Below are 72,089 nucleotides of genomic sequence, written 5' to 3'. Positions count from 1 at the left end.
CAACCTTCTATTTCTTCTTGAAAATAAACTCAGATGCAGCCTCTATTAGTAACCTGCCCCAATTCTGTCAGCCTTCTTTATCCAGGCAGCTACCCTTCATACCCATATAGAATATTATATCTTTTATTATCCCACTTCATGTAATAATTTTTCAAAATGTATTTGACTTCTGGCTCATTATCTGGCACTTTAAAATATTTAGTAAATGTTATGAAATCTTATTAAGAATTATTTATGCTGTATAATACCATAATTATCCAGAAGTACAAACAAAAATATATATATTTTAAATAGCACACTGTTAAAGAGCTTGAAGTATATTGTTTTACTTGGAAATATTAACATCAGATACTTTGTGTAGAAAGATGGAGAATAAGGTAGTTCTTTTGAAGAAAAAAAATTTCCAGCCCTGCTAGAGGTTTAAAGAAATACCTCAAAATAGAAGTGGCTAGAGGAAGTGACATTTAACACTCTAAATCAAAAATGTTGCTTTTAGGAAACATACCACTGTGTTTCCTAAAAAGACTAAGTACTTGGTTTACAAATTATATTTGAAAGCATGTAGTGCTCAAATTCAGTTTAAATAAATCAATCCCAGGTGTTAAAGAAACTTTCTTAAAGGAAGTTAGGAGGGAATTAGATATTGGAACATATGTCTAGGGAGATACACAAGAAGAAGAGGGGAAAAATCATCTTTTTGGGGGAACACAACAAAAAAGCAATCAAGAAAGAAAAAAAATCAAGTCCAATATTATCAATAAAACCAGAAAAGAGAGTCTATCTTTTTCAGGTGGTTTGGTTAGCAGACTTACATGAATAGTCTGATTAGGGTGAGTTAATAACTTACAGTTCCTGATTCATTCACTTAAATAATTTTTGAGTACCTATAGTGAAAGTGATTGATAAAAACACCTAAAATAAAACATGAGAATGGTGAGTTAAAAAGTAATTTTGATAGGATGTATAGATGATAGTTAAGAAAATTATTACCAAAATGGACTAATTTCTTTTAAAAATAAAAAGACTTGGTCTTGTGAACTCAGAGGTAGTGGACAATTCTTTTTCAGGAGGTGATTACTATTAGGCACAAATAATATACAGTAAAATTCTGAAAAGGCTTATTTCCTGTACCTTAATTAGTATCATTGTAATACACATTGAACTTTTTTCTCACCCTTTGTCTTTTAGAATACATTATTTTAAGGATATAAATGCTTAAATCTGAACTGAAAATTTCAGCAATGAAACAATAAGAGCTAATCACTCAAATTTCATTCTTAGTTGGAGCTAAAAGTATATATTTTTCTCTTTGGTGAAGAAGCAGAGGTAAAATAAAGAGAAATGTTAACATGTTTTAAAAATAACTTATTAAAACATAGATTTATCAATAAAAAAGAAGTTAGGTCTGCAAATTCAGAACAATGTCACATATTATTTAAAAGCAACAAGAGGAGAAAATTTAAGAATTTTTCTTAGTGGTCATTATACAAAAATAAAATATAATTTGAAATTTAAATCCCAACTAATACGTCTTATGAAGTAAAATTTATTGTAGATTCTCCTCTTTGATTTTATTTCATCACAAACCACAGGAGAAAGTGTCCCATCATTCATGGTTCCTAAAAACACAACAAAGAGAAACTTTCCACTTTAAGTCCTCTTTGACAATATTGCACTCGCATTTTTATATAAACTTTACCAAAGTTTTAGAGTCTTTATCTCAGTTTTGCTTTTATTTGGCAAACACATTTTCTTTCTAGAACTTTGTAGTTGCATTTTTAGAATACACATTTATATTAACCAGTTTCCAAAGTTTATTAATGTAAAATTGAAATTTATTTTTATATATTTTGACTCCCTTTAGTCAGTTTTCTCAAACAATACTTTTTTGGTTCAAATTCAGTGTTTATCATTCTCATAGTTATTGTAAAGGGATATTGAGTGTGACTTTTCCTTCTATCCTGGGATTTTCTTTATGAACACATAATTGAAGACAACGTGTTTTTTGGTACCCACATTCTGTAAAGAGATACATCAACAATATGGACAGATACTTTCCTCAGAAAAGCAGCTATTTTCTCAATGTTTTTCAACAATACCAGAGGGAAGAGCAAACAATCAAACAACTGGAATACCCAAAGGAATCAGTTGTAAAAGCAGAGGATGGCTAAAAGTAAAGAAGCCTGGAATCTTAATCTCAGCTTGAGTATTTGATTGCCAATGTATTTGTTGATCTTAATGTAAAATTGAAATTTATTTTTATATATTTTGACTCCCTTTAGTCAGTTTTCTCAAACAATACCTTTTTGGTTCAAATTCAGTGTTTGTCATTCTCATAGTTATTGTAAGGGGATATTGAGTGTGACTTTTCCTTCTCTCCTGGGATTGAAGACATAATTGAAGACATAATACATAATTGAAGAGAGAAATGGCACCAAGGAGGGAGAAGTGAGAGTTGAGCAGCCAGTTCCTAAGGATTTCCTGGAGATCAAATGGGCAATGAAGACCCATCTTATTGGTCCCTGACCTAATAAAATTGAGTAATAGTTGAATCCTCAGAAAAAGAGGGATAATTGAATTCTCAGAAAAAGAAACTGAGAGGAGTGCAACTGGAACTGCTGGAGTTGAAAGGGATTGAAGAGCACCTAACCCAGGCTTTACCCTCTAAGTGCTATTTGTACCCAATGAAAAATCCAATAGTTTGTTGCCCTCCATACAGAGGCATTGGCAGGCAGTTAGTACAAAAAATAGAGAAATGATAGACAACCAAAAGGGAAAATTACAATCAGATGATGAACAGTTGATTTTAGTCTTTTATTATTGTAAGTAATGCTGGAATGCATATTGTATATATGCCATTTCATATTTGTGCCTTTTGTATGGATTCCTAGAAATGAAATTGCTGATTTAAAGGTGACTACATATGTACTTTTGTTAAAGATAGCCAAGTTCTCTCCATTTTTCAATCTCACCATCTGTGTATGAGAGTGTCTCTTTCATCATATTCTTGTCAACAGAATATGCTGTCAGGTCTTTTGTGTTTTGTCATTATAATAGGTGAGAAATGATATTTCAGTATATATAAATAGAGAATTTTTCTAAGAGGCTAAGCAAATTTTATGTTTACAGACTCCTTGTATTTATTTGAAATGTGATTTTTCATGTTTTTCTTATATCCCATTAAATGAAAATAACACAACTTATTTAGTATTTAGATTGTTTAACTATGAGTTAAAAAGCCACATATTTAAGATATGTTTGCTTTTTCTGTTTTCTTAAGTTTTCTTTTAAATTCTTTTTAATTCAAGTTAGTTAAAGGAAAATCCAATTACAAAATTAGAAAAATAATATATAACTAGCATAGCTAGATATGTTAACATATTTAACTGTTTAATAAAATATATTTAAGTGGCATTAGATACTAGAGTTACAAGTTGCAATTACCTTATATTACTTTATAAAAATTACAGGCATACCTCATTTTATTGTGCTTTGCTTAATCATTCCTTGCAAATATTAATTTTTTTTTTCAAATTGAAGATTTATAGCAAACTTGTGTCAAGCAATTCTATTGGTGTTATTTTTCCAATATCAAAAGTGTCTCTGTGTCACATTTTGGTAATCCTTGCAATATTTCAAACTCTTTCAGTGTTATTTATTTATTTTCTCTGGTGATCTGTGATCAGTGATCTTTGATGTTACTACAGTAATTATTTTATGGGCCCATGAACCGAACCCATATAAGACAGCAAATCTAATTAATAAATGTTGTGTGTATACTGACTGCTCCCCCAACCAGCCATTCCCCTGTCTCTATCCCTCTTCTTGGGTGTTTCTATTTTCTGAAAAACAACAATATCTAAATTAGGCCAGTTAATAACCCTACAATGGCCTCTAAGTGTTCAAGTGAAAGGAAGAGTCTCATGTCTCTTACTTTAAATCAAAGCTTAATGAAGAAGAAGATATTTGCAAATGACATATCAGATAAAGGGCTAGTATCCAAAATCTATAAAGAACTCATCAAACTCAACACCCAAAGAACAAAGAATCCAATCAAGAAATGGGCAGAAGACATGCACAGACATTTTTCCAAAGAAGACATCCAAATGCCCAACAGACACATGAAAAAGTGCTCAATATCGCTCGGCATCAGGGAAATCCAAATCAAAACCTCAATGAGATACCACCTCACACCAGTCAGAATGGCTAAAATTAACAAGTCAGGAAACGACAGATGTTGGCGGGGATGCGGAGAAAGGGGAACCCTCCTACACTGTTGGTGGGAATGCAAGCTGGTGCAGCCACTCTGGAAAACAGTATGGAGGTTCCTCAAAAAGTTGAAGATAGAGCTACCATATGATCCAGCAATTGCACTACTGGGTATTTACCCCAAAGATACAAAAGTAGAAATCCGAAAGGGTACGTGCACCCCGATGTTTATAGCAGCAATGTCCACAATAACCAAACTGTGGAAAGAGCCAAGATGTCCATCAACAGATGAATGGATAAAGAAGATGTGGTATATATATATACAATGTAATATTATGCAGTCATCAAAAGGAATGAGATCTTGTCCTTTGCAACGACGTGGATGGAACTGGAGGGTATTATGCTGAGCAAAATAATTCAAACAGAGAAAGGCATGTACCGTATGACCTCACTGATATGAGAATTCTTGATCTCAGGAAACAAACTGAGGGTTGCTGGAGTGGGAGGTGGGGTGGGAGGGATGGGCTGACTGGGTGATGGACACTGGGGAGGGTATGTGCTCTGGTAAGCGCTGTGAATTATGCAAGAGTGTTGAATCTTAGATCTGTACCTGTGAAACAAATAACGCAATATATGTTAAGAAAGAAAAAAAAAAGAAGAAGAAGAAGAATGTAGCAGGAGGGGAAGAATGAAGGGGGGGAAATCGGAGGGGTAGACAAACCATGAGAGACGATGGACTCTGAAAAACAAACTGAGGGTTCTAGAGGGGAGGGGGGAGGGAGTATGGGTTAGCCTGGTGATGGATATTGAGGAGGGCACGTTCTGCATGGAGCACTGGGTGTTATGCACAAACAATGAATCATGGAACACTACATCTAAAACTAATGATGTAATGTATGGGGATTAACATAACAATAAAAATTTTAAAAAAAAGTAAGAAGCTGATTCAAGCCGTCATGGTTGATTTTAAGGGGTTCAAGACTTCAGTGGAGGAAGTAACTGGAGATATGGTGGAAATAGCAAAATAAGTAGAATTATAAGAGGAACCAGAAGTTGTGACTGAATTGATATAATCTCATGAAAAAAAAATTGAACAGATGGGGGGGTTGCCTTTTATGGCTGAGCAAAAAAAGTGGTTTTCTGAGATGGAATCTACTCCTGGTGAGGATGCTGTGAACATCATTGAAATGACAACAAAGGATTTAGAATATTACAAAAACTTAGTTTATAAAGCAGCAGCGGGTCTTGGGAGGATTAACTCAAATTTCAAAAGAAGTTCTAAACTAATGATGTATGATGACTAACATAACATAATAAAATAAAATAAAATAAAAAAAGAAAGAAGTTCTACTTTGGGTAAAATGCTATCAAACACCATAGCCTGCCACAGAGAAATCATTAGTGAAAAGAGAAGTCGATCAATATGCCAAAATTTATGTTAAAAAATTACCATTAGCCACCCCAGCCTTCAGCAACTACCACCTTGATCAGTTAGCAGCCATCAACATCAAGGCAAGACCTTCTGCCAGTAAGAAGATTGTGACTCCTTAAAAGCTCAGATGATGGTTAGTATCTTTAAGCAATCAAATATTTTTTAATTCAAGTATCTACATTTTTTAAATAATGTTATTACACACTTAATAGACTACATTATAATGTAGAGGAGACAAAAAAAATTAACTTGCTTTGTTGCTACATTCACTTTATTACAGTGGTCTGGAATTGAATCCACAATATTTGATGTATGCCTATATAAAAAGAAATGAGATATCCATCATTCAGACTTGATGCATTGGTATATATATTACGAATATCTTATACTGAACAAGAGTCAAATAAAACCAATTCTATGAAGTTTAAAACATGTTTATTTAAATCTACCATATGGAAATATTATATTTAAAAAGAACATTCCCTAGTTGGTATAAATACGAAAGACAGAATGACAGATTTTTACTTACTGTTATATTTGTTTTTCTGGGACTTTAGTTAAAAGTAATAAGTTGCATCTGCTATAAACAGATGCACATGTAGCAGCACCAAAATGCTAACTCCAACATAAATGACAATATCCATATGTTCCTGGCATTTATTTCTTTTGGCACTTGTGTATTGTACATAATTATAAACTATGTGTAACACTTGAGAAAAATAAATTAACAATCTGGTCATGAAGACTCAAAGACCTCTTCAATTCTAAGTAGAACTTTTTAAATGTATTTTATTAGGATATAAGCATATGCATAGTTGTATTATGAAATGATTACCTCACTAAATATTTTATAACTTTTCTGTAGATGGAGATTTTCATCAGATTTCTCATCAATGTGGTAGTGACTAATATACTAAACCCTATCCCTACTATAAACATGAAAATTGGGATAGAAAGTGATTTTTTAAATATATAGTAAAGTTAAAATTTAAGAAAGAGAAGCCCCAGGAACCAAAAGTGATAAGTGAAAAAAAAGTAAGAACAGAAAGCAGAAATTGAAACTGAATGACTTAGATAAGCATGATAATTGTGCACTTCATATTCTCTAAGACTCGGGTTCTAAAATTGGGTAGGGACCCTAATCAAGGATATCAACCTTGTGTGCACAAAGGAGCTATAACTGGTCTTTTTGATGAATCAAAGAATTAGGAAGTATTGACCCATCTCTAAATATACAACTGGAAAAATTCTGCCTCCTTGCTTGAGAATGCAACGTGTAACATGCCCTTCATTTGAGCTGTGAATGATAAAAGAGCCATAATTGAAAAATGGAAACCCAGGCTTATACTGGACACAGATATTTTCACACTGCCTTCCTGGTACTGAAATTCTGAGATTTAAAAAAAAAAAAAAATGACATAAAATATGAGCCTATACACAGGCAAATATAAATGAAATTCAAGTTAAAGAAAAACATTGAATGAAAATAATATTAGAACCCATGGATTCAAATCATGTACTGAAAACAATTTCCACAGGGAATGATTTTACAATTAAAATATCATATTTTTAAGAGGTGAAGAAAATAGACCATTCTGGGGGGAAAAAACTTCACAAAGAATATATTTTAAAGATTTATTTATATTTTAAAATTAATAGAAAACATGGTTGGGATAGAACCTATAAAGTAAGAATAAATTAGTTTGGCAAAGGAAAAAAAACAAATGTATAAAAAATATTAGAAACAAAGTATTTCCTTTTATTAAACATTTATTAGATATAGTCCATTAAGAACTGGAGAGAATTCATGAATTAGAAATTTATTTGAGGAAATCACCCAAAGTATAGATAAAATTTTCAAGAAGATAAAATTAAAGTTAAAAAACAAAGACAATAAAATTAAGATCTCCAACCAATCTTTAATGAACATTCTAGAAGAGGTAAAGTCAATGAAATAAAGGTAGATTAAGCTTAGGAGCACAGAGAGCCATTAAACTACGAAGATGAAATGTTTTTGTTTTTGTTTTTGTTTTTACCATCAATACTATGAGAGATGCACATGTAACAGCACCAATACGGTAATGATAGAAATCGGAAAACAAAGCAACCATGTGCTCAAAGAGCTGACTTTCATACCTAGATTTGTTTTCTTAGTTAAATTTGTTTCAATATTGTGAAATAAAACATGTTTTATAATATAAAATTAATAAGTTCACTGCTCTGAGTCTAAGATGAAGGATTAGATTTACTAGAGGATGCAATTTGTGAGGAAAGAAAACAAAGACTTAAAAACAAGGGTGTTAAAAATGGTAAATAAAAAAATTTGTAAGATATATTGCAATGTATGTAAAAACTAAAAAAACAAAAACAAAAGCAAATCAAATCAAAACAAAACAAAAACACCTAATCTGAGAAATTTAAAAGTAGATAGAACTACTTAGCAAATCATGGAAGATTGCAATGAGATCATTGTAAGTAGTAGAGGTATTGCACAGTTCTTCCCACAATAAAAATAGGATCATATTCCTTGTATATATAAACTTTTATTACAAAAATTTTCAAGCAACTCTGTATATTAAATTGAATAATGCTAAAAATCACTTAAAAGCTCACTATTTTGAGATAAATACATTTACATTTTCTTCACCATTCCTCTTATTGTGTTTTGTATATATATCCATACAAAATATACAAATAATTAATGTGTATTTATTCATATATGTTTTTATTATGTGCAAATTTCATTTTATTAACCATATCTTATTTTCTGTTCACCTTTAATCATTTGGGCTCTTTCCATAATTTGGTTGTTGATGATAATGCTGTTATAAACATTGTGGTGCAAGTGCCCCTTCAAATCAGCGTTTTTGTGTCCTTTGGATAAATACTTAATTGTGCAATTCCTGGGCCACAGGGCAGTTCCATTTTTAACTTTTTGAGGAACCTCCATACTGCTTTCTGTAGTGGCTGCACCAGCTTGCATTCCCACCAACAGTGTAAGAGTATTCCCCTTTCTCTGCATCCTCACCAACATTTGTTGTTTCCTGAGTTGTTAATTTTAGCCATTCTGACTGGTATGAGGTGATATCTCATTGGGGTTTTGGTTTGGATTTCCCTGACATTGAGTGACATTGAGCATTTCTTCATGTGTCTATTGGCCATTTGTATGTATTGTTTGGAGTAATATCTGTATCTCACGATTTTATTTATTTGGGTCCTTTCTCTTATCTTTTTGATAAGTCTGGCTGTGGTTTTTCAATTTTGTTAATTCGTTCAAAGAACCAACTTCTACTTTTGTTGATCTGTTCTACTGTTTGTTTGCTTTTTTTATTTCTGTCTCATTTATTTCTGCTCTAATCTTTATTATGTCCCTTCTTCTGCTGGCTTTAGGTTTTATTTGACAGTCTTTTTCCAGCTCCTTTAGGTGTAAGGTGAGGTTATATATTTGAGACTTTTCTTGTTTCTTGAGGAAGGCCTATATTGCTATATGCTTTCTTCTTATGACTGCCTTTGCTGCATCTGAAAGGTTTTGGACTACCATGTTTTCATTTTCACTAGCTTCCAAGTATTTTTTAATTTCTTCTTTAATTTTCTGGTTAACCCATTCATTCTTAAGTAGGATGTTCTTTAGCCTCCATGTATTTGTGGTCCTTCTAATTTTTTTTCTTATAGTTGACTTCAAGTTTCATAGTGTTGTCTAAGATTATGCATGGTATGATCTCAGTCTTTTTGTGTTGGTGTGGCCTGATTTATGACCCAGTATGTGATCTAGAGAATGTTCCATGTGAACTCTAAAAGGATGTGTATTCTTCTGCTTTAGGATGAAATGCTCTAAATATATCTGTTAATTTCATCTGGTCCAGTGTATTACAATACGTTTTTAGACCATGATAGTATAAACTTAGAAATTGTGAAATTTCTAATAAAATATTAGAATATATAACTATAAGATACCAAAATAGGTGTTGGAAGCATATGTACCTATATAAGAAAATGCATAAATATTTTTATAAATTATTAATTACATGTCAAACTCTTAGGAGCTATTTTCTATTGAACAATTTATTCCTCTAAACTTGAAATTCTCCAATATAAGTTAATTGAAAATAATGTCCAGAATATAGAAATTCAACTCACAGATATTTTCATGTATCTACTCAATAATACATGAAATTCAGAAAATCAAAATTTGATTTATTTACTTTTTTTCTCAATGCAATATCATATTCCCAACATAAAGAACATCTCAAAAGAACAATATAGAACTTCTTCAATAACAATCACCTTTTTTCAACTTCATCTATATGAATATCACCCTGAATTTCAACACTTTTTTATCCACACTTGTGTTTTTCTTTTTTTTTTTAAAGATTTTATTTATTTATTTGACAAAGAGAAACAATGTGAGAGAGGGAACACAAGCAGGGGAAGTGGGAGAGGGAGAAGCAGGCTCCCCGCTGAGCAGAGAGCCCGATGCAGGGCTCGATCCCAGGACCCTGGGATCATGACCTGAGCCGAAGGCAGACGCTTAATGACTGAGCCACCCAGGCACCCCCACACTTGTGTTTTTCTTCTTTTTGCTCTTTAGCTTGTCATTCCTTGTACTTAGAATAGAAAGGGCCTTGAAATAAAGACAGAGAGATCTAAGTTCAATTCTCAATCCTATCACTTAATTTTTTTTTTAACATTTGGAACAAGGATTCACTTATCTGTTATATTACTTTGTAATTTTAAAGAAGAGATCATTATAAATCTGTGAATGTTGTAAGAGAAATGAAATAATATTTGTAGTAAACTAGATGTTTTAAGGCATGCCAATTGTGTACAGATACACTTTTACTATTCTCTGGTTGGCAAAATTGCTTATTCCTAAAAGCCAAAATCAATTTTACTCCTTCTGTTGAGCATTCCCTGATGCCTTTCTTTGTCTCTCAGCATAGAATTGAAGATTTCTTTCCACATCATCCCGCTGTCCTTGTGTATTCATTTGCTTCTATACTTACTTCATTTTATTGCAGGTATTTGCTTAAACCTCTATGCTCCCCCTCCATAATGGTGAGATCTGAAAGTATAAGCTTTGCACTTTGGCAAACACTGGAAATAGAATTGTAAGAGACAATTTTATCAGACAAGGAGCTTTTATAGAGAGTGTAAGTAACTTTGTTCGCTGAGAATTAGAGAATTCTGAGTAATGTGAGGAAGTTGGCCTTCTAAGCATGATCATAAAGTACAATAAACCAAGGACACTGCTGCAGGCAAGCTGGGTAGGGCAAAAGTCCATATAAGATCAAAAATATATATGCTGTGCCCCTAGTTATCATGGTTATGGATGTTCCAATCATGTTTATTGATATTTAAAGGTAAAACAAATCAAGACATTGGAAAAGATTTAACTATTTGACAAAATAAAATAAAAGATGCACATATAAGCATTTTTATCGTAAGGTTTATAACATCTTAACATTTATACTGAGTATTTTGTGTATTATAAAATATTGCTGTTGTCCCTACAAAGTGGAAAAGAGGAGAGTACTTGCTCTTTTTAAACTAATTTTACTCTACAGGATATTTAGACTTTCTTATTGAGGAGAGAGGCTGGTTTTTTTTTTTGCTTATTTTTTATTGTTAGTTTTATTTTGTTAGAACTGTCTCTGAGCAATTTGTTACCTTGAAGATAGCCTCAATTATATTCTAGCTTGTATTCCTAGTTCCATCTGTGATGTTATGTTTAATAGGTATTTAATAAATACCTATGAAAACTATGAATTAATGTATGAAAGAAAGAGGGAAAGAGGAATAGGAGAAGAAGAAATGCTATCAATGATGATGCTATTGATGTTGGTGATAATTAGAAGGAAGATAAGCTATAGAAAAAAGGACATAAAGGCCAAGTTCACCAATATGATAGTTTGGTGGTGAGAATCTAGATCTAGAGTGTTGGCTTTGGAGATTGAGCAAGAGAGGTTACATCAAAAAGTATTTTTAGGGGCACCTGGATGGCTCAGTATTTTTAAAGAAATCTCAACAAGTTATAGATAAATAAATGAAGGGAAAGAAGTTAAATTTCCACCTGACTCCTATGTTTCAAGTGTGGTGGATAGGATTATGTTTGTGCTGCTGATGACAATGGCTAAGATAAAACATGAAGTGAAGCTTGAAAGTGAAATGGTCATTTAATTTTATACTAGTTTCACTCAAAGTTAAAATGATGATAAAAAATTATGAGAAATGGCTTTTGTATCAGTTATTGCTGTAATAACACTGTATGGCAAGCCATTAGGGATATAAATGCTTTAAAATAAAACAGGTTTTCTCATGCTTAATTGTCTGTGGGGTCAGCTGCAACTGAGCTGATGTAGGCTGATCTCATCTGGATTTGGTCCATGCCATGGCAGGCCTGCTTCATATGTCTTTATTCCTCTGGGATCAGCAGGCCACCTGGAACAGATTTTTCTCATGAATATGATACAAATATAAACAGGCAAGTGGAGATACACAATGTTTCCCAGTTTCATAACTCATACAGTATCCCTTCCTCCCATTTTCCACTGGCAAAATCAAGTTGCTTAGCCAAACTCAACACAGTGGGTGGGGAAATGCACTCTCATTAGAGGAACTGCAAAGTCATTTCACAAAGGTGAAGAATTCTAATCTGCCATGTTTTAAATACATGACTGGATCTTAAAAAACAACAAAAAAATTAAATAAAAAGTTCCAATGTGTGTATTTGAAATAAATATAAAAGAGGTTAAAAAAGTCAAGCCAAACAAGCAGAGTTATTAATGCAAGTGATAATAAGAAAAGCCATGGTGCCTGGGTGGCTCAATTGGTTGAGCATCTGACTCATGATTTCAGCTCAGGTCATGATCTCATGGGTAGTGAAATTGAGTCCCACTAGGGCTCCATGCTCAGCAGGGAGTCTGCTTGAGATTCTCTCCCTCTGCACCTCCCACCACTTGCTCTCTCTCTCTCTCAAATAAATAAATAAATCCTAAAAAAAAAAAAAAGCCAATATATGACTGTTACCATTTTCACCATGAAAAACAGCATATGATTTCACTCATATGTGAAATTTAAAAAAACAAAACAAATAAGTGAAGGGAAAAAAGAGAGAGAGGTAAATCAAGAAACAGACTCTAAACTTTAGAGAACAAACTGATGGTTACCAGAGGGAAGGTATATGGGGGGAAGGGTGAAATAGGTGATGGTGATTAAAAAGCACACTTGTAATGAGCACAGAGGGTTGTATGGAAGTGTTGAATCACTGTAATGTACATCTGAAACTAATATTACACCATAGGTTAACTAATTGGAATTTAAATTAAAAAACTTAAAATATGAAAAAAATAATAAAAAGACAACCTAAATTAAAAAAAAAAAATGTGGTATGTACACACAGTGGAATATTACTCAGCCTTAAAAAGGAAGTAAATACGGGCGCCTGGGTGGCTCAGTCATTAAGCGTCTGCCTTCGGCTCAGGTCATGATCCCAGTATCCTGGGATCGAGCCCCACATCGGGCTCCCAGCTCTGCGGGAAGCCTGCTTCTACCTCTCCCACTCCCCCTGCTTGTGTTCTCTCTCTCTCGCTATGTCTCTCTCTGTCAAATAAATAAATAAAATCTTAAAAAAAAAAAAAAAAGGAAGTAAATCCTATCACATGCTACAACTTGTGGACATCATGGTAGATGAAATGAGCCAGTCAAAAAAGACAAATACTGTATGGTTCCACTTATAAGAGATCTAAAATAGTCAAATTCATAGAAATGGAAACTAGAATGGTGGTTACTAGAGGCTTCAGGGAGAAGAGAAAGGGGAATTGTTTAATAGAATAGATTTTCCTATTTGCAACATGAAAATGTTCTAAAGATCTGTTTCACAACAGTGTGAATATAGTTAACACTACTGAACTATACATTTAAAATGGTTAAGATGGTAAAAACAAAACAAAACAAAAAATACATCAGACAATGTAGGTTTTCTCCATCCCATTTACCATGCATGCTTCAGCATTGCTTCCCCATACCTTACAGGCATCTGGATTTGTTCAGTCTACTTTGGTTATACTTTCAGACTCTCTTTTAGGGCTGAATACTCTTCCCTATAACTCCAACTAGCCCTGGGTTCTGCCAAGGTTTTGCTCTGAATGAACCCATTGCCAGAACCATGATGGAATAGGGTGTTTGAAGGAAACAGTTTAGCCATTATGATGCAGGTACAAAACTTAAAGGGCAAAATATTTGGCACTCTGGGGAGAAGGAAGGAAGGAAGGAAGGAAGGAAGGAAGAAAAAAGATTAATATCTATTTTGTTCCGGGGAAAACTTAAGTGATAGTTTACTTCTTTTCAGTACTCGTAATAGGAATAACTCTCACCTTAAATATTATTCTTGTAATTTTACTGGTAAGGACAATGAGGCTTACAGAGACTTATTGGTGAGAACTTGCCTCCCAATGCAATCATCTTAAAACTTCTTTGGGGTCTTTCAATACTGTTTTATAGAACATCCTTTGGGCTTCAAGAAAGTTCAGATTTTTTTTTTTTGGTACCATCTAACAGGAAAATATTGACTGGTCTCTGGGGAAAAATGTAGGTGTAGTTCACTTTAAAAAGGAGATGTATTTCTGGGCGCCTGGGTGGCTCAGATGGTTAAGCGTCTGCCTTCGGCTCAGGTCATGATCCCAGGGTCCTGGGATCGAGTCCCACATCAGGCTCCCTGCTCCTTGGGAGCCTGCTTCTCCCTCTGCCTCTCTCTCTCTGTCTCTAATGAATAAATAAATACAATCTTTAAAAAAAATAAAAATAAAAAGGAGATGTATTTCTGAATATATAAATAATAGATTTTCCTTTGCATTTTAATTTTGTATCATAATAAAGTACAGGGGAGTTTACCATCTGAAAAACACTTATGATAGATATTTTTGTAAACTGAAAGATTTCCTTAAATTCAATATTTACTATAGTTGCTGATTCTCATATAACATTACTTATGTCAAGTGCTATCTCTATTATACCTCTACTCTTCCTTCTACAACCTTAGGATGAAATTTCATATTTAGAAACATGATTTGTAAAAAATAAAAAATAAAAAAATAAAATAAATCTTTTCTTAAGTTTTAATTTTAATTCTAGTTAATGTACTACTGCTATATTAGGTTCAGGTTTACAATATAGTAATTCAACAGTGCCATACATTGCCCCATGCTCATCACAACTGTGCTCCTTAATTTCCATCACCTATTTAACCCATCCTCTCCTCTGGTAACCATCAGATTGTTCTCTATAATTCAAAGTCTGTTTCTTGCTTTGACTCTCATTTTTTTCCTTAACTTGTTTGTTTCTTAAAATACACATATGAGTGAAATCATATGGTATTTGTTTTTCTCTGACTTATTTCACCTAACATTATACTCTCTAGCTCCATCCATGTCCTTGCAAATGGAAACATTTCATTTTTTTATGGCTGAGTAATATATATATATATTACATCTTTCCACTCATCAGTTGATGGACATTAAGTTGCTTCCATATCTTGGCTATTAAATAATGCTGTTATAAACAACAGGGTGCATGTATCCCTTTGAATTACTGTTTTTGTATTCTTTGGGTAAATACCCAGTAGTGTGATTGCTGGATCATAAGGCAGTTCTATTTTTAATTTTTTGAGGAACCTCCACAGTTTTTCAGAGTGGCAGCACCAGTTTGCATTCCCATAGACACTGCAAAAGGGTTCCCCTTTCTCTACATTGTCACCAACACCTGTTGTTTCTTGTGTCTCTGATTTTAGCCATTCTGACAGGTGTAAGGTGATATCTCATGGTAATTTTAATTTGCATTTCCCTGATAATAAGTGATGATGAACATCTTTTCATGTACCTATTGGCCATTTGATGTCTTCGTTGGAGAAGTATCTGTTCATGTTTTCTGTCCATTTTAAATTTGGTTATTTATTTCTTCCTTGTTGAGTTTTGTAAGTTCTTTATATATTTTGGATACTAGCCCTTTATTGGATATGTCACTTACAAATATCTTCACCACTTCCATATATTGCCTTTTACTTTTGATGATTGTTTCCTTTGCTACGCAGAAGCTTTTTATTTTGATGTAGCCCTAAGAGTTTATTCTTCCTATTGTTTCCCTTGCTTCCGGAAACATATCTAGAAAAATTTGCTATAACCAATACCTTAGAAATTACTTCTTGTCTTCTCCTCTAGAATTTTAATGGTTTCCTTTATCACATTTGGGCCTTTAACCTATTTTGAATGTATTTTTGTGTATGGTGTAAGAAAGCGGTCCAGTTTCATTCTTTTGCATGTTGTTCTTCACTTTTCCCAAAACCATTTGTTGAAGACACTCTTTTCCATTAGATATTCTTTCCTGCTTTGTCAAAAATTAATTAACCTTATAGTTATGGATTTATTTCTGGGTTCTCTATCCTGTTACATTGTTCTGTGTGTGTTTTTGTGCCAGGACCATACTGTTTTGTTTGCTACAACTTTGTAATATAACTTGAAGACTTCAATTGTGATGCCTCCAGCTTTGCTTTTCTTTTTCAAAATTGCTTTGGCTATTCAGGGTCTTTTGTGGTTCCATACAAATTTTAGAATGGTTTGTTGTAGTTCTGTGAACAGTGCTATTGGCATTTTGAAATGGATTGCATTAAATTTGCAGATTGCTTAGGGAGTATAACTACTTTAATAATATTTCTTCTTCCAATCCATGGGCATGAAATGTCTTTCCATTCTTTGTGTCATCTTCAATTTCTTGCATCTGTGTTTTATAGTTTTCAGAGTACAGGTCTTTCACCTTTTCGATTGGGTTTATTCCTAGGTATTTTATTGTTTTTGGTTCATTTGTAAATGGGATTATTTTCTTTATTTCTCTTTCTGCTGTTTCACTATTGGTGTATAGAAATGCAACATATTTCTGTACATTGATTTTGCATCCTATGACTCTACTGAATTCATTTATCAGTTCTAGTAGTTTTTTTGGTGAGTTTTCTATATAGAATATCATATCATTTGGAAACAGTGAGAGTTTTACTTCCTGCTTACCAATTTTGGGTATCTTTTGTTTCTTTTTATTATTCTTTTTATTATATATTTTTTTATTATTATTATTTATTATTATTATTTATTTATTATTATTATTTTTATTATATATTTTTTATTATTCCAGTACTATGTTGAATAAAAGTGAGAGTGGACATCCTTGTCTTATTCCTGACCTTGGGGGAAATCTCAGTTTTTTTCCCCATTAAGGATGATGTTAGCTGTGGATTTTTCATAGATGGCCTTTATTATATTGAGGTATGTTCCCTCTAAACCTATTTGTTGAGAGTTTTTATTATAAATTCATCTTGTACTATGTCAAATGTATTTACTGCATCTATTGAAAGGATCACATGGTTTTTATCCTTTCTCTTATTTATGTGACCCATCAGGATGATTGATTTATGAATCTTAAGCCTCCTTGCAGTCCAGGAATAAATCCCATTTGATCATGGTGAATGGTGCTTTTAGTGTACTGTTGGTTTCAGTTTACTATTATTTACTATTATTACTATTATTAACTATTATTGAGAATTTTTTGCACCTGTGTTCATCTTGAGTATTGGCCTGTAGTTCTCTCTCTCTCTCGTGTGTGTGTGTGTGTGTGTGTGTGTGTGTGTGTGGTGTTTTTATCTGGTTTTGGTATCAGGGTAGTGCTGGCCTCCTAGAATAAATTTGGAAATTTTCCTTCCTTTTCTATTTTTTTGGAATAGTTTGAGAAGAATAGGTATTAACTCTTCTGTAAGTGTTTGGCAGAATTCAACTGTAAAGCCATCTGGCCCTGCATTTTTGTTTGTTGGGGGGTGTTTAATTACTGATTCAATGTCTTTGCAGGTTATCCATCTGTTCAAGTTTTCTATTTCTTCCTGTTCCTGTTTTGGTAGTTTATATGTTTCTAAGAAATTATCTATTTCTCCAGGTTGTCCAATTTGTTGACACAGTTTTTCCTAATATTCTCTTATAATTATTTGTGTTTTATGGTGTTGGTTGTTATTTCTCCTCTCTCATTGATGATTTTATCTACCTTAGACCTTCCTTTTTTTTTTTTTTTTCTTGATAAGTTTGGCTAGAAGTTTATCATTTTTATTGATGTTTTCAAAGAACCAGCTCCTGGATTCATTGATCTGCTCTATTGTTTTTGTTTGTTTGTTTATTTTGATTTCTATATTATTTATTTCTTTTCTAATCTTTATTATTTATTGTCTTCTTCTGGTTTTAGGTTTTGTTTCTTGTTCTTTTTCTAGATCATTTAGGTGCAACGTTAAGCTGCTTGAGATTTTTCTTGTATCTTGAGGCAGACCTGTATTGCTATAAAATTAGAACCACTTTTGTTGCATCCCAGATGTTTTGGGCATTGTGTTTTCATTTTCATATTTTTCCATGTACTTTTTTAAATTTTATTTTTAGTTTATTGTTTTAATTTAAATTCAATTATTTAACATATAGTATATTATTATTTTCAGAGGTAGAGTTCAGTGATCCATCAGTTGTATATTACACCCAGTGCTCTTTACATCACATGCCTTCCTTAATCCCATCAACCACTTACCAGATTCCCCTCACATCCCTGCCTTCCAGCAACCCTCAGTTTCTTATGATTGAGAGTCTCTTATGGTTTGCCTCCCTCTCTAATTTTGTCTTGTTTTATTTTTCTCTCCCTTCCCCTTGCCCCTCTGTTTTGTTTCTTAAATTCCACATAAGAGTGAAATCATATGATAATTGTCTTTCTCTGATTGACTTATTTTGCTCAGCATAATACCTTCCAGTTCCATCCGTGTCAATGTAAATGGTAAGTATTCATCCTTTCTGATGGCTGAGTAATATTCCATTGTATATATATATACCATGTATTCTTTATCCATTCATCTGTCACTGGACATCTGGGCTCTTTCCATAGTTTAGCTATTGTAGACATTGCTGCTATAAACATTGGGGTGCAAGTCCCCCTTCGGATCATTACATTTGTATCTTTGGGACAAATACCCAGTTGTGCAATTGCTGAGTCATAGAGTAGCTCTATCTTCAACTTTTGGAGGAACCTCCATACTGTTTTCCAGAGTGGCTGTATCAACTTGCATTCCCACCAAGAGTGTAAGAGGGTTCCCTATTCTCTGCATCTTGGCCAACATTTGTTGTTTCCTGATTTGTTAATTTCAGCTATTCTGAAAAGGTGTTATCTCACTGTAGTTTTGATTTGTATTTCTCTGATGCTGAGTGATGTTGAATATTTTTTCATGTGTCTATTGGCCATTTGTATCTCTTCTTTGGAGAAATGTTTGTACATGTCTTCTGCCCATTTCTTGATTAGATTAATTGTTTTTGGGTGTTGAGTTTGAGAAATTCTTTATAAATTTTGGATACTAGTTTTTTATCTGATAAGATATTTGAAAATATCTTCTCCCATTCCATTGGGTGTTTTTTGGTTTTGTTGACTGTTTCCGTTGCTGTGCAAAAATTTTTTATCTTGATGACATTCCAATAGTTCATTTTCGCCTTTGTTCCCCTTGCCTTTGCTAAAGTGCGTTTAGCAAGATGTTGCTGTAGTTGAGGTCACAGAGGTTGCTGCCTGTGTTCTCCTCTAGGATTTTGATGGATTCCTATCTCACATTTAGGTCTTTCATCCATTTTGAGTCTACTTTTGTGTATGGTGTAAGAAGATGGTCCACTTTCATTCTTCTGCATGTGGTAGTCCAATTTTCCCAACACCATTTGTTGAAGAAACTGTCTTTTTTTCATTGGGTATTCTTTTCTTCTTTTTTGAAGATTAGTTGAACATAGAGTTGAGGGTCCATTTCTGGGTCCTTTATTCTGTTCCACTGATCTATGTGTCTGTTTTTGTGCCAGTACCATACTGTCCTGAAAAGTACAGCTTTGTAATACAGCTTGAAGTCCAGAATTGTGATGCCTCCAGCTTTGGTTTTCTTTGTCAACATTCCTTTGGCTACTCAGGGTCTTTTCTGGTTCCATACAAATTTTAGGATTATTTGTTCCAGCTTTGAGAAAAAAGTTGATGGTATTTTGATAAGGATTGAATTGAATGTATAGATTGCTATAGGTAGTATAGACATTTTAACAATATTTGTTCTTCTAATCCATGAGCATGGAGCATTTTTCCATTTGTTTGTGTCTTCCTCAATTTCTTTCATGAACATTCTATAGTTTTCAGCATACATATCTTTTACCTCTTTGGCTAGGTTTATTCCTAGGTATCTTATGGCTTTTCGTGCAATTGTGAATGGGATTGATTCCTTAATTTCTCTTTCTTGTGTCTCATTGTTAGTATATAGAAATGCAACTGATTTCTGTGTATTGATTTTATATACTGCCATGTTGCTGAATTCCTATATGATTTCTAGCAATTTTGGGGTAGAGTATTCTGGGTTTCCCACGTAGAGTATCATGTCATCTATGAAGAGTGAGAGTTTGTCTTCTTTGCCAATTCAGATGCCTTTTATTTCTTTTTCTTGTCTGATTGTTGAAACTAGGACTTTTAGTACTATGTTGAACAACAGTGGTGAGAGTGGCCATCCCTGTCCTGTTCCCGACCTTAGGGGAAAAGCTCTCAGTTTTCCCCCATTGACAATGATATTCACTGTGGGCTTTTTATATATGGCTTTTATGATATTGAGGTATGTTCCCTCTATCCTTACACTGTGAAGAGTTTTAATCAAGAAAGGATGCTGTAGTTTGTCAAATGCTTTTTCAGCATCTATTACGAGGATCATATGGTTCTTGGCTTTTCTTTTATTAATGTAATCTATCACACTGATTGCTTTGCAGATGTTGAACCATCCTTGAAGCCCAGGAACAAATCCCACTTGGCTGTGGTGAATAATCCTTTAATGTACTGTTGGATCCTATTGGTTAGTATCATGGTGAGAATTTCTGCATCCATGTTCATCAGGGATATTGGTTTGTAATTCTCCTTTTTGGTGGGTCTTTGTTTTAGGGATCAAGGTAATGCTGTCATCATAGGAAGAGTTCAAAAATTTTCCTTCTGATTCTATTTTTGAAATAGTTTCAGAAGAATAGGTATTAACTCTTCTTTAAATGTTTGGTAGAATTCCGCAGGGAAGCCATCTGGCCCTGGGCTTTTGTTTTTTGGGAGATTTTTTATTACTGCTTCAATTTCCTTGTTGGTTATGGGTCTGTTCAGGTTTTGTATTTCTTCTTGTTTCAGTTTTGGTAGTTTATATGTTTCTAGGAATGCATCCATTTCTTTCAGATTGCCTAATTTGTTGGCATATTGTTGCTCATAATATGTTCTTATAATTGTTTGTATATCTTTGGTGTTGGTTGCAACCTCTCCTCTTTCATTCATGATTTTATATATTTGGGTCTTTTTTATTTTTTATAAATCTGACCAGGGGTTTATTGACCTTATTAATTTTTTTTAAAGATTTTATTTATTTATTTGAGAGAGAGAGAGAATGAGAGATAGAGAGCACATGAGAAGGGGGAGGGTCAGAGGGAGAAGCAGACTCCCTGGGAGTCTGATGCAGGGAACCTGATGCAGGACTTGATCCAGGGACTCCATTTTCATGACCTGAGCCAAAGGCAGTTGCTTAACCAACTGAGCCAACCAGGCACCCAGATCTTATTAATTCTTTCAAAGAATAAGCCCCTAGGTTCGTTGATCTGTTCTACTGTTCTTTTGGTTTCTATTTCATTGATTTATACTCTAATCCTTATTAATTCTCTTTTCCTGATGGGTTTAGGCTTTATTTGTTGTTCTGTCTCCAACTCCTTGAAGTATAATGTCAGGTTGTGTATTTGAGACCTTTTTTTTTTTTCCTTAAGAAAGGCTTGTATTGCCTTATACTTCCCTCTTAAGACTGCCTTTGCTGCACCCCAATGGTTTTGAATAGTTCTGTTTTCATTTTCATTTGTTTCCATTATTTTTTTTTAAATTCTTCTTTAATTTCCTGGTTGACCCATTCATTCTTTAGTAGGATGCTCTTTAGCCTCTTAGCCTCTTTATCTTTGAGTTCTTTCCAAATTTTCTCTAGTGATTGAGTTCTAGTTTCAAAGCATTGTTGTTTGAAAACATGCAGGGAATGATCCCAATCTTTTGGTACTGGATGAGACCTGATTTGTGACCCAGTATGTGATCTATTCTGAAGAATGTTCCATGTGCACTCTGGAAGAATGTGTACACTGTTGCCTTAGGATGGAATGCTCTGAATATATCTGTGAAGGCCATCTGGTTCTGTATGTCATTCAAAGCCCTTGTTTCCTTGTTGATCTTCTGCTTAGATGATCTGTCCATTACTGTGATTGGGGTGTTAAAGTCCCCTACTATTTTCATATTATTATCAATGTGTTTCTTTAATTTTGTTATTAATTGGTTCATATAATTGGCTGCTCCCATGTTAGGCATAAATATTTACAGTTGTTAGATCTTCTTGTTGGATAGGCCCTTTAATTATTATATAGTGTCCTCCCCATCTCTTATTGTAGTCTTTGATTTAAAATCTAATTTATCTGATATTAGAATTGCTAGCCCAGCTCTCTTTTGATGTCCATCAGCATGATAAATGGTTCTCTACTCCTTCACTTTCAATCTGGAGGTGCCTTTGAGTCTAAAAATGGGTCTCTTGTAGATAGCATATCAATGGATCTTGCTTTTTTATCCAGTCTGATACCCTGTGCCTTCTGATTGGGGGCATTTAGCCCATTTACATTCAAAGTAACTATTGACAGATATGCATTTATTGCCATTGTATTACTTATAAAGTCACTGCTTCTGTATATTGTCTCTGTTCCTTTCTGGTCCATGTTGCTTTTGGGCTCTCTCTTTGCTTAAAGGATCCCCTTTAATATTTCTTGCATGCTAGTTTATTGATCACAAATTCTTTTAGTTTTTGTTTGTCCTGGAACTCTTTATCTCTTCTATTCTGAATGACAGCCTTGCTAGATAAAATATTCTTGGCTGCATATTTTTCTCATTTAGCACCCTGAATATATCATACCAGTCCTTTCTGGCCTGCCAGGTCTCTGTGGATAGTTCTGCTGCCAGTCTTATGTTTCTACCCTTTTAGATTAAGGAACTCTTTTCCTGAGCCACTTTAAGGATTTTCTCTTTGTCTCTGAAATTTGCAAGTTTCATATTATGTGTCAAGGTGTTGACCTATTTTTATTGGTTTTGAGGGAGGTTCTCTGCTCCTGCACTTGAATGCCTGATTCCTTTCCCAGATTAGGGAAGTTCTCAGCTATAATTTGCCCCAATATACCTTCTGCGCCCCCTCTTTCCTCTTCTTCTGGACCCCAAATATTCTAATATTGTTTTGCTTTATGGTATCACTTGTCTCTTGAATCCGCCACCCCCCCCCCGTGATCCAGTGGTTGTTTATCTCTCTTTTTCTCAGTTTCTTTATTCTCCATCCTTTTGTCTTCTATATCACTAATTCTCTCTTCTGCCTCATTTATCCTAGCAGTTAGAACTGCCATTTTTGATTGCATCTCATTAAATGCCTTTTTGATTTTGACCTGCTTAGATTTTAATTCTTTTATTTCTCCAGGATTCTCTAGTGTCTTCTATGCTTTTCTCAAGTCCAGCTAGTATCTTTATAATCATTATTCTGAACTCTAGTTCTGACATCTTACTCATATCCATACTGATTAGGTCCCTGGTAGTCAGTACTGCCTCTTGTTCTCTTTTTTGGGGTGAGTTTTTCTGTCTTGCTGTCCAGAGAAGACTAGATGAATGAGAGAACAAAATGCTAAAATAGCAACAACCACCCAGAGAAATTTACACTAAATAGATCAGAAGAGACCAGAAACTGAAAAAAAAAAAAAAAAGAGAGAGAGAGAGAGAGAGAGAATATAATCAGACAGGTGAACAAAACAGAGCAATACACTAGATCCTGGGTGTATTTTTGTCTGTTTTTTAGAAGAAACCAAATCCCAAAATTGTAAATAAAGGAAAAAATATATTTATATATTTTTGTATATATATATATATATATATATATATATATATATATACAAAAGTAAAATCACCTACAATGAAAGGATACAATGTAACTGTAAAATGAAAATTAAAGAAAAGACTTCAAAAAAGAGCTGATAAAATAAATTATTTAAGATGAAAAATAATTAAAATTGAAAGACTAAAGAATCATGAGAAAAACCATGAATTCTTTATACTATTTTCCTCTAGCGCTGGAGTTTTGTAGTTCTGTGTGATTGATAAACTTGGTATTAGCTGGATGTTCTTGCTGATGTTCTGGCAGGAGGGCCTGTTGCATTGATTCTCAGGTGTCTTTCCCTGGGTGGAATTGCACCCCCCTTGCTAGGAGCCCAGGTTCAATGTAAGCAGTTCAGTATTGCTTTACGTGGCTTTTATTCCCTGAAGGCTTTCTGCATCACTTTAGAGGATGAAAATGAAAACGGTGGCCTCACAATCTCCAGCCATGGAGCTGAAAAATTGCACCCCCCACACTTCAGTGTGTTCTCACAGAACATCAGTCAGTCACTTTTGTCTCCCTGGTTTCCTTCCATACTCTGTGTTTACCCAGCTTGCAACTGAGCTTTTTTATCTCAGGCACAGGACTCCATTTCAAGTCCAAGCCTTGCAGACTCCTACAGTGTGCACCCTCACCACTCCTCCCAGGGGTCTCACTGGGGTTCTGCCTTTTGCTGGGCCCCTGCTCAGATAGCAGTAGCCCATTCCAGCCACAGTTCATGATTTATGGCAACACTGAGCAGAAAGACCACTCCTGAGCTCACTGATTGCAGCCAGCTTCCCTGCTCCATTGCTTGGGAATTCTGCTGTATGCAGGCACCCCCATTCTTTCTGAGACCCAGGGGATCCTGAGAGCACACTGTGCCACCCAGGATTCCACACCACTTTGCCATCTGAGCACCTTTCAGGCAGGGACTTCCCTCAAAGAAGCCAACTTCTAAAAATTCTGATTTTGCACTCCACTGCTATATCATTTTCCAGTAGCTGACTTATGGAGTCTCCCTCCCTCTGCAGTTTATTTTGCAATATATGGCCTCAGATTCACTTCTCTGTACTTCCTACCTTGCAAAAAGTGGTCTCTTTTCTATTTGTAGAATTGTAGCAATTCTTTTCTTAGATCTCCATTTGAGTTCACAGGTGTTCAGAATGATTTGGTAGCTATCTATATGAATTCCATGGGCGAGATGAAACTAGTGTCCCCTACTCCTCTACCATCTTCCTCCCTCCTCTCCCTATGTACTTTTTTAATTTTTTCTTTGATTTCTTGGTTGACCCATTCATTGTTTAGTACCATGTTATTTAACTTCCATGTATTTGTGCTCTTTTCAGATTTTTTTTTTCTTTTTGTTGACTTCTATTTTCATAGAGTGGTGGTCAGAAAATATGCATGGATGAGTTCAATCTTCTTGAATTTGTTAAGGTTTGTTTTGTGGGCAAATACGTGATCTATTATGGAGAATGTTCTCTGTGCACTTGAAAAGAATGTGTATTCTGCAGGTTTAGGATGGAATGTTCTGAATATATCTGTTAAATCCCTTTGGTCCATTGTGTCACTCAAAGCCATTGTGTCCTTGTTGATTTTCTGTTTGGATGATCTGTGCTTTGATGTAAGTGGGGTGTTAAAGTACCCTACTATTATTGTATTGTTATTAATTAGTCCCTTTATGTTTGTTACTGACTTTTATGTATTTAGGTGCCCCTATATTTGGTGCATACGTATTTGCAATTATTGTATCTTCTTGTTCAATTGTCCCCTTTATGATTATATACTACCTTTCTTTGTATATTGTTATATTCTTTGTTTAAAAGTCTATTTTGTCTGACATAAGTATTGCTACTCCAGCCTTGTTTTGACATCCATTTATGGGACAGATGTTACTCCAGCCTCTAACTTTCATCTGTAGGTGTCTTTAGTTCTAAAATGGGTCTCTTGTAGGCAGCATATAGATAGGTCTTATTTTTTATCCATTCTGCCACCTATATCTTTTTATTAGAGACTTAGTCCATTTACATTCAAAGTAACTATTGATAGATATGTATTTATTGCCATTTCATTACTTGTTTTGTGTTTGTTTCTGAAGATTTTCTCTGATCCTGTATTTCTCTCTCATTTTTACTGTTTTTTTTTTGTTGTTGTTGTTGTTGTTGTTGTTTGTTTGTTTTCTACCTCTCTACTCTCACTTTGCACTCAAAGTACAAGGTCTCTCCCTTGCACTCAAAGAGTGCCCTTTAATATTTCTTGCAGGGCTGGTTTAGTTGCCACAAACTCCTTTAGTTTTTGTTTTGTTTTCTGGGAAACTATCTCTCCTTCTATTCTGAATGATAGCCTTGCTCAATAGTATATTCTTGGTTGTAGATTTTTCCCTTTCAGCACATTGAATATATCATGACACTCCCTTCTCCTGTTAGCTTTATGGGTTTTCCCTTGTAAGTTAAAGACTTCTTTTGTCTTGCTGCTTTTAAGATATTTTTCTTTATCACTATATTTTTCAAATTTAATTGCAATATATCTTGTTGTCAGTTTGCTTTTCTTGATTCTATTGGGGCTTCTCTGTGCCTTCTGCATCTGGATATCTGTTTCCTTCCCCAGATTAGGAAAGTTTTCAGCTATTATTACCTATTATTTCTTCAAATACATTTCTTACACCCCCCCTTCCCTCTCTTCTTCCAGGACTCCTATCATACAAATGTTATTACTTTTGATGAAGTTCCTGAATTCCCTTTCTATTCTCATTTTGCACAATTCTTTATTCTTTCTCATTTTCAGCTTGATTACCTTCCATTTCTCTATCCTCCTGATCACTAATTCTTTTCTCTGCTTCTTCCATCCTAGTATCCATTGCATCACGTGTGTTTCTTGTTTCACTTATTTTATCCTTTTTCTCTACTATGTTATTCCTTATCTCTGTGATAAGGGCTTCACTCCTGTCTTCCACTCTTTTCTCAAGGGTGGCTACAGCTGTGGACCTGACAGCTGGGTGTGGCATGTGACTGTGGCCAGGGTGCACAACTTGGCATGATGTGTGATGGTACCTGTGGGCACCTGGCTGGGTGTGGCATGCATTGGAACCTGAGGGCATATGGGTTGGCAGTTTGCATTGGCAGCTGGGGGCATGCAGCTGGCCAAGATGCAAGGGTGGCTGGGGATGCACAGCTAAGTGGGTATAACAGATGTGCCTGGTGTTTGGTGGCATCTGTACACCCAGGAACTGGATGACATGGTCCCTGGGCTTTAAGAAAATTTGCTCTGAATCCAGGGCCAAGGGCAGCGGGCTTGGAGTTGGTGAGTCCTCACAAGAACCCATGGGCATGGTACACTGCTGAGGGATTAGTTAAAAGTGTCTGTGCAGCTCCATCTCCTGCAGGTGTCTCTGTGCTCATGCTGGTAGGTGGGAGAGGAAAATGGCACCTTCCAGCTACCTTGTTTTTGGAGAAGTCTCCCAACATGCTTAGAAATCAGTATGAAGAATAGCAGTCTCCTGTTTGTCACCAACACTGTATAAACTGCTATTTTTTATGTTACCTCTCCATGCAGGCTGCTGTCTCTTTAAGGGTGGAAACTTAGCTATCACTGGCCCTCCCAGCTCACCCAATGCTGAATCACCTACCTCTAAAGCTCCAGGTTCCAGGCCCCCCTGGTTTTACAAACTCACAGAATTCAGCCGCTCTGGTTTTTGAAGCCAAATAGTATGGGGATTAGTCTTCTCCATGTGAATTCCCTAGTGTGAGGGCCCATTTTTCTGTTCTCTCTGTGCACAGCTCCCTCCTTCCTGTGGGCAGTCTCCCTCTGCCTTTCTGACCTTCCTAACCTTTCAGATGCAGCTTCTTCTCTATATTTAGTTGTGGAGTTTGTTCTAACAGTCTTTAGATCCCTCTCTTGTTTATTGGCTTCAGTGGGATAATATCTAGTTGTAAATATGGGAAAGGTGAGCTCAGCATCCTCCTATTCTGTCATCTTTCCAAATTCCTCCCAAATTAAATCTATGTCTTCTAAGTGGTATGTTTAGAGTATTGTTATAATGCTTTCTTAATATAAATATACTTTATAAGAGTTTATTAAGTCAGTAATAAATATTAGTAGTAATAAACTTTTATATACTTTGGAGAAAAATGCTCATGAAATTGCTCATGCAAAGGTAATAGTTAATTCTCAGTTTCGTGAAATATAGAATATCAAACTCAAATATCTCATAAAATAATATTTATATGTAATTTCTAAAGCAATATTTAAATTTCTGGTAGTATGGAGAGAGAAAAATCATGTCTAGATCAGAGAAATACTCCAAATTGATATAGCATATCATTCTCTGCCCGAAACTTTTTGCATGGATGTGATAAAGAAAATGTTAAACTTTGAGATCACTTATTCCTCTTTTACCTGTAATAGTTAAGAGATATTGAACCTAATATTTACATACCTCCTCTCTATAGCAGAACAATTAAACTAAATCTCAAAGGAAATTTAATGTTGTAAGGAAGATAATAATTTTCCTTTTCTTTTGTTATTTTGTCAGAAAATCATGACTAGCTTCTGGGCATGACAAAAGTTATTTGATCATCATTATGTAACACCTGTGATCGGTGCAGAATGGAAAAGGTTCAAGAGCCATAACTGAGTATATAACTGAAAAGTTTCTCTACAAAGTTAAATGCACTGCTCAATCCCCTAAAGTAAAGTAAATGGCCTGCAGTGAGGTCTGAAGAAAGCTCTGAAAAATAACTGCATGAAAGCTGGCACAAAGGTATTCAGTTCTGAACCTGCTTTGCTTCAAAATATTAAGCCTATAGTTGCTTGCAGCTTTTACTTCTGAGGTATTTTTTAGCTTATTGTGCTGAACAGTTGTACTTTCTCAGCTTGATTGACATTCTGGAAAATATTGATCCGACAGTTCAGTGAACTTACATTCTATTAAATAAGTGTTCATCACATAACATTAGGCTCACTTAGTCCAAATTTTAAAGACCTGCACTTTTTTTTTTTAAAGCTTTATATTTATCTTAAAATGAAACTCCTCTCATAATTCAAATTCAGAATTCCAAATGTAGTCTGATTATTTTTGCTTCTTTATAATTAACTTGGAATAAATATCTAATGAACTCAAACAAATAAGTAAACAAAGGAACAAAATCCACAAAGAAAAGTCTCTGGGAAACATGATTTTGTAATTACTGAGCAGTACCAAAATTCCCTGAAAAATAACTTCTTCCAATGGGTATTTTCTTCCATGGGAGAGAGATATTACATAAGGCAGTATTCCCCATGTCCCTCCCTCCTAGATCCAACTCTCCTGCTCCAGAAGAATCTATTTGCTATCAAGGCCCAGAACTTTACTGCTTCCTACCTTGAACTTTCCTTAATTCCCCAGAATGGGATCTGTTATTCCAGGAATCCATATCTTACATCTTTGTTTTCTGTTCTCCTGCATTCTCAAATAATTTCCAATGAAAAGGTTTACTGGAGATTTAAAGGGTTTCTGAATCATTGCCTTTCTAAAAATATCTTTATTCTACCATTTTATTGATTGATTATCTGGTTATAGGATTATGGCTTAAAATCATCTTTGAGTTTTAGTTCTGAGTTACTTAGTGCTTCAGGAGGACAAAGTGGCTTCTTTCTTGTCTATGTCTCCCTCCATGAGTTCTTAAAACTACCATATCCTTCATGTACCAATTAGGATATTTCAAAGCCACTTTTGGCTTTCTAGAGCTTCTCTAGAAATGTCTATGCCTCTCTCCATTGTGAGTTTCGCATCATTTTTCCCCCTTCTTTTCATTTTATGGAGTCTTTTTATAGAGAAAAAGGATATTGTTACATGTTTTCAATTTGTCATCTTTAGTCTGAGTTATATAGTGTGACTTTCTATAAACTCTGGAATAGAATAGTATCATGTGATGGACTCTCTCACCAGCAAATGCCACAGCCCATACATACATATTGCTTTGTGGAAGATGATGCTTCCTTTGTCAGATTCATGGTGCTGTGTTCCTTTATACACCATCAGCCCAGTACAGACCCAGGAACTTTGTGTTTGTTAACCAGATATATGATTCACATACAGGAACTTTAAGAATGAAGCTGAGAGGGCGCCTGGGTGGCTCAGTTGGTTAAGCAACTGCCTTCGGTTCAGGTCATGATCCTGGAGTCCTGGGATTGAGTCCCGCATTGGGCTCCCTGCTCAGCGGGGAGTCTGCTTCTCCCTCTGATCCTCCCCCTCTCATGCTCTCTGTCTCCCATTCTCTCTCTCAGATAAAAAAAATAAATAAATAAAGCTGAGAGCTCAGCTATCTTAAGAACTGACTGATGCCTGAGGATATGCCATACTCATGAAAATCCAAGCATTTATAAAGAGTAGTTGCCTACATCTTATTAATATATAATTCTGTTATAATAAGTGAACTTTAAAGAAAGAATAGCATATTGGAGGGAAAAGATTTGGTGACAGATACACCAAGATTCAAATGCTAAGTCTCCCCCATACAGTGTTTCTGTTATTTATTCCTATAAAACAAATTAACTTAAAACTTTGTTACTCAAAATAAAACTATATTATTATTTGTTATATTTCCATGGGTTGATTGAGCTTAGTCAGGCAGATCTCACTTGGGGTCTCATGCAGGTATAGTGAGATAGCAGCTGAGGCATCTGAGCTGGACACCAAGATGGCTTATTCACATGGTGAGCATTTGATACTGGCTATTTAGTCAGAGGTCAGCTAAGGCAGTTGACCAGAACACCTATACATGACCTATCCATGTGGCTTCCTGCAGCATGGTAACTAGGTTCCAAAGGGCAACATCTAAATAGTGAGCAATTCAGGAAACCCAAGAAATGCAAAGCTTCTTATGACCTAGCCTCAGAAATCACTCAGTATGGTCTCTTCTATATCCTATCAGGAATATTCCCAATAATGATATTCAAAATTCAGATGCCATATTCAAAAAGGAGTCACAGGACAATCCCATATTCAAAGGAAGGGGACTACACTGAGAAAAGAGGGAGATTTGGGGGATTGGCTCTTAAACAGTTATGGACTGTTGAAGGACTATGGACTGAAAGTTTGTGTGGCAGTTCCAGCTTGCATTTTCACCAGCAGTGTAAGAGGGTTCCTCTTTCTCTGCATCTTGGACAATATTTTGATTCCTGACTTGTTAATTTTAGCCATTTTGACTGGTGTGAGGTGGTATCTCATTGTGGGTTTGATTTGTATTTCCCTGAAGCTGAGTGATGTGGAGCATTTTTTCATGTGTTTGTTGGCCATTTGGATGTCTTCTTTGGAGAAATGTCTGTTCATGTCTTCTGCCCATTTCTTCACTGGATTATTTGGGTTTTTTGGGGTGTTGAGTTTGGTAAGTTTTTTATAGATCTTGGATACTAGCCCTTTATCTGATATATCATTTGCAAATATCTTCTCCCATTCTGTGGATTGCCTCTTTGTTTTGTTGACTGTTTCCTTTGCTGTGCAGAAGCTTTTTATCTTGATGAAGTCCCAATAGTTCATTTTTGCTTTTTTGTTTCCCTTGCCTTTGGAGACATGTATAGCAAGAAGTTGCTGTGGCTGAAGTCAAACAACCCTTTTGAAATATCTTTCAGTAAGTGCTGGAAAGTGTCTACTTGATTTATTTTAAACCTTTAAAATTACTTAGGCAAATCCATATGTACAAATAGTCACAATTTAAATATTACAGAATAGCAGTAGTTACCCATAAATGCCCTGTCCAATTTCAGTCCCACTATTCAGAGACAGCATTGTTGGGTTATTTCTGTTTTTAGCCTAAATTTCTTTAAATTTTGGGACACCTGAGTGGCTCAGTTGGTTGAGAATCTGGCTCTTGATTTTGGGTCAGTTCATGATCTCAGGATTGTGAGATCAAGATCTGCCCTGGGCTCCATGCTCAGCTAGGAGTCTACTGGAGATTCTCTCTCGCCTTCTCCCTCCATCCAACCCTGCTCACACTCTTTCCCACTCTAAATAAATAAATAAAATCTTTAAAAAATTAATTATTACATTAATTTCTGCATTGATGACATGAAAATCTTTAAAATTAAATATCTTTTCCATTTTTTTTTGTCTATGATAAGAAAGCAATTGATTTTTTTTGTCTTATTTCTTACCAGAAGCTTTTAGTATTTATCCTTTTCTAACAAATTTTAGAATGATAAAATTCCATGGGGATAAGCCTAATGTTTTATTGCTGTTATTTTTATTAATTTTACTTGCCATTAAAAAAATTATTTATTTACCAGTAAAGTTCTGGTAAAATTCTTTCTACTTCTCTTCTAATTATTTACCTGATCATTTCTTCCTCTTTTCTTAATTGGATTGATCCCTCATGAAATATATATATATATATATATATATATTTCATTTCTTTTTCTCCATGATATGTTCTATATTTTATTATCTCATGATAATCTATCAAATTAATGTGTTCATATTATAGGAATGATTTTTATAATTTCTAAAAGTTCTTTTTCTATTGCAGCTTTATTAATTTTTTCACCTTTTTTAAAAGGCTGCAATACCTTTTTGAATATCCATACAAAATTTTGGAATGATTTTTATTTTTAGTTTCCTTTTGTTCCCTAAATTATTTGTTTCCTCTAGTGTCAGTTCATCTGCAAAATTATCTTATTATTTCACTTTAATGTTTTTGGTTTTCTCATGTCTGCTGACCTTTCATTATCTGTTTTTTAACACTAATATATGTAGTATGAGTTTCCTCTGTATCATGTAGGTAGATCTGTTTCCCAAACATCTCTAAGTGGAAAGTCTTCATAGATAGGAATTTTATATAATTAGGTGGGGTATGTCTGGCTTCACTCTATGATGTGTAATAATGGGCCCTAAAGGAGACAAGTTGTGAGGCTTTCCCCAACTTCCGAATTAAAACAATTCTTCCTATAAAGAACTTTTTACTTTCCCCAAATATTTTTGTTTTGTTTTCCTTTATTCTGTTTTGATAAAAGCCACTTGCTTTGATTTGTGTTTTTGATTTGTTTTTCAGTCTGGGGTTAAGTACTGGGCAACATGAGCTCTCTAAGCCAGGGTGAAGGATTTAATTCATCAATAAATTTCCCTTATTTCTGCCCTGGTTTTCTCCTACTCCCGGGTGTGTGTGTGTGTGTGTGTGTACTTTTTAAAGGGCTTTGAAAGAATTTGTACCTCCTGGGGCGCCTGGGTGGCTCAGTCGGTTAAGCGCCTGCCTTCGGCTCAGGTCATGATCTCAGAGTCCTGGGATCGAGCCCCGCATCAGGCTCCCTGCTCTGCAGGAAGCCTGCTTCTCCCTCTCCCACTCCCCCTGCTTGTGTTCCCTCTCTAGCTGTGTCTCTCTCTGTCAAATAAATAAATAAAATCTTTAAAAAAAAATTTAAAAAAAAAAGAATTTTTACCTCCTTATTACCTTAGCTTGTACAGTTTCAACCAATAGTGTACTGCAACTCTCAGAGTTTTGGCCTTGCATTCTATCTGGTTTGCGTGTTTTTCATAATTTATTAAATCTCTTTCAGTAAAATCTCTTTAACAAAGTCAAGCACAAACTTTGGATAACAATTTAAAGTACAAAAAAAACTTTTTTTGCTGAAAATGTCTTGCATATATGATAAATAAAGTATCAAAAAAAGAAACAAATAAGCAAACCCTAACAAACTTCTAGCCTGGTTTATTATTTCCTAGATGATATGAAGTTATTATAGTCCATAAAAGAGGACATATTATAATTCTCAATATGTAAGAAACACATTATACAAATTGATAAAATTATTTTTATTGCTGTTAGTCTTATTTGGAAGCAGTATTATATGAGACCTTACTATAATATAAAATAATAATAATAATTATTATTATTTTTGCTCTCTCTCTAAAAATTTATAGTGTTGAAACATTATGACTCATCAAAATCTGAAATGGGGATAAATGAAATCTTCTTGATTAGTAAAATTGTTATGTATTGATTAAATTTGGTACAAATAAAACTGCAATATTGTACAGGAAGAATGTGCAGGATGTACTATGTGCACTAATTATGGTAGCATATCTCAAAGGATGGAAGCAATACAAATTGTATGTACCAATCTGCAATCAGGTAAATTAATCCTCAGAGGAGTCATGTACCACAGTTTCAAGTAATCAGTAATAATTGTATCATATTGCTGAAGCACATTCAATGATGTATATTTTTTACCTACTTGCTGAATTGGCCTAAAATAACTGAAATTTATTAAACTGTGACGGAAGTTCAGGCCTATGATCAATGGAAATCCAAGAGATCCAAGTACATAGGTAACATTACTTTTACGAACTTCCCATTTTTTCTTATTGTTTTAGCTTTATTTATTTTTATTAAGTTAATTTTGCTAGTAATGCATTTTTATTTACCTTGATACAAAGTATTTTTAAGTGTTCAAAGAATTAAAAGCATAGAAAATATTCTTTATAACAAAATATAAACATTTTTTTTAAGATTTTATTTATTTATTTGACAGAGAGAGATAGCGAGAGAAGGAACACAAGCAGGGGGAGAGGGAGAGGGAGAAGCAGGCTTCCCGCTGAGCAGGGAGCCCGATGCGGGGCTCTATCCCAGGACCCCAGGATCATGACCTGAGCTGAAGGCAGACGCTTAACGACTGAGTCACCCAGGTGCCCCACAAAATATAAACATTTTGATAAAGGGATTTACTTACCATGTTTACACTATTCTTCTAACTATTAAAAGCATCTACATTTTTAAGCAGTCTAGCACATGGCTGTGTAACTCCTAGCATTTTGCAGAAAGCATATATAAACTACATATAAAAATAAAAATCGTACTGTTGTAAGTAGTACTAAAAACATGGATTAATGAATTTAACTCTGGTTTGAGTTATTTAAAATATGTCTTTGTTAATAATAATGTCCTTTCCAAAGCCATTGAACATTATTTAAATCTATATTTGGTTTCACAGTTGTGTTTAATTAGCTCAATCGCTTTTTGAAATGTAACAAGCTATAAAAAGAATGATCTATTGACAGAATGTTGAATGGCAAATTGTTAGCTGCCAGATTTGATCCCCAAATGATCACTGGATGTGTGGAAAAGTGAAATGTATCAAAATCATAACATTTATAAACAGACTTTATAGCTTAGGAGGTTGGTGCATGCATTTCAAATAGTTTCCTTTTTGTTTTGGAAGGGTTTATAATACCAGATGAGTTTAATAGCATATGTATTATGTACTAAAGCGTTTCAGGAAAGACAGAAATTACATTTACAATACTCTTACTATGGATATTTGAAATATGCTTTTGCCTAGACAGATCTTAATCTTTGGCAATATAAAAAGTGCATAAAGTGAATACGGACTTTAATCCTGCTTATGGGAAAGTTAAATTAATAACCTATGGACATATCTTCTGTAGAGTTATAATTATTACTAAGTTATAATAATAATATGCACTTTCTTAAATAAACCTACAATAGTTTTACAAACAAGATTTCAGTTAAAGTTCACTTCCTAGAATATTAATAAGCTAGTTTTATCGAACCTTTTTATAAGAACACAATTGATTTTAAATTTATCTTTTTTAATGGATGGAGTGTAGTGTGCCAACATTATTTTGTTTAATTTAAGAAACCCTCAGTTATCACAGTATCTGTTAGGAGGTGGCAGGGAGAAAAGAGATTCAAACATAAAAACATTATAATTATATCAGTAAAAATAATTTGAGTATCTACATAGTTGACTTTTTAGATTTCTTGACTTTTAAAATTATGAGAAAAGTGCAGTATCTTGAAATCAAAGAAGTGATTTAAAAGAAATATAAGATAAAATGTTTTATTTACCATGGAATAGGGGAACAACTAAGTTTATATTACATAATTCAAATGATTACCATTAAGCACTTCATATTTGCATCTCAATTTGCAAGTCACAGTGTAGAATAGAGGCCAATGATTTATTTAATAATATTGAAAGTATTATTATAATATCCCACTAAGACCCAGAGTTTAAACATAACATGTAGAAAGATAGATTTCTTATATCTTAAAATGATTATATATAAAAAACTAAATATACATACTGCTCCATTAATGTAAAGTCTATCACACTGGGATATAGCTCAATAGTCTGAACTCCAAAGATGACTGGGAATATCTTTAAGGCATGAGGAAAAAAAAAAAAAAAAAACACATCCTTTTGAAAGATTTTAAATTTGCTCTCTGCAACTATCTGGATTATTGACCTGAGAAAACTTATTTTAATGGTTACAAACAAGTAAATATTGTTAAAATAATTTCTGTTTAAAAATAAAAAATTCATATCAAATTATAGCATAAGGATATTTATTTCCATTCCTCTCTTTCGTTATTCTCATTAGCATCACCCTGACTCTCCTTCTCAATTTTTGTAATATATTGTCCCCCCCAGGATATTCTAATATGTAAAACATTTCTATTATGAATTATCTAAAAACTCATGTTAGAGATAATTTAGTTGGGGGACTACAAATATATAGCATTTAGTGTGCTAACTCTAGTCACAGCTGCTTATTGGCCTGAGTGGAGAGGAATTCAAAGGGAGAGTTGGCCCAACTTCCACAGAAAATAGTGCTGATATGATGGAATATCTATGTTAGAGAATGGGGTTGGGCCTGCATGCTTATATAGTTTTATTTCATCTTTTTTCCAATTATATGTATTTATTGATTTCCCATCCCCAGGTCTTAACCTCATTCTCTTAAACAAAATAAGTTTTAGCTTAATATTAGTTTAAATCAATTTCAATGTATAAATTATTGTGACTATGTGAAGATTGTTCTTTGCTGTTCCACATAGTGTAACATGATTACATTTTCTTTCTTGGATAGCTGTTTGCCTTGTTTGTCTTTTGTTTTGTTTTTTGTTTGTTTGTTTTTCTGGAATTAATAATTGCTTGACATTTTTTACTTGATCGCATACTCTAATAGGGCAGATATCAATGTCTATTTTGTTCACTGATGTATCCTAAAGTAACTAGTACAACATCTGAAACATTAAAAGGTCAATGAACATTTCTCAAATTAAACATACTTATTTTCTACTCTGATTGAACTAAAAATTTCTCTCTATATGATCAGTCACATCAGTTAACTTCTTGGTTCCATTTTTTTTTTCCTTTGGTTCCATTTTTAATATTGGAGACACATCTCCTAAGCCTCTTTATTTTACTGCTTCTATCTAGACAAATTTCCTTTTGCCCTACTACATAGCTGGCTCATAGAATATTTATTTATTATCATCCTCAGAATTTTTGTCTTTTTCCTGTAAAAGATCTCTTAAATTTTGGATTACATAATATTCTTTGTCTTCGTTTCCTAATATGTTTTTGTGACAAAAACAAATTATCTAGTAACTTCCTGTGAAAAAATGTGTAGATGGAGGAATTTTTGCAACACTATATATTTGAAAATGGTAATGTGATAAAGTGGTCAGTTATTAAATTCTAGATTAGAAAATATTCTAATTTTTATGGCCTTTCAGATTTCCAGTAATGTTTTTATAAAGTCTGACATACTTGTGATATATACATGACATATTTTATATGACTTTCTGATCTAGAGACATTGTTTTATGGAAATATCTATTCTACATTTCTGACAAATTTGATATTTTTAATTCTTGAGTAAGTTCCTACTTTTTTTCTGAAATAGTTTTCCTCATTCAGACATAACATCTCCTCATTTAATTTTATAATTTTCTTATCCTTATCTTATTTTGGATTATTTTTTTTTTAATTCTGCTTTGTGGAAAATTTCCTCAGTTTTTTTCCCAAAATTATAGTTGCACCTTTTTTTTCCTTTTTAATTTTTTTTTTAAATACCAATTAGTTAACATACATTGTAATATTAGCTTCAGGTGTACATTATAATGATTCAACACTTCCATACAATAACCAGGCTCTTTACAACAAGTGCACTTTTTAATCCCTATCACCTATTTAACCCCCACCTCTGCCCATCCCTCTTCTGGTAACCATCAGTTTGCGCTCCATACTTTCTACACTTGAGTCTGTTTCTTATTTTGCCTCTCTTCATTTTCCTTTGCTCATTTGTTTTCTTCTTAAATTTCACATATAAGTGAAATCATATGATATCTGTCTTCCTCTGACTGATGTATTTCACTTAGCATTATATCCTCTACATCCATCTATGTTGTTGCAAATGGCAAGATCTCATTCCTTTTTATGGATGAGTAATATTCCATTGTGGAGATATATATATATATATATAATCTCATGTCTTCTTTATCCACTCATCAGGCAATGGACACTTGGACTATTTCCATAAATTAACTCTTGTAGATAATGTTGCTATAAACATCAGGGTGCATGTATTCATTTGAATTAGTATTTTTGTATTCTTTGGGTAAATAGCTAGTAGTGCAATTACTGGATCATAGGATAGTTCTATTTTTTAACTTTTCGAGGAACCTCCATACGGTTTTCCAGAGTGGCTGCACCAGTTTATATTTCCATCAACAGTGCAAAAGTATTCCTTTTTCTCCACATCCTCGTCAACACCTGTAGTTTTTTGTATTTTTGATTTTAGCCATTCTGACAGATGTGAGGTGATATCTCATTGTGGTTTTTATTAGCATTTCCCTGATGATCAGTGATGTTGAACATCTTTTTTATGTGTCTGTTGGCCATCTATAGATTTTCTTTGGAAAAATGTCTATTCATGTGTTCTGCCCATTTTTTAATTGAATTATTTGGGTTTTGAGTGGTGAGTTGTATAAGTTCTTTATATATTTCAGATACTAATCCTTTATCAGATATGCCATTTACAGATATCTTCTCCCATTCCATGGATTGGCTTTTAATTTTAATGATTGTTTCCTTTGCTGTGCAAAAGCTTTTTATTTTGATGAAGTTCCAAGTTTATTTTTGCTTTTGTTTCCCTTACCTCAGGAGACATATCTAGTCAGAAGTTTCTATGACCCATGTCAAAGAGGTTGCTGCCTGTGTTCTCCTCTAGGGTTTTTATGGTTTCCTATCTCACATTTAGGACTTTAATCCATTTTGAATGTATTTTTGTGTAGAGTGTAAGAAAGTGATTCAGTTTCATTCTTTTGCATGTTGCTATCCAGTTTTCCCAACACCATTTGTTAGAGACTGCTTTTATTCCATAGGGTATTCTTTTCTGCTTTGTTGAAGATTGACCATATAGTTGTGGGTTTCTTCTCTTTTCTATTGATTTACATGTCTATTTTTGTGGTCATGTCATACTGTCTTGATCCCTACAGCTTTGTAATAAACTTGAAATCTGGAATTGTGATGCCTCCCAGCTTTGCTTTTCTTTTTCAAGGTTGCTTTGAATATTCAGGATCTTTTGTGGTTGATACAAATTTTAAGGTCGTTTGTTCTAGCTCTGTGAAAAATGCTGTTATTTTGATAGGGTTTGCATTAAATGTATAGATTGCTTTGGGTAGTACAGACATTTTAATAATATTTGTTCTTCCAGTTCATGAGCATGGAATGTCTTTCCATTTCTTTGTGTCATCTTCAATTTTTTTCATCAGTGTTTTATAGTTTACAGAGTACAGATTTTTCACCTCTTTGGCTAGGTTTATTCCTAGGTATCTTATGGATTTTGGTGCAATTGTAAATTGGATTGAGTCCATATTTTCTCTTTGTGCTACTTCATTAATGCAACAGATTTCTGTATATTGATTTTGTATCCCATGACTTTATTGAATTCATGTATCACTTCTAGCAATTTTTTGGTGGAGGTTTTCAGGGATTTCTATATAGAGTATCATATATTCTGCAAACAGTGAAAGATTAACTTCTTTCTTGCTGATTTTGATGCCTTTTATTTCTTTTTGTTGGCTGATTGCTATGGCTAGGACTTCTAGTATTATGTTAAATAACTGGTGAGAGTAGACATCCCTGTTTTGCTCCTGACTTTAAAGGAAAAGCTCTGTTTTTCCCCATTGAGGATATTAGCTGTGGGTTTTTCATATATGGCCTTTATTATGTTCCTTTTAAACTTACTTTGTTGGAGAGTTTTTATCATGAATGGATGTTGTATTTTATCCAATGCTTTTTCTGCATCTACTGAAAGGATCATATGGTTCTCATCCTTTTTTTTTTTTAAATTAATGTGGTCTATCACATTGATTGATATGTAAATATTGAACCACACTTGCAGTCCAGAAATAAATCCCACTTGATCATGGTGAATCATTCTTTTAATGTTCTGTTGGATTCAGTTTGCTAGTTTTTTATTGAGAAATTTTGCATCTGTGCTCATCAGGGCTATTGGCCTGTAGTTGTCTTTTTTAGTGCAGTCTTTATCTGGTTTTGGTGTCAGGGTAATGCTGGCCTCCTAGAATGAATTTGGAAATTATCCTCCCTTTTCATTTTTTTTTTGGAATAGTTTGAGAAGAATAGGTATTAACTCTTTCTTAAATGTTTGATAGAATTCACCTGTGAAGCCATCTGGCCCTGGAGTTTTGTTTGTTGGGATCTTTTTGATTACTGATTTAAATTCTTTACTGGTTATCAGACGAGATCGGGCACGCTCAGGGTGGGATCGATCTGTTCAATTTTTCTATTATTTCTATTTGTATTTCTTCCTCTTCCAGTTTGGTAGTTTTCTAGGAATTTATCCATTTCTTGTAGGTTGTTCAATTTATTGGCATATAGTTTTTCATAACATTCTCTTATAATCCTTTGTATTTCTGCAGTGTTGTTTGTTATTTCTCCTCTCTCATTTGCAATTTTATTTATTTGGGCCCTTTATTTTTCTTTTTGATAAGCCTGGTTAGGGGTTTATCAATTTAATTTTTTTTTCAAAGAACCGTCTCCTGGTTTCATTAATCCGCTGTATTATTTTTGAGATTCTATATCATATGTTTCTGCTCTGATCTTTATTTCTGTCTTTCGGCTGGCTTTAGGCTTCATTTGTTATTCTTTTTCTGAAAAAAGAATAAATCAGAGATGATTTATTCTAGCTCATTTAGGTGTAAGGTTAGGTTGCTTATTCGAGGTTTTTCTTTCTGCTTAAGGTATGCATGTGCTGATGGGGCACCTGGGTGGCTCAGTCAGTTAGGCATCTGCCTTCAGCTCAGGTCATGATCCCAGGGTCCTGGGTTTGAGCCCCGCATTAGGCTCTTTACTTTGTGGGGAGTCTGCTTCTCCCTCTGCCTGCCACTCCCCCTGCTTGTGCTCTCTCTTTCTCAAATAAATAAATGAATAAATAAATCTAAAAAAATTAAAAAAAAAAGGTATGCATGTGCTGCTATGAACTTTCCTCTTAGGACCACTTTTGCTGCAACCCAAAGGTTTTGGACCTTTGTGTCTTCATTTTTCATTTGCTTCCATGTATTTTTGATATTTCTTTGATTTCCTGGTTGACCCATTCATTGTTTAGTAGAATGTTGTTTAACCTTCATGTATTTGTTGTCTTTCCAGATATTTTCTTGTGGTTGACTTTAAGCTTCATAGCGCTGTGATCAGAAAATATGCATGACATAATCTCAAATTTTTTTGTACTTTTTGAGACCTGATTTGTGAACTGGTATGCAATCTATTCTAGAGAATGTCTCATGTGCACTTGAAAAAAATGTGTGTTGTGCTGTTTTAGGATAAAATATTCTGAATATATCTGTTAAGTCCATCTGGTTCAGTGTGTAATTCAAAGGTATTGTTTCCTTGTTGATTTTCTGTTTAAATGATCTGTCCATTGATGTAAATGGACAGTCCCCTACTATTGCTGTAGTATCTATTACTTCCTTTATGTTTGTTATTGTTTTATATATTTGGGTGCTTGCATATTGGTGCATAAATATTTACACTTGAGAGATCCTTTTGTTGGATTGTCCCCTTTATTATGATATAGTGTCCTTTTTCTCTTGTTACAGTCTTTATTTTAAAGTCTAGTTTGTTCAATGTAAGTATTGCTACTCTGGCTTTCTTTTGACACCCATTTGCATGATAAATATTTCTCCATCCCCTCTCTTTCAATCTGCAGATGTCTTTAGGTCTAAAATGAGTTTCTTGTAAGCAGTATATTGATGAGTCTTGTTTTCTTATGTATTCTGACACCCTATGTTTTTTGATTGGAGAATTTAGTTAATTTACACTCAGAGTAATTATAGATAGATACGTATTTAGTGCCATTTTATTACCTGCTTTGTCATTGTTTCTGGTGATTTTCTCTGTTCCTTCCTTGTTTTAGTCACTTTCGGTCTTTTTTTTTTCACTCAAAGAATCCCCTTTAATATTTCCTGCAGGATTGGTTCAGTGATCACAAATTTCTTTAGTTTTGTTTGTCTGGGAAACTCTTTATCTCTCCTTCTATTCTGAGTGATAACCTTGCTGGATAGAGTATTCTTGGCTCCAGATTATTCCCATTCAGCACATTGAATGTATCATGCCACTTCTGGCTTGCTAAGTTTCTGTGGAGAGATCTGCTGCTAGCCTTATGGGTCTTTTCTTATAAATTAAGGACTTCTTTTGTCTTGCTGCTTTTAAGATTTTTCCTTTATCACTATATTTTGCAAATTTAATTACAGTATGTCTTGGGGTTGCCTTTTTTTCCTTCTCTTTATTTTTTAATAATTGGAGTTCTCTGTATCTTCAGGATTTTGATGTTTGTTTCCTTCCCCAGTTAGGGAAGTTTTCAGCTATGATTCCCACAAATAAATTTTCTTTCCCCTTTTCTCTCTCTTCTTCTTTTGGGACTCTTATAATAATACAAATGATATTATGCTTGATGGAGTCATTGAATTCCCTAAGTCTACTCTCATGTTCCGTAATTTTTCTTTCTCTTTTTTGTTCACCTTCATTACTTTCAATTATTTTGTTTTCTTTTTTTTTAAGATTTTTAAATTTATTTATTTGACAGAGAGAGAGATAGCGAGAGCAGGAGCACAATCAGGGGGAGTGGGAGAGGGAGAAGCAGGCTTCCCGCTGAGCAGGAAGCCCGATGTGGGGCTCAATCCCAGGACCCTGGGATCATGACCTGAGCCGAAGGCAGATGCTCAATGACTGAGGCACCCAGGTGCCCCCAATTATTTTGTTTTCTATATAACTTATTTGTTCCCCTGTTTCTTCCATCCTGTGTTCATTGCATCAAGCCTATTTCCAATTTCAGTTATTGCTTTTTTCATCTCTGATTTATTCTTTTTTCACTCTTTTATCTCTGTGGTAAGGGTCTCCCTGAACTCTTTCATTCTTTTAGCAGGCCTAGGTAGTGTCCTTATGATTGTTTCTTTAAATTCTCCATTAGGCATGTAACTTACATCTGTTTTGCTTAGATCTCTGTTGGTGACCTTATCTTGTTCTTTCATTTGGGATGAATTCCTCCATCTTGGCATTTTATCTAATTCTCTGCCTTGTCGTGTGTGTTAGAAAAGCACATTATGTTTCCTGCTCCTGAAAGTAATGGCTTTATGAAGAAGAGATCATGTAGTAGCCAGAGTCTGGTATTTCAGGTGTGTCTCTGGTGTGTGTTGTCTGTTCTATGCTGTTGTGTTTTATCTGCTCTATCCTTCAGGCCAGTCATCTGCAGAGGCTCTCCTTGCCTGCAGAGGGCAGTCCTTGCACCTTGGCCAGAATGTGGCAAGTTTTAATTAGGTCTGCTCTGGTCTGCTTGTGAAATAAGACCTGATGCTACTTCCAGTGGAATTCAGCCCTCTCTCTGCTTGGGAGATAGGGTGTGGACAGGGATTTCTTCTGGTCTTCTGGTGAAGGGGCCCTCTATGCTGGAACTGAGGCAAGCTTGATTGAGACAGGTAGTTCCTCCAGAAAACAATGGTGTGGGACTTGGTATATGCATGTTAGGCAGCCAGTGTCAGTACTGCTTTGCTTCCAGCAGATGGTTCTGCATTTATGCTGAGAGACAGTAGAGAGAAAGACATCTTCCATGAATGTTGCCTCTCAAGGATGTGCTCCAAGAGGAGCAAATAATCTCTCCATTGTCTGTCACAAGCATTCTTCAGATCATTGTTTCCATGCCTTCTGCCTTCAGCTTGTTGCCTGCCTTCTCTTCAAGAGTAGCTCAGCACCCTCTGGGCTCTATTCCAGCCAAGCCCTCCTACCATTAAAACTCAAGACTTTTGGGGTGCCTGGTGGCTCAGTCGGTTAGGCAGCTGCCTTCAACTCAGGTCATGATCCCAGGGTCCTGGGATTGAGCCCTGCATCAGGCTCCTTGTTCAGCAGGGAGTCTGCTTCTCCCTCCGCCCCTCTCCACAACTTGTGTTCTCTCTCTCTATCAAATAAATAAAATCTTAAAAACAAAAAACAAAAAAACAAAAAACCTCCAGGCTTTAAGCCCCGCAGCTTACAAGAACACAGAAATCAGCTCTTCTCATTTTCCTAGCTAATGGCTTTGGGAGAATGTTCTCTTTGTTCTTTCCCCTGTGTGTTCCTCTCTTCTTCTCTCTCTCTCTCCTTTCTCTGCCAGCATGGCTCCTTCCTCTCTTCAGGACCGGTGATCCATTTCTTCCCCAAACCACATCTCTGCACTTCCTACCTTCTTTGATGTGGTCTCTTTCTACCTGTAGTTGTGGAGATTGTTCTGTCAGTCTTCAGGTTGATTTCTGTGTTATTTAGGATGATTTAATAGTTAATCTAGTTGTGTTTATGAGAGGAGATGATTTAGGGTCACCTTCTTCTGCTACCATCTTCCTTACCTCTCTATAATTTTTATGCTATTTTATTTTTCTTTTCAAATTTCAGATTCTTTGAATATCACTTTTTAAGAATATATTCATAGTATCTAGTTAACTTTATCATCGATACTTTATCTGTTCATATCCAAGTGAATAGATTTATAGTTTTTATTTTCTTAAAGTTATATTCTGGTCTGTTGAATGTTCTCTTTGATTTTTTTAAAATTAAGTTTTTTTTTTTTTATTTTTAAATTTTTGAGTTAGAAGCTTTCCAAGATTATTGATTTTATATTTTTTGATGAGGTACTAAAAATACTCATTAGAAGCAGCTGTTATGTTGGCACAACTTCCCAACAAAATGTAACCTAAGCAAAGGAAAAAACATACTTACAGACACAGAGTCTTGAAAGACTATGGTATTTTAGGAAACATAATTATGTAAGTGTGGCTAATCTGGGTATCAGAAGGAAAAAAGAAAACTAGTCTGTGCAAAGAACTCTCAGGAAATTAAAGCATTGAAGTATTAATAAATAAATAAATAAATAAATAAATAAATAAATATATATATATATATATATATATAGAGAGAGAGAGAGAGAGAGAGAGAGAGAGAAACCCAGTGTAGAACAGTATAGTATAATGAATTTGTTACCCAGAGTAGTTATCAGGAGATGTAGTTTGTTTTGGCAGTGTGAACTTTAACATATCCCTTAATCTGTGTAACTAATTTATTGGTTTGGGACAACTTTCATTTTCCTTCCAACTCTGATTTCATTGATGAAATGTTAACAACCACAGGAACAAGGCCCAGTTGGTAGATTCCTTTGAAATTTAGAAACTTATGCATCGTACTGGTAATTTGAAGACCCTTACCAATGGCATTTTTTTTCCTACCCACATCATAGGATGCTTCACACATTGCTCCAAATGTAAACTCACTCAATTCTATTCTGTCAAAGAGTCCTAGGTTCTGATGAATCAAGAACCATGGAATTCCAATGATACTATAAACTTTATCATCATTTAGCCCAACTACCTAACTCATGCTGAATCCTTTCAACAACATATCTCCCAGTGGCTATCTTTTGCTTGAATATTTCAAGTGATATTCAGCAAGGCACTCTCAAATACATGGCCATGCCTTAGACTGCTGTGACAATTATTTCTTATACCATTACTGTGGTCATAGTTCTAGTTTTAATGGCTTGGGAGGTTGTGATTGAGTGAAAACTATCATGAAGTGTTATTTTAAGAAATGCAGATAATGGATTTCCAGTGTGTCACCCAGTGTGTGGCTCTTTGGTGCTCAGAATATGTTAGTGATTCTTTGCCCTTCAAATAATTGAAGGTAGAAATTAAATGATCTTTCTTTCAAATTTAGGCTTATCTTCTCAGTGTGAACCAACCCGCATACCAGTAATTATGCTTCAGCTAAGAGGTCTTTTAAGTTCACTAAAATTTGAGGCTGTTCCAACTAGTTTATTTGTTTTGTTTGTTCATTTGTTTAGCATTCTTAGAATATGAAAAAGTCATTATGACACTTTGAAAGTGGAAACACAGACAGCAATGAGGAGGTTGTTGAAATCATCCAGGAAGAGATGATAGAGGTTAGGTTAGCATAGCAGCTGAGAAGATTGAAAGAGAGATTTCAGGTAGGTTCTGGTGGTAAAGTCCATAGAACATTCTAATGGATTAGAGTATAGCTGGGAGAGGAAAAGTGAATCAAGTTTGATGTACTGGTATTTGGTTTGAATGGCAGAGGTGATTATGGTGCCATTTACTGTGATGGAGAAGACTAGTTGGAAAACACATATTGTTTTAGACTTAAGTTTGAAATGACTAAAAGATATCCGAGAGATCTTAATTAGAATGTTGGCTGAAGATGGCTAACACAAAACTTATCTCACTTTCAAATCATAACTTAACCTCAAAAGGGCAGCTAGTCATTTAGACAATACCTCTTTTTGCTTATCAGTTTGCTCTCCTACTGTCTTTGATTGGTGATTCCTAAAATTAATGTGCACACAAATCACTTGAAGATCTTATTAAAATGCAGCTTCTAAAAATCTTGTGAGACCTGAGAATCTGCATTCCTAACAAGATCTAAGTGACACTAATGTTATTGTCTGATTCACTCTGAGTATCAAGGTGTAATCTAGACAAAACTTTCCCAGTTTTATTTAATCTTATATTTCCCAATGCTCTTTCCTCACTCAGCTGATAATACTGTGCCTTATTTAAGGAGAAAAAATATTAAATCAGAAGAGAATTTTTGCATTCTTCAACCATTAAATCTAACAACCCACTCACCCAGGAGGTCTTTCCTCTTTCAAAAGCGGGCTTCTGTATAAGTCCAATCCCTCTACTTATTTATTACATTGTAGCTCCTCTCACTTTCTCAAAAACATCAATTCCATAATTGCTACCTCCTTTCCTAACAACATTACATTTTCACTCTTTACTGAATCATTCTCTTTATACTTACCTGCTGAGATATACCTTTGCGTTAAGATAAAAAAAAAAAAAAAAAAAAGTGTATTGGTATTTCCTTTGCTGCTTTATTTCTCCAAAGTAAAACTTTCCAAAAAAGCATATACTTTTTTCTCCAATTACATTCTTTCCATTTTGTGATGATGGTTTTAGTAAGTAGTTATTGTTAAGACCAATAATTTTCTTTACATTGTTAAATCTAATGGTAAATTCTCAGTTCTCTTTTTATCTCATCTATCAAGATCATTTACATAGTTCTTCTTGAAACACTATCTTCCCTTGGCCTTTGTGAAACCAACTTCCCTTTGATTTTCCTCTGACTTAACTGGTTTGCCTTCTTTTCCTTTTTGACCTCTAATTTTAGAGTACCTTAGACCTCAGTTGTAGGACCTTTTATCCATATACAGCTCCCTAGGTCATCTCATAATGTTTCATGGCTTTAATTAGTACATGTGCTCCTGATACCCAGAAATACATTTTTAGCCCAGATATTTCCACTGACCTATAGTCATATATGTAAGGTGACTGTGTAATTTATTGTTCAAATTAGAGCACTTTTGAATGTGAATGTAATTATTTTGTGACAACATGTATAAATGAAGACTGATGCTGGCCAAACAAATTTTTATGATCACCACATTTATAACCAATTGCTTACCCACCATACATATTTGGATTTTATGACACAGAGAGTTGTGAACAAATATCCATTTTTGTCTTCTTGTGTGGAAATAGAACACTGGATCTTTAGCTGAGAATATAACTTACTAAAATAAGAACTCTATTTCCAAACTTCTCTTGCCATTGGATGTAACAAGGTGACTAAAGTGCTGAGCAATGAAATATAAAGTAAACTGTTATGTACAGCTTCTAGGAAGTAGCTTAAATATATTGGGTATGCCCTTCTTACATCATTTTCCTTATTCTGCCTAGATTATGAGTGCAGGAGTCATTTAGAATCCTTAGGTAGAAGCCACATATTGAGAATAGCAATACAAAAAGACAGAAGTAGTTTGGATATTAATACTTCATGAGCCATCAAACTAGCCCCCATGGACTCCTTTTGTTTATGTGAAAGATAAACACCTATATTGTTCTAACTGCTGTTAATTTAATTTTTATTACAGTTGAATCTAATCCTTATTAATAAAAGTGTCTAACATTTATTAGTTTATTCATTTATTTATTTGACAAATATTTATTAAATGGCTGGCACTGTTCTGGGCATTTGGGATACAATACTGAACACAAAAGGGGTCTCCTCAGAGCTTTAATGCTGATAGATTCTTACAAATATAATAAAAGATCAGCATACTAAAAATAATAAATAAATTATATAGTATGTTAAGTGATAAAGGCTAAGGAAAAAAATGAAAAATAGATAATGGGGAATGGGTTTAAAATTCTGGTCATAGAGGTGTCGGGTTTGGCCAGCAAACCCCAAGACGACAAATGAAAAGATTACTCCAGACACCTTAGTAGGAGAAAGGAGAGGCCTGGGGACCAGATGCTCTAGTGGCGAAAGGCCCTGTGCCAAGCTTTGTCTCCACTTTTATTGGGGTCTTAGCAATACATCAGGCACAAGCGCAAAACAAGGAGGAAAGTGTAACTTTAATGGTCAAGATAATAATACATGGGGCAGCGTGTGAGAAGGGCGAGGAGGCAAAAAGTCCGTGAAGTACGTGACTACCACAGGTGCCTGTTTTTCTTCAAAACTTAAACATTTACTCCCTAGTTGTGAAACTTGAGCCGCAGTAAGAATCTGGTCGCTTTCAGCCAAGAAACTTCAAAGGAGGCCCAGCATTCTGGGCACTCCTCCTTTGCTTTTCAATTAGTCTCATCCAGGGAGGCATATACAAATCAGATTTTGTCTATCCAGGCACTGTGAATTCCCACAATAGGGGAGGGTTAATAGTCTAAATGAGGTAAGAATCCTTCTTAGGCAGGTAAGAGTAAGTAAAGAATTGAACAGGTGAGCAGTTGACCCATAAATGTATCTGGAGGAAGGTCCTTCCAGGCAGAGGGGATAGTCATACAGAGACCCTTGGTTAGGAGTATGCTTGTTATAAATAAAGAAGCTAGTGAAGCAGGAATTGACTGTTTCAGGGAGAGTACTGGAGATTAGGTCTGAGAGGTAGTGCAAAGCCAGATCATGGTAAAAGCTGGCTTTTGCTCTGCGTAAAATAGAGCTACTGCAAGATTTTGAGCAGAAAAGTGATATGATCTGACTTTAGTTTTAATACAATTCCACTAGCAGTGATGTCAGATTTTACTGTGGTGGTAAGGGATGTGGAGGAAAGGGTAGAAACAAGGAGACCAGTTTGTAGGCTACTGTATTAATCAAGGTGAGGAATAATGTTTGTAAACTCAACATGTCCTAAATGCAATGCCTGATTCCCCACCACTGTCCCCTCATCAAAAAGGTCTTTATGCAGACTTCTGTAACTCAGTAGGTACTTTGTTCTTCCAAGCACTTAGACCAAAAACTTTGGGTTCATTTGGATTCATTCAGAGATGAAAGCTCAGAGAAACATACTAACATACAGATTTTATGCAAGTTGTTCCTGGGTCCCAGTTCCATCTCTGTCCTTCTCTCTCTTTTTGTTTTTTCTTTTTAAGATTTTACTTTTAAGTAATCTCTACACCCAGCATGGAGCTTGAACTTACAACCCTGAGTTCAAGAATTGCATGCTCTACTGACAGAGCCAGCTGGGAACCCTGTCCTTCTCAGTTTTGTTAGCCATTTTTACAATTGTTGGATAATATAATATTCTCCCCATAAACTCTTTCTCTATGACTAAGAGTTCACATTGGGTTTCTGTCACTAGGAGACATCTTATTACCAAAGTCTTTAAAAATACATACAATAAGAGTTCACTAATATTTGTTAACTTGAAATAAAATAGAATTTCTATTAATTATCCATTTGCTGAGTAATTATTAGGTGCTTACTTGTACCATTTTAATTCAAATATTAAAAACAAGATAACTGGCTTATCTTGTCTCTCTTTAGAAACCAAGAAGAGGGCCACCTGGGTGGCTCAGTCGGTTAAGCATCTGCCTTTGGCTCAGGTCATGATCCCAGGGTCCTGGGATCGTGTCCCACATAGGGCTTCCCTCTCAGCCTGGAGTCTGCTTCTCCCTCTCTCTCCTTCTGCTTGTGCTCTCTCTGTCAAATAAATAAAATCTTTAAAAAAATAGAAATAAGAAGAAATATCCATCAGTACTTTTGATTTTATGATTATATAAATAGTACTTCACCAAAGAAGTATTAAGTGAAGAATATGAGCATAATTTTGCATTATGACCTGTCACTGCCTCTTAAATGTGTTATACTCCTTGCCTGGAGTGTGCTATGAATTTAAATGAATTTTAATTAATTTAAAACCACAATTAGATAATTGTAAGTGTAAAAAAAAAAACTATGATTTCCCATCAAATAGATAGCAGCCATTGTTAAAGTTATAATTTAAAGATTTCATTTCTTTTACTTCCATTATTTTCCAGTTTATACAATAATAGAAGAGGTGTGTTTAAAGGGAATTTATGGGGCGCCTGGGTGGCTCAGTTTGTTAAGTGACTGCCTTCGGCTCAGGTCATGATCCTGGAGTCCCGGGATTGAGTCCCGCATCAGGCTCCCTGCTCAGCAGGGAGTCTGCTTCTCCCTCTCCCGCTCCCCCCTCTTGTGCTCTTTCTCTCTCTCACTCTCTCTCTCAAATAAATAAAATCTTTAAAAAAAATAAAATAAAGGGAATTTATGTAATTTCACTCTTTTTTTTTTTTTTTTTTAAGTGATACAGACTAAAATAGTCTTACTAGCAGAGTCAGATTAATACCCGGTGACACTATATACAGAAAACATTATAGTATGTTCCCTTAACTCAATATAATTAAACATAGAACCAAAAGAAAAGTATAAATAAATGTAAGGGATTCAAATAATTCTAACTTTTCATCTGATGAGTAAAATGATTTTCTTTAAACATAAACTTCATAGTCTATCACATGGGTAATCCAGCACAGAGACAAAAGAGATAGCCACTTCTGGGATTATTTCACCTCTCTTGAAATCTGTATAATTTACAAAGAACTTAAAAATTTTGTACCAAGTGGGGATGCCTGGGTGGCTCAATCGGTTAAGCGTCAGCCTTTGGCTCAGGTCATGATCTCAGGGTCCTGGGATCGAGTCCCACATCGGTCTCCTTGCTCAGCGGGGAACCTGCTTCTCCCTCTGTCTGCAGCTCCCCCTGCTTGTGCTCTCTCTCTCTCTCTCTAATAAATAAAGTCTTTAAAAAAATTTTATATGAAGTGAAATAAGTCAGAGAAAGACAAACACCTTAAGATTTCACTTATATGTAGAATCAAAAACAGGAAAAAAATTAACAAACAACAATAAGAAATAGACTCTTAAATACAGAAGACAAACTGGTGGTTGCTAGAGGGGAAGTGGGTTGGGGGATGGGTAAAACAGATGGAAATTGAAAGGTACAAACTTCCAATTATGTAACAAGTCATGAAAGATGAAAAGTACAGCATAGAGAATATAGTTAATAATATTGTGATAACAGTGGATGGTGACAGATGGTGGCTACACTTATAATGGTGAGCACTAAGTAATGTATAGAATTGTCTAATCACTATATTGGATACCTGAAACTCATATATCATTATATGTCGACTATACTTCAATAACAAATGTAAAAAATATATAGATGTATTAAGACACCAAAAGAAAATAATTTCACCATTCAGAAGAATGATTCAATTAGTTTGAAATTAAGGTAATAAGATTCAGGGGTTTAAAAAGAGAGAGAAACAAATTATTAGGAGGAATCCATTACTAAACTTCATGTCAGTATAATTCTAGAATTCATGCTAATAAAGCTTTGTTGATAATGTTTACTCTTTTGTAGATCACTTTACACTTTCAAATAATTTTAATCCAGTTTTAAAAGGAATAATGTATTTCTAATTTATTTAATTCACAATGGAAGAATAATCTGAAAAATGATTAAATATTCTTATATTATCTCAGAGACACAGATAACACACAGAAAAAAAATAATTTCTCTCTACAGTTCTTTCCTTAGCTTATGAAGGAATACATGTGATCATTAGGACTTGTTTCCTATTTAAAAAATAGAAAGGTAAAATAGGTTGATGCATAATATTACAGTTACCTAATTCTGTTTTGTGTCTCAAGAGTGACATAAATGTCACATGCATTCATACAAAGCACATCTTTACAGCTTATTCTTCCCTGGTGGAAAACGCATTAATAGTTATGCCTTTCTTTTTTTACTGTTTATTAAGATAAATAGTTATAAACTTTTTATTCTCCTATGTTCCAAGAGTGTAGTTTAGAGTACAATTTATGAATTTAAAAATGAAATAAAAATAAATACCTATAATGGCATTCAAATCTTTATGACATTTTATATAATTTTTGTTTAAAGGAATGATTTAAACTATAACACATGTAGACAATTCACAATTTTGGGAATCTGGGGAATAATTCACTATGAACATTCATTCTATTTGTCATATACACATATACACAATATATATACAACACACACAAATCCCATTTTTATTATCATTTTATTTTAGTTTATAAATGAAATTTTTACTTTTCTTTAATGGATTATATGAACAACTGACTGGTGAAAATGATTTAAAAACACTACATAAACATTTACTTAAGTCATAAAAGATAACATTTATTTTTGTTCTCAGTAACCTATCATTTAGAGACTCATCTCCATGTATTTGATTATTGGTGCCACACATATTTATATTTCCAAAAAAATAAAATGAAACAGGAAAATTACCTTGTTTTTCTTGCTTTTATATGCAACTTGTGAAAAAATATTCACATTTTACAAATATGTAATGAACGGATGAAATTAATGTAAACTATTTGCAATTTATAACTACATAGATTGTATACATCTATAAAAATATGAAATTTACACAACAAAAATGAGACAATGTGTATGCATATATAGATAAAAAAAGGAAGGAAGAGGAGGGAGGAATGAAGAAAGGAAAGAAAGAAGGAAGGAAAGAGAAAAAAATATACAAAGTTATACAAAGTTATGAATTTTCCCAAAGGAAAAATATGATGTTCAACCCAGAATCAACTTTATTAAACTTTCTCTGATCCGAAAATTGCTTAGAAGTTTAGTTGTTCATATGACTAAAACATTAAAATAGAAATTTCAAACCAAACTTATGAAGATTTTTAAAAGCCATTTGATGAATTTATAAGCCAAAACAGCATAGCATTGTTCATTTATAAATCATTGCATTTTAGAAACTGATTCAAACTTAAAAGATTGTAAGACTTGGGCATCTTTTATTAAATTTATGCCCCTGTGTCTTGATTATAACTTAAAATTATAAATAATTCCAATTCTAACATATGTTGTAAAGTTTCTATTGCAAGATTATTTGTGTTTAACATCAATAATCTAAAGTTTATTTACATTTTATTCTCCCTTGTCTTGTCTTCATTTTTAATAGCTGTTGATTGATTTAAACATTCTTCAATACTACACACCTAAAAGAAAAAAAATAAGAGCTATTTATTAGGTATGTAAACATGAAACAGAAATGACCCCATTCATTTATTCTTCATCCCTTTGGTCAATAGACACATTCTCTCAGGAGTGTTAATGGTGATCATGTCTCCTCTGGAACTTTGGCTCAGTTCCTAGCATCTTCATTTTCCCCTTCCCAAGGAGACCTAGGAGTGGGCCTGAGACTGATAGCAGCTCAAATGTGGTGCTTACCCTAGAAGCCCTTGTGTGTGATCAGAGATTGCAGTTTAACAGTAAAATCCTCTCTGCCCACACACCCTATTCTATTCTTTTCCATTTTATTCTTGCCTATTTGTATCCATCAAAGAAAAAGAAAAAAAAAAAAAATAGCTCACTAATCCACAGCTATTTTATTAGAAACAGAGAAAAGTGAGTCTAAATAACTTAACCACATTAACTTATTTAGGTAGATAACCACACTAACTTATTTAGGTGGATAAATTCAATAAATCACAACATATCTGGATTCATAACTAATACCAGTCTAAAGTAATATTTGGATTCATTTTGAACTAAAATATACTTACTGCTTACACTATGAAAAGTTATTTTCTTTTCCAACGTTTTCCAAAATGTTAATAAAAATATTAAATACTACTAGGGTGCCTGTGTGGCTCAGTCAGTTAAATAGTTGACTCTTGATTTCAGCTCAGGTCATGATCTCAGGGTCGTGAGATTGAGCCCCACGTTGGGCTCCACACTGGGCATGGAGCTTGCTTAGGATTTGTTCCCTCTCCTTCCCTGCCCTTCCCCCCCACTTGTGCTCTCCCCCTCTCTCTCAAAAATAAATAAATAAATAAATAATAAATAAATTCTACTGATACAGGCATTTTGGTACATTATTTTAATACAAAATTTGTTTTATTTATTTTATAACATGTAGTTAAAGGTTATGAGGTGAGAGGTTGATTGCTCTACAATTAAGTATATAAATCATAAATTTATAGGAGACATATATTTAACTTTTATGATAAACTAGGAAATAGCAGAAAGACCACCTAGTCCTGAGGTTAATTATTTTACTATAGTACATAAAAACATTTGAAGTCATTATGAAAATAATTATATTTTAGAATGTCTTATAAACTATTCAACAAATGTAAGAAATAATGATATTTTACTTGGAAAACCATGGTTAGAATTTCAGTGGTTTCAAAATATGGCCATAAGCTATTAAAAATGCCTTAGCCTCTAACAAAATAACTAGAAATGAATTTTAGCTAATCTACCGAAGAATTTCAGTCCAAATGTAAAATTTAAAAGCAGGCTACCAAACTAAAAGAGCACTAATGTATGAGTTTTTAGAATTCCCTTTCACATATTTCTGGTGTATACATATACATATTATAGATCTGGCAACAAATATTCATTAATTTAACATAGTTCCAAAGAAATACAGGTCAAATTTTCTACTTCTCTGCATAGGTGACTGGATGATACTCACATCTGTGCACATTCTTGCCAAACACTGTCCTGATATCTCATATTTCATATCTTTCAGTCCGGTGTATGGCCTCATCTGTACCTTTCCTCCCTTTCATCTCTCCACAAAAAGTTTGGCTGCCAACTGTACCTGGCTAAACAGCCTTCTCCGTCATGAAGATTTCTTTTGAAATCAAAATAAAACTTTGCCGTTTCCTTAGCACATATGTGGTTATCTTTGTTATAAAAAATCCACCCTGCAACTAATATGAATCTAGCCTTCTCTCCCTCTAAATATTAAGTTCCTAAGAGGCCAAGATCACCCATATATGATATGTTCACATCTATTCACCTTTCTATTTCTCCTATCATTTGATATGTGCTAATGGTGCTAAAATACATTTTTGTTGACTTCAGCTAAATTGGTTTAAAACACATACCACTCTGATACATCCTTACTAGGTGTGTGGCATTAGGTAAATTAGTTACCTTTCTGAGCATTAGTTTTCTCATCCCTCAGAAAAAGTTAATAATACCTACTTATAAGGAATTTCACAATATAAGTGTAAAAATGATTATCACAGTGCATTACATATAGTAGTGGAGTTATTCAGGAAATGTTTGTTCCCTTAATCTAGAAGAGCTCTTAAAAGTTATGATATGCCTACATGTGGCTACAACATTCTGTTTGCATTAGATAGCATCGTTTTATTTATTTTTTATATATTTTTTAAAGGTTTTTTTTTAAGATTTTATTTATTTATTTGACACAGAGAGAGAGAGAGAGTACAAGCAGGGGGAGTGGCAGGGAGAGGGAGAAGCAGGCTCCTGCTGAGCAGACAGCCCGACTTGGGGCTTGATCCCAGAACCCTGGGGCTCCAACCCAGGACCCTGGGATCATGACCTGAGCCGAACGTAGATGTTTAACCGACTGAGCCACCCAGGTGCCCCAGATAGCATCATTTTATTAATTGCCTGGAGGTGATTATATTTTCATATAATTTTCAGTTGAGATACTTCTTCTTTTATTATTTTATTTATTTGACAGAGAGAGAAAGAGCACAAGCAGGGGGAGCAGGTAGGGAGAGGGAGAAGCAGGGTTCCGCTGAGCAGAAATCCCAACATGGGGCTCAATCCCAGGACCCTGAGATCATGACTTGAGCTGAAGGCAGATGCTTAACTGACTGAGCCACCTAGGCGCCCTGAGACACTATTTTTTTTTTAAAGATTTTATTTATTTATTCATGAGAGACAGAGAGAGAGAGAGAGAGAGAGAGAGAAGCAGGCTCCCAAGGAGCAGGGAGCCCAATGCGGGACTCGATCCCAGGACCCTGGGATCATGACCTGAGCCTAAGGCAGACGCTTAACCATCTGAGCCACCCAGGCGCCCCCGAGATACTATATTTTATACAGATATTATTCCCACTTATGAGGAGCTCACTTAAGTGGCCTTTGTCAGAATACAGTATTAAAGCATTTCAAATATTATTCTAATTCATGTTTCTTTAAGTTTTCTTATACATTTATGTGCCATTTATATATATTTTTTTATTTATTTAACATAGTTGTTTAGGTTTTCTTATAAAAGCTGACCATATATTAATTATTAATGATGTGCATTAACTGTCACATATTTGGCAAAAATGTTTCTGCCTTTTAAAATTATGTCATTTTGTGCTGTACATAACTTGAAAAATGTACATTGTCAGATATATGGATTCTGTTCTTTATGTCTTATATTTAGTCTTTGCTGATATATTTTATATATATTAAAGTGTGTAATGATATATTTAGAAATCGTTTTTCAATGTTTTCTACATATATTTCTATGAAATATTTTTTACATTATTAGGATCATAACCACGTTATTCTGTATTTTTTGCATGTATACAGTGAACAATTTGTCATGGCATCAAATATCAAAATTAGTAGTATGCACATTTTAATGTGTTATACTCAGTATATGAACCCACAAAATTCATTCATAATTTAACATTGGATATTTTATCCAAAAACTTTACTTAGTTTTGGATTCTAGATACAAGATATATAATATTACTAATGTGTATTAAATATAACAAACATCCATCTATCTTGAATATATCCTAAATTAATGAAATAAGATTTTTTAAGATTTATTTATTTATTTTGAGAGAAAGCAGGGGAAGGGGCAGAAGGAGAGAATATCTAAGCAGACTCCTGCTGAGTGCAGAGCTGACATGGCGCTCGATCCCATGGGCCATGAGATCAGGACATGAGCCAAAACCAAGAGTCCAACGTTTAACTGTCTGAGCCACCCATATGTCCCAAAGAAATAAGATTTTTTAAGTCACTTTGGCAGGTCATCCTAATAACTAGTAATATGAATAGTTATCAAATACCTCCTTATTTTTCTAACAAGTGTTACTTGTTAGTTTCTTTACCTCAGTCATGAAGTTTAAGAAAAGAACTGCTATACTTAAAATCATTGAATGAGAAAACTAAACCTTGAATGAGAAAAACTAAATCACAATTTTAGGAAAGAGCAGGACACAGCATGAAGCCACTAAGGGAGAAAAAAGAGTAAAAAGCACATTTTATTTTCAGGGAAGAAGCCAATAATTGTTACTCAGAACACATAAGGAGAGCATCATTTTAAACATTTAGAAGATATCATGAAAGCTTGAAGGGCCTTCCTCCAGGGGCACCTTGGAGGATTTCATGTTTCTAAAACAGGAAACATTTATCAAGTTTTGAGTACAGGAGCAATTTCATGTTACAATGTCAGCATAAATAGAGCAAATGAACTTTCTAGCTTCAGTGGTCATTGTACTACTTCTGTCAACATGGTTTGCTTTTTAAAAAATTATATGTATATAATTTATATACAATTATTAAATATATAAAAATATGCAAATTAATAGCTTTCACATTAATGAGAAGTAAGAGGAAAAATTTCTCTTGCTACAAAAATACTGACTTTTCAGAATAATGGGTAAATAATAAGTATAAATAGCATGCTTTAATTAAAGTTTCCCAACTTAATTTTTGTGATTATGTTCTAAAAGAATCAAATGTGCCTTCACTGATTTTTCTAATATTAAATTGTCACACTTAAAAGACACTAGAAAGCATTTTTGTTCCAAGAATGACCATTTTAAAATAATTTGTTTATAGAATTGAAAAGATTATACATTTTCTCTGGCAATACCAGTCATACTCTGAAGATAGCAGAATGTGATAGCAAAAAATGGTGACGGCCTTATTGAAATAAATAAATAAACAAACATAAAGCAGATAATTATGAAATTCGACCTTTCAATCTTGGGGGTAATTTTGTTTAATTTTAGGGAAAATGTCTAATTACCACAAAATATATGTCCCATTTTTGGGTAAGAACAAGCCATGTTATATGGGATTTGCTTGTTTGCATGTTTAATTGTTTGCTGTGTGTTTATTATTTTAAATTTCGATGAAGAGTCTTCAGGAAGAAGCAGAGCAAAAACTCAATGACAGTATATGAAAGATTTTGCCATATCAACTTAAAGCAGATCATCAGTGATTACTAAGCTTCTTAGCATTATCATATCCTATCAGTCTGTAACCATATTCTTTCCCTTTTTGAGCCTATACTTGTTTTAACTTAATGTGGGATACAAATATTTTGTAATTTCAGTTTTGTAAAAGGCAACTGCCAAAATGTCACAGTACTAATTTGGGATTAATTAGAATTGACACATACCTACCCTATGATATAATAATTGATCTGCCTCTTAAATTCCTGAACTGCCCTACTCATTTTCCCAATTCAATTAATCAAAATGTGAGCTCCTCCTTTGTGTCAATTTTTGGATTTTAGGATATGGAAATGTAGAAAATGTTAGAGTTGAAACAATGACAATGTCATTCCTTAATAGAAATAGGAGCTTGGGGCGCCTGGGTGGCTCAGTTGGTTAAGCAACTGCCTTCGACTCGGGTCATGATCCTGGAGTCCCAGGATCGAGTCCCGCATCGGGCTCCCTGCTCGGCAGGGAGCCTGCTTTTCCCTCTGACCCTCCCCCCTCTCATGTGCTCTCTGTCTCTCTCATTCTCTCTGTCTCAAATAAATAAATAAAATCTTAAAAAAAAAAAAAAAAGAAATAGGAGCTTACAGGAATTTATGGGAGAGAAAATGCAGGATACTTTGGCCAGGGAGGAGTCCTGAGAAAGGCTTCCTGAAGAAAGTACTCTTCAGGTAATTTTTCTTTTCCTTAAAGCAGGCATTCAAGGCTTCTTTTCCTTGCTCACGTGTCCACACAGCTCCATTTAATTTCAGATAAAGCAAATAGAAGTTCGATATAGTACTTTCTCACAGCTGAATTGAATTATCTTAGGTAAGACTTTTCAAACTGAGGGAAGTATGCCATTCACTCACAGCAAGGGGAAAAAAATATATATATCTGTAGTTTCTTCTTAAGCTGCTTCTTTTGATGACTGTCTTGTAGTTAATAAAAATCCCATAGAGGGAATTTTCCTAACTTCCTATTTGAAGCACAGGCAAAACCTAAACAAAACAAAGGAATGGAAGCATTTCTAAAAGCTTATTCTATTTGGAAATCTGAATTTCAGATGGTACAAATAACATAGTGGTACAGATTTTAGAATGTTGTTTCAAATCTCCTCAAATAGTAATATTCTTTGTTTACGTGCGGTGACATTCCTTGACCCTTTGTATTCCCCATAACATAACAGTTAACAAACAAAATATTGAGTTAGGTCATATTGAAAGGATGAGACAATATAGCAATGGGATACATATTTAAATTTGAATCATATGCAGTACAATAACTTGTTTCAATAGAAACAGAAAGAAATCTTTTTTTTTTTTTATTTGCGAGAGAATGAGATAGAGAGAGAGAGCATGAGAGGGGGGAGGGTCAGAGGGAGAAGCAGGCGCCCCCAGACTTTATTTTTTTGTTTCATTCTTACTCTGAGAATATGAACCTTCCTTTCTCAGATTTTCAGGGAGGGCATATCTCATATGCTCCCCACCCAGGCGCCCGATGATACATTGTTTTTAAAAGTTCATTCTGTTGGTCCTGCTTTGTGTCACTCATGGGGCTGTGGTTACCTGGCAAGTCTTTTAGGATTAAATGATCAACAGTAGTCTCACTCAAATGAATGGTTGTTGTCAGGCAGTCAGCTGAATGCCTTTATTCTTTTCCTCATGGCTTCTTCAACAGATTAGCTCAGGCTCATTCATATTGTAGGCTCAGGGTTTTAAGGGCAGCCAAAAATGGCAAGTCCCTATACACAAGTACTTTCCAAGTCTTTGCTTGTGCCATACTGGCTTATAATGTTTTGTTGGCTAAAATAAATCACATAACCAAATCCAGATTCAAAGACTGGAGAAATAAACTTCACATGTTGATGTAAGAATGGCAAAGTCATAAGGCCAAATGTTGTGCATATAAAAACGGAATAACTGAAACCATCCTTGCAAACAACCTATCAGATGATCTAACAGTCACTATTTTTCATTTTTCATAAGTATTTTTTAACAATTGTATCAATAAACTTTCCAAATGTCAATAAAAACTGTAAATTATTATATTATGCTGGATACATTTTTCCTATAGTGGTACATTATATGAATACAGAACTCAGTGGTAGAATAATTACAAAAAAGGCTGCAATTCTTTTGTTATATAATTTATAAAATAATATCTATCCTATAAGTTGGAAATAATGTCCTCTAAAGTAATTTCTTATAAAAGTAAATTATATAGTAATATTTAGTAGGGAGAATAGAGCACTGCATCTTTGGGAAATATGATAAATATTACACATCTATCAAAGTAAGAGCATACCTGTGGAGTTAAAAAAGAGAAAAAAAAAGTTGTTAAAACTTTTTGATTGCATGCAGAAGCAAAAGGCAAACTCACCTGGAGGATTTATTTAACTTAATATCCTGTAATGGGACCAGTCAGATGCTTGGTTCTATTTATATGGAAATATTTGACTGGTTTTTAGGTGTATAATATAGTGATTTAACACTTCCATACAACACCAGGTGCTCATCACAACAAATGCCTTCCTTAATCCCTATCACCTATTTAACCCATCCACCCCCCACCACCCCCACCTCCACCCCTGTAATCAACAATGTGTTCTCTATACTAAAGAGTCAGTTTCTTGGTTTGCCTCTCTCCCTCTCTCTGTTTTTTTCTATTGCTTGTTTATTTTGTTTCTTAAATTCCACATATGAGTGAAATCATATGGTACTTGTCTTTCTCTGACTTATTTTACAAAGCTTAATAGTCTCTAGCTCTTGCCACATCATTGCAAATGGCAAGATTTCATTCCTTTTTATGGCTGAGTAATATATATGTGTATCAATATTATATATATATATTATATATATATTATATATAATATATATAATATATATATATATATCACTTCTTCAGCTATTCATCAGTTGATGGGCACTTGGGTTTTTTTCTATAGTATGGCTATTGTAGATAATGCTGCTAGAAATATTGGGGCACAGGTATCTCTTTGAATAAGTATTTTTGTATCTTTGGATATATACCTAGTAGTGCAATTGCTGGATCATAAGGTAGTTCTATTTTTAACTTTTGGAGGAAGCCCCATACTGTTCCAAGAGTGGCTGAACCAGTTTGCATTCCCCCAGACACTGGAAAAATTTCCCCTTTCTCCCCAGTCACCAACACTTCTCTTTTCTTGTGTTTTTTATTTTAATTATTTTTAATCATTCTGACAGGTGTGAGGTGGTATCTCATTGTAGTTTTCATTTGCATTTCTCTGATGATCAGTGATGTTGAACATCTTTTCATGTGTCTCTTGGCCATCTGTATGTCTTTGCAGAAAGATGTATGTGTGTTCATACATACATATGAAAGGTGTATGTTCATGTATTCTGCCCAATTTAAATTGGATTATTTTTTGGATTTTGGATTTTATAAGTTCTTTATATATTTTGGATGCTAACCCTTTATCAGATATGTCACTGGCAAACATCTCCCACTCTGAACATTGCCTTTTAGTTTTGTTGATTGTTTCCCTCTACAGAAACTTTTTATTTGATGAAGTCACAATAGTTTATTTTTGCTTTGTTTCCCTTGCCTCAGGAGACTTATCTAATAATCTGCTACAGCTGATGTTAAACAGGGTACTGCCTGTGTACTCTTCTAGGATTTTTATGATTTCCTGTCTCACATTTAGGTCTTTAATCCATTTTGAATTTATTTTTGTATATAAGGTAAGAATGTGATCCAGTTTCATTCTTTGCATGTTGTCATCCAGTTTTCCCAACATCATTTGTTGAAGAGATTGTCTTTTTTTTCATTATATATTCTTTCCTGCTTTGTTAAGATTAATTGACCATATAGTTACAGCTTTACTTTTGAGGTTTCTATTTTGTTCTATTAATCTGTGTGTATATTTTTGTGCCAGTACCACACTGTTTTGATTACTACAGCTTTGTAATATAACTGAAGGGCAGAATTGTGATACTTCCAGTTTTGCTTTTCTTTTTCAGTGTTCTTTTAGCTATTCAGGGTCTTTTGTGGTTCCATACAAATTTTAGTATTGTTTGTTCTAGCTATATGAAGTTACTGGTGGTATTTTGAAAGAGATTACATTAAATGTGTAGATTGCTTTGGGTATTATAGGCATTTTAAAAATTTTTGCTCTTCCAATCCATAAGCATGGAATATTTTTCCATTTCTTTGTGTCATCTTTAATTTTTTCATCAGTGTTTTATAGTTTTCAGAGTACAGGTCTTTCAATACTTTGGTTAGATTTATTCCTACATATATTATTGTTTTGGATGCAATTGTAAATGGGAGTGTTTCTTTAATTTCTCTTTCTGCTGCTTCATTATTGGTGTATAGAAATGCAACAGATTTCTGTACATTGAGTTTGTATATTAGAACTTTACTAAACTCATTTATCAGTTCTAGCAATTCTTTGGTGGAGTCTTTTAGAGTATCAAGTCATCTGCAAATAATGAAAGTTTGACTTCTTCCTTGACTATTTGGAGGCTTTTTATTTCCATTTGTTGACTGATTGCTGTGACTAGGACTTCCAATTCTATGTTAAATAACAGTGGTGAGAGTGGACATCCCTTTCTTGCTCCTGACCATAGAGGAAAAGCTCTCAATTTTCCCTATCAAGGATGATATTATCTGTGGGTCCTTTTGTACATGGCTTTTATTATGTTGAGGTATGTTCCCTCTAAACCTACACTGTTGAAGTTTTTTATCATGAATAGATGTTACACTTTGTCAAATGCTTTTTCTATCTATTGAAAGGATCATATGGTTCTTATCCTTTCTTTTATTAATGTGGTGTATCATGGTGATTTATTTGTGAATATTGGACCACCCTGGCAACAAAAGAATAAATCCCACTTGATCATGATGAATGATTTTTAAAATTTATTGTTGCCTTCTGTTTGCTAGTATTTTATTGAGAATTTTTGCATCCATGTTCATCAAGAGTATTGGTCTGTAGTTCTTTTTTTCTTTGTTTGTTTCTTTTTTTTTTTTTTTTTTGGTGTTTTTATCTGGTTTTGGTATCAGAGTAATGCTGGCCTCTTAGAATGAATTTAGAAATTTTCCTTTCTTTTCCTTTTTTTTTCTGGAATAGTTTGAGGATAGTAGGTATTAACTCTTCTTTAGTACAATTTGCCTGTGAAGCCATCTGACCCTGCACTTTTCTTTCTAGGGAGTTGTTTGATAACCTATTAAATTTGTTTGCAGGTTATCAGTATGTTCAAGTTTTCTATATCTTCCTGTTTCAGTTTTGGTAGTTTATATGTTTCTAGGAAATTATTTATATCACCACATTGTCCAGTTTGTTGGCATATAATTTTCCTAATATTCTCTCATAATTGTTTATATTTCTGTGGTGTTGGTTATTTCTTCTTTCTCATTTGTGATTTTATTTGCTTTAGTGTTTTCTCTTTTCTTTTTGATAAGTCTGATAGAGATTTATCAATTTTATTAATTTTTCCAAAGAACCAGCTCCTGGTTTCTTTTATGTGTTATACAGTTTCTTTAGTTTGTATATCATTTATTCTGTTCTGATCTTTATTATTTCCTTCTTTGTGCTGGTTTTAGGCTCTGTTGTTCTTTTTCTATCTCATTTAGATGTAATGTGAGATTGTTTATTTGAGGTTTTTCTTGCTTCTTGAGCCTACATTTCTATGTACTTCCCTCTTACGACCACTTTTGCTGTATCCCAAAAGTTTGGGGCCATTTGCTTTCATTTTCATTTGTTTTGATGTTTTTTCTGTTTCTTCTTTTTATTTCCCGGTTGATCAATTCATTGTTTAGTAACATCTTGTTTAACTTCCATGTATTTGTGGTCTTTGAATTTTTTTCTTGTAGTTGACTTCTAGTTTCATAGCATTATGATCAGAAAATATGATACTATGATATCAATACTTTTGTATTTGTCAAGGTCTGTTTTGTGACCTAATATATGATCTAATCTGCAGATTGTTCCATGTACATTTGGAAAGAATGTGTATTCTGCTGTTTTAGGATGGAATGTTCTGAATATTATCTTTTAAGTCCACCTGGTCCAGTCTGTCATTCAAAGCCATTGTTTTCTTAATGATTTTATGAATGATCTGTCCATTGATGTAAGTGAGGAGTTAAAATCCCCTACTATTATTGTATTATTATCAATCAGTCCTTTGGTTTTGTTATTATTTTATATATTTGGGTGCTCCCATTTGGGGGCATAAATATTTATACTTGTTAAATCTTCTTGTTGGATTGTCTCCTTTATTATGATATTGTGTTCTTCTTTTTCTCTTGTTAAAGTCTTTATTTTAAAGTCTAGTTTGTCCAATATAAGTATTGTTACCCAGGCTTTCTTTTGACATCCATTTGCATGATAAATGTTTCTCTAACCTCTCACTTTCCATCTGCAGGTGTCTTTAGGTCTAAAATGAGTCTCTTGTAAGCAGCATGTAGATGGGTCTTGTTTTCTTATTTATTCTGACATCTTATGTCTTTTGATTGGAGCATTTAGTCCATTTACATCCAGAGTAATTATTGATAGATATGTATTTAGTGCCATTTAATTACTTGTTTTGTCATTGTTTCTGGAGATTCTCTCTGTTCCTTTTTGGTCTTTGTCACTTTCAGTCTTTCCTTTTCACTCAAAGAATCCCCTTTATTTTTTTTATATTTTTTAAAGATTTTATTTATTTATTTGAGAGAGAGAGAATGAGAGAGAGCACATGAGAGGGGGGAGGGTCAGAGGGAGAAGCAGACTCCCTGCCGAACAGGGAGCCTGATGTGGGACTCGATCCAGGGACTCCAGGATTATGACCTGAGCCGAAGGCAGTTGCTCAACCAACTGAGCCACCCAGGTGCCTGAATCCCCTTTATTTTAAAAAATTTTATTTATTTACTTATTTATTTATTTGACAGAGATGAGAGAAAAGATGGGCAGGGGGAAAGTACAGAGGGGGAGGGAGAGGCAGTCTTGCCACTGAGCAGAGAGCCTGATGAGAGGCTCAATCCCAGGACCCTGAGATCATGACCTGAGCCAAAGGCAGACATGCTTAACTGACTGAACCACCCAGGCCCTCAGAGACTCCCCTTTAATAGTTCTTGCAAGTTTGGTTCAGTGGTCACCAATTTCTTTAGTTTTTGTTTTCTGGGAAACTCTTTATTTCTTCTTCTATTCTGAATGGTAGCCTTGTTAGATAGAGTATTTTTGGCTGCAGATTTTTCCCATTCAGCAATTTGAATATATCATGCCACTCTCTTCCAGCTTGTCAAGTTTCTGTTGAGAAATCTCCAGCTAATCTGTTGGTTTTCCCTTATAAGTTAAGGACTTCTTCTGTCTTGCTTCTTTTAAGGTTTTTTTGTTGGTTTGTTTGTTTGTTTCACTACATTTTTCAATTTAATTACAATGTGCCTTAGTGTTAGCTTGCTTTTATTGATTTTGATGGGATTTAGACAAGTTTAATTATCACCTGAAAAGTTTTAAATTATCATCTAGTTTTATTGTCTGAGTTTTGAGTGATAATTTGTGAAAATATGATTCTATTATTGATCAATGGCATAAAAAAGATTTAGTACCTAATTCAAGTTAATGGAACATTTCTGATATAGTCATATCTCCCACATATTAGGTAACCTCCATTTTTCCATATGAATTGCTTTTAAAATTGTTGAGGGATGGAAAATTACTATGGGAGGGTGATTCTGTAAACCAGCTGTGGCTTTTTATCTATAGTAAGATACTTGTTCACATGTAATAACCACTCATCTCTTTTTATAGACCTCATGTACAGATTCATCAAAGTTATGACAACCTGGATGAGACTAAAAGCCACAAAGAGTTACATTAGAGACTTTAGGAAAAATATGTAAAAGATTGAAAAGTCCTATTTTAATATTTTAATTCATGTATTATTGGAAGCATTTTATTTCTGTACAGAATAATGTTCAAATAGTTCTTTTTCCAGATGCACACAAAAATTGGTGTGGTAAGTATGAATCTTAGGTCACAAAATAAAATTGACATATAATACAATTATCATTTTGTATTACTATTTCAAATGCCCATACTTATACATGATGAAAAGTTCTTAAAAAAAATTGGGGGAGGTTTCCCTCATGGCTTTTGCCTAGGGTTGTCTTTAAATTTCATAGTATTTTGAAACTGAGGTTTTGGGACAAAATCAAGAAAAAGAATAAGAAAAATTAATTAAGCATTTGCAAAGGAAAATTGGAAATAAGGAGGAATAGGGGAGTAGGCATTTTCTGATCCTGCAGGACACTGCTGTCTGTATTTTCCTTGATCCTTCCAAAAGATAGAGTTCTTTGTACCACCTCCAAGCTGCTCTTGAACATATGAGAAAACATTTATCTACTTCCCACAACATATAGGAATCTCTCAGGGCTATCTCAGACCTGACTGCTTACATAGTAAATGATGAAACAAGTCTCCTTCTCCTCCCCCTTCACTCCTTCCTCTTCCTCCTCCTTTACAAGTTCATCATGGAAAAACTATGGCTTCTTGCAAACTTTCAGATCCATAAGCCTATCTAGGAGGTTCTACCATTCTTTCAGATTTCAATTCTAAACTCTGACCAAGACATCTTATATGTATTTTTGTAATTGTTGTAACATGTTATTAATGGCAATGTGAATAACCAGTTTCATGTGTGTGGGCTCAATAAAATGTATATATATATATTTGAATTCCTGTGGTCAATTAAATTAATGACCAACCCTAGTCTTATAGACTCCTGAAAAAAAATGTTGATTCAAACCATTCTGAAAGAATATTGTTAATGAGGTGTCTTATAACTTCTTCTAGCTCCCTTAAAGGCATTACTCTGACTTTTTACAATGTCCAATAGAAGTAGTAAAATAGAGAAAGAAATAATTTTTCTTCAAATAGTTTCCATTAACATCCCTATAAATTTCTAAAGAAATGCTCACACATTTTATTAGTGATTCTCCAAGTGTCTAGAGGTGTCAGCATGATCTAGGGACTTGTTGGAAATTAAAATAAAAATAAAAATGAGAAAAAAATTTAAAATTAGAAATTAAAAATGTCAGGCACTACCCTAGACCTATTGAATGAGAGTCTGGGGGTAGAGCCCAGAAATATGTTAACAATTTTACCAGGTGATTCTGATGCAGCTGAAGTTGGGAATCTCTGTATTATGTCACTCCTGTTCTTTTCTAAATATGTAACTTTTTTTGTTTTCTCTTCTGTCTGGACATAAAGAAAAAAAAAGTAGAAAATATTTTATCTATACATCATTATTAAGATAAGAGTTATTTAAAAGAGATATGATTATGACTTTATAGAAATAGAATTTTAATTCATTTTATGTCACAACTTAAAATAGATGCTTCCACATCTCCATGTCTTCAATTTCTATTGCAGTTTTAAATTATTTTTTTTTCCTTATATGCTAACTTTTGCTCCTTTTTCTGGCTTATGATCACATTCCTTGGATTTTTGTTCTGTATATTCCCCAAATTTTGGCAGCATTCAAAGCCTAATAGAAAGAGATGTTTTTTCCATCATTTACCCAATCTAATGGGACTATAAATTAGTGACCTAGTACAATGAATTTCCCACTAAGAAAGAGATGTTTGGATAGTCATAATAGCATTAACAGCTACCATTTTCTTAATATTTAAAGATCATTAACATAAGTTATTTCATCTATAATGTTAGTTTTTCTGATCCAACACAAATATGATGCCAGAATGCTTGACTTTTTTGATTTACTGTTTTCTCTCATTATTTATTTTATTTATTTTTATTATTATGTTATGTTAATCACCATACATTACATCATTAATTTTTGATGTAGTGTTCCATGATTCATTGTTTGCATATAACACCCAGTGCTCCATGCAGAACGTGCCCTCTTCAATACCCATCACCAGGCTAACCCATCTCCCCACCCCCTCCCCTCTAGAACCCTCAGTTTGTTTTTCAGAGTCCATAGTCTCTCATGGTTATTTTTTGTAATGATTATTTACCTGTATGAATGCATGTATGACATCACACACATGTACTATTTCTAAGTAATGAGAATGAGGTAACAAAATCCAAATTTTTTTATCCTTTTATGCAGTAAAAATAAACTCTCAACAGCGTCTGGAGTGACTGAGCCACAAGTAAATTGACTGACATTTCATGTATGCCCACTGTTACATTTTTAAACAGAACAATCTCATTGAGACAGTGTTCTGAAAGGTATAGTTAACCTTGCTTTGCCAACTCTAGACATTGATATTCTAATTGCAAGAACCATATAGTGTCAAAGAAATGCAAGAAATGTGTTAAGATACTAGACAAGCACTTTGAATTGTAACATAGAAGGAGTATAATAAACACTTAATATTTTTTAAATGAGTAAATGAAGGATTAAAACTTGATGAAGACAAGATACTTTGTGAACTGATAGAAGTGAACCCATTAAATGAGAACTACATAAAATTTATTATATTTAACTTAAGCATAAAATATATATTATTAAGAATAATAAACATTAAAATTATGACATTAGTCTTAAGTTCTGCCTCACTAAGCTGATAAAAACAAACAAAAATCCTTGAATTGGGTGACTAAGTTCTATTTGGGTCTAGATTTCTTTCATAATAATATCTGGCCCTTAGCACTCAGACTATGTTAGTGTAAGAATTTTAATATTTGTTACTACTGAAAAACAGTATATTGTGTAGTATATTTATATTGTGCAGTATATTGTACAATATTTATATTGTAAATACTTTTATATTACAGTATAAAAATAACATGAAATTAATAAGTCAAAATGGTCTTAAATTAGTAATTACTCTAAATCTTTCCTACAACAAGTCAGTTTGCAAATACACACAATTTCAAATTTGATGGATGTTTTTATATGACATATCTTTTTTTTTAATCAAAACCTATCAGTGTGGAATATTTTGTTTGTTTTGATCTTTTGTTTTTATTTTAAGATTACCTTCCATCTTTACTAATGTGTATGCTCGCAGAATATCTATGTGCACCTTTAGTGACTCATTTCCTTGGATATGTGTGTTCCCTCCAATACATCCTACAAAACCTCAGCTGATATTCGAAAATTTTCCGACAAAAATTTGGCATTCTCTATTCTGACTACTCCTTCCTTTGACTATATTATTTTCCTTTGAAGCATCCTTTCTAATGCTTTGATGGTGAGAACTATGTCCAGCTCTTTTGGGAGAAGAAAGTCACTTAATGATTAGGAACTAATCTGAAAATTACTTCTTCTTAGGCTGAGATACAAGCACTAAAATCAGAAAATCTCAACTCAAAGTAGGAAGGGTGTTGTTCTGATGAATATTTTCACATCCAGTTAAATGTAGGCCATGTAGTCATACAATTATACATGTGCAGATAGACAGATGATAGATTTGTTTAATTTGGCTTGTCAGGTTTTTAAAAATTCTTTTCCATATTTCCCTCTGTTCTTAATTATTCTTTCAGAGCATATGGTCCTTTTATAAACTCTATGAAAAGAAATAATGACTGAGAAATTTGGTAACAGTGTTTATTCTGTCATGTCTTGAAGGATCATAATTCATAATCACATAATAAAAGCTCCAATAAAGTCAGCAGTAAATAGATTTAAACTTTGCATTCTAGAGTTTTTCAAACACTCTTTAATGTTTTTCTCTTATTCACTGGGATACTCTTCAAATCCTCCAAATTTAGTGTCCTAGGTAGCTGAGGAACAACAACAAGAACAACAAAAACAAACATACACACATTATATTTTTGTCATTCAAATCAGAAAACTTTAAAAAATCATATTAATTATAAGGTTGCAACACCTTATTAAACAGCACAAAAAGTGTAATTATGACAATGTATGGCGTTTTAACACTGAGATATAAACTCACCCAAAATAAAATGTATGCAATAGTTCTTCACAATGGATAACAAAACGTGGCAGTAAGATTTGCCAAGATTTTTACTTCTAGATACTATGTAACAAATGGCAACAACATCATTTAGAGAGTGAGGTATTCTATTGCTTTGGTGTAAACCATTGGCCCATTAATTTGGTGTCAATTAGTGTTTTTAAAATTTGGTAGAATTATGGGCCTATGGAGAGGGGTGTAGAGAAGGAACGATTTCAAGGGAAATAATTTTTTAAATTATTTCTTTCAAGAGCTTACTAATAAATCACCTTAAAGTATGCATCTGAAGACAACTATTAATTGTTTCTGCCTTATGTTAGTAATTCATTGTCTGGTTCTTCCCACTGGAATATAAACTCCATCAGGGCAGATTATTTTTTCTGTTATATTTATAACAATATTCTTAGTGCTGAGACTATTCATGGTAGATAATTGGCTTATAGTAAATACTTGTTGAATCAATGAATTATTGCTATAAAGTAATAATTATTTGTTATTTACAATCTTCAAGCCTTTTTGACCTTTTTTGTCCAGGCTTTCCTAGTCACCCTTTCCCAAATTGAATACCCTGTAGCTTTGGAGTTGTACTCAGTGAACTGCAGATTTAAGGTAGTATTTCTGAAACTATGGTCTGAAATCATTTGCATGAAATCACCAGAACATTTGGTTTTAAAATGCCCACTTCATACCTACTATATCATACTCTTTGGTGCTCAGGCACAAGAATATGATAAAAAGTACCCTCAAGTGATTCTTTTTTTTTTTTTTTTTAAGATTTTATTTATTTGTTTGATAGAGAGAGAATGAGAGAGCACATGAGAGGGGGGGAGGGTCAGAGGGAGAAGCAGACTCCCTGCCGATGCGGGATTTGATCCAAGGACTCCAGGATCATGACCTGAGCCGAAGGTAGTCGCTTAACCAACTGAGGCACCCAGGCACCCTACCCTCAAGTGATTCTTAAGCACATGAAAACCTGAGAGCCACAGCCTCTGGCAACCCAGCAGGACTTAAAGGAATTCCACTCAAGTGCCTCTTTTTTGTCCCTTCAAGTGAAGAGGGTTCCCTTGTACATAACACAGGCTTTTAGAGTAATGAAAGAACAGTGTTGGGCACTTAAGTAACATTTGGCTATAATGAATGAGTGATTACTTGTGAATCTGAAATCAGACTCCTGGGTAACTTTCATTAAAATCTTCTTTTAATAATAATATATGTACAAAATTAATGATCAAAAATATTACTTTGCCCATTATTTCAAATGAGAGGCATATGCAAAAATTGGCATCACTTTCAAACTGCTTAACAAGCGAGTTCTTATTGCTTCACACATATGCTTACATTAAAAGTATATAAAATTATTAAAAATAATTTTATTATTGGTCTATCTTTGAATGTGTCTATCAGCAAATAAATCTAGTAGGAAAGTAGTTAAGACTTGTTTTGTGAGGGGCACCTGGGTGGCTCAGTTGGTTAAGCGACTGCCTTTAGCTCAGGTCATGGTCCTGGAGTCACAGGATCGAGTCCCGCATCGGGCTCCCTGCTCGGCAGGGAGTCTGCTTCTTCCTCTGACCCTCCTCCCTCTCATGCTCTCTGTCTCTCATTCTCTCTCTCTCAAATAAATAAATAAAATCTTTTTTAAAAAAAAAGACTTGTTTTGTGAGATATATACCTATATTATATACTTATGTCCCTCTCTACACTTCTATAATTTTCACTGCACAAACATGTATATGTGATATGGACAATGGAAGCCAGAAAACAGCTTTACAGTACCCTGACCATATCCCACTGAAGGCCATTAGCTGAAGTTCAAGTTTCTGTCATCTAAGGCCAAGATTATCACCT

Source organism: Mirounga leonina, unplaced genomic scaffold (assembly GCF_011800145.1).
Source record: "Mirounga leonina isolate KUSES-001 unplaced genomic scaffold, KU_Mleo_1.0 Mir_153, whole genome shotgun sequence".
Classification (NCBI taxonomy): Eukaryota; Metazoa; Chordata; class Mammalia; order Carnivora; family Phocidae; genus Mirounga; species Mirounga leonina.
This window is presented reverse-complemented; position numbering follows the sequence as displayed.